The sequence below is a fragment of the Podarcis raffonei genome, chromosome 2 (genome assembly GCF_027172205.1).
Source record: "Podarcis raffonei isolate rPodRaf1 chromosome 2, rPodRaf1.pri, whole genome shotgun sequence".
Classification (NCBI taxonomy): domain Eukaryota; kingdom Metazoa; phylum Chordata; class Lepidosauria; order Squamata; family Lacertidae; genus Podarcis; species Podarcis raffonei.
Genome location: NC_070603.1, coordinates 74,137,262 through 74,196,759, shown reverse-complemented (window position 1 = coordinate 74,196,759; position 59,498 = coordinate 74,137,262). Strand labels below are relative to the sequence as shown.

Sequence of the window (59,498 nt, the reverse complement as noted above, 5' to 3'; positions counted from 1 at the left end):
ACGCAGAGTGGAAGAGTGTTCTCTTCATTCCCATTGGCAACGGAATTCTCTCTCAGCAAGCGCTGGGGAATGAAAGTTTCAATCACTTGGAGACAAAATGAGTATAACGCCCTACAGGTGGGAAAGAGACCCAGCTCAGGCACTTGCTGAAGTAGAGGCATCTGTCCCAACAAAGTACTTCTCTCCAAAGGTTACAGAAAGTGGTTGGTCTAACAGAAGGTATTAGGGGAGACAGGGAGGTGAAGTGGAGTTTGTCAGTCGTGCAAATATGTTCTCAAGCATTCCGCTAACATTAGAAGATTAGTTGAGAGAGAGAGAGAGAGAGAGAGAGAGAGAGAGAGAGAGAGAGAGAGATGTGCATAGACAGACAGACGTAACATTTTTATAGCTTTCTTAACCAAGTACAAAAGCCAGTTTTTCAAAATAAGGTATTTTAAAACCTAAATAATCCATGTGATGCAACACTGCCATCCAGTGGCCAGAGTAGTAAATTACAGGTGTACACACCATTTTCTACAGCTAATAGCTACCTCCCATTCCTATTTAAAAGGTGGTTACAAGGCCTAGTTTACTTAATCCCAGATGTATCTATTCCCTCTATTACAGTGAGGATGAGCTAAAAACCTGCCTAGTCCAGTGACCCCTCCTGAGCCCTTTGTACATTCTTCAAAAGGAACAAGAGAATCAGAAGGAAGCACTGTTTGAAGTAATGGACAGAGCGTATCAGCCTGTCCTGTCAAAATTTGTTACTCAGTTGAAATGAGGACAGGAGCTGGCAAGATATCTCAGGTCATCATTAGCTATGCTGCCCCAAACCAACACACTGAAGGCTGAGCCTGCCTGAAGCCTAAAGTAATGACATCCTTCTCCAAAAATGGCTTAGGCTTCAGCAGCTCTAAAACCTTGCTGCTCAAGCAAGAACCCACCTTGCCTACCATCCGGTCCCCAAGTCCACTTATCGAGGGTTGCAAAAGACAGCTGAGTGAGTTTACAGTACAATCAGTGTCATCATATTTTGTATGAGGTGGACACATACAAATCACAAAAGGGCATGACTCACAGACGTACCATGGCCAAGTCTTTGGAGAAACGCGAATGGACACCATCAGTTAATTTGCTTTGTTATTTTTGTGGGGGGGTTGTGTTTGTTTGTTTTTTATTCCCATGGTGCATCCAAAGACAAGTTGTCCAGAAGTTTGCTCAGAACCCCTCGGTTTTCAACTCCTAGGATATGTTAAAGAAGAAAGCACTATTTTAATGTTTTTATTTTAAAATAATTAAAAGTAATTTGCATAGCTAACTGTAAATCTAAGGCTTCTACGAATGGTGAAGTCAGGTCTGACAGACAGTGTCCCATAAACAGAGAAAAGACAGGAAGCCCATCATTTCATGCTTTTTACGGTTCATACAAGCGCGCGCACACACACACATACACAGAGAGAGCTTTCAGAACCAATACGTGGATCACCTAGCCACTACTTCTTGAACTGTGGGTCTTGGTAGACCTCAAACAGTGTGGACAAAGGTTGAATTCTCAAATTCTGTAGGATGGAGAGGTTTCCACATGAGGAGGGGGCAGTTTTAACCACCTAACAAGGGTAAGATGAGAATGGGGTTTCATTTACCACTATCCTGAAAAGGCTTCCTTAGCACAGGGGGCTGGCAACCCTCTCGTTCATTCCCTGCCATGGACATGCAGTGCTTGCCCTCTTTCCCCTGGAATGGCACTTCTTTAAAAGCCTGAAGAGAGTACCTGGTTCCACTTTATAAGAGAGACTCTGGGTACCATTCCACTGTCTCTGTTATATGTATCCCATCCCCCAGCAGAAAGACAGACACTGGTCTTTCTGCCTAAACTGTGGAACTCACTCCCTTCATTAAGCCTGCTATGAGAGCTCACAGCTTCTCCTTATACACCCTTGTGGCAACATATAAACGGAGCAAGCATGGACCAGAGCCTAGTCACAGTGTAGAGGACATGCCTCTCCAATGGCTTGACTACTTTCTTACGATCCACGTAAGTGGTGGGATCCTGCTTGTGTAACCAACCTCTCCAACAAATGTGGAGGGCAAGTTTAAATGTTACTTAGTACAAGGGAGAACGCTAGACACCAAGCAGGGTTCCAGCTGACACTGAAGTAACCACCTGCAGTGTTGCTGCATGTTTAGAGGGACAAGGAATAGAGGGGCTGTTAGATGTTTTATCAGCTGAACAAGTGTTGGAAGCTGACTGGGGGGGGTGCTGTCTCTTGGTCCTGCATACTGCCTCTGCTTTGGTCAAGCAGCCTATTCACCACCCCCAATTCTTCCCCATGCAGACCATCCTGCTTTCAGTAGAGGCCATTGTTTACAGCAAGGAAAAAGCAGAAAAGGAAAGAGAATCCCAAAATAAATAGTTTGTTTTCGTTAAATAAATTAACAAATCTGTTCTGCAGAAGGAGAAGGTCAGTCGGATCAGTGTCAAGAATTAACACAGACAGCAGCAAGGCTCTCGAGCGCATCCCTTTTGCGAGACGTTCGACTTACTGTGGTCAACAGGAGCCTGACTGCTAAGCTTTCTTCTACTCGCTCCTCGGTAGTGGGCGGGGTGGCAGAGGGAGAGTAACCACTACAAAAAGCTAGAGAGGGACGTAGGAAAATCCTCGCCGTTCCTCCACTGAGCACTACCTCACTAAAAGACTGGTACAAGTCCTAACCCAACCCTGCTGAAGAAGCCAGTGTGAAGCTGAGCCAACAAAGGTCCCTGCCTTCAAATGGATCTCGTGGGGAAGGCAGCAGGAGAGCTGCACCCCATCACCGCTTCTCCCTTACTCCCGATACCACCTGATGAGGGCCTGGTGAAGACCACCAGACTCACCTGTCTTCAGCTTTCAGATGGATGAAAGACAAAACTGGTTTTCACATAGACCCTGCCCCACCCACACCCTCCCACCTACACATTACATATTGCCTGCTCCTTCCAAACCCGCCTCCCTCCCTCCATTAACAATGCTATTCATCATCATGTCTCCTAGGGTACAAACTCACCCCCTATTTACTATGGGGTACTGAACTTTCACAGATAAGGCAGTTCGTGTTTGAGAGTTATTCCACAGACAAAGAGAGAGAGAGAAAACAACAAACCAGTGTCTCCAGCCTAAGAAAGGGCACTGAAACGTAATGGCAGGTCTCCCTTTTGGACAACTCAGAGCGCAGGAGGGAAAGTCAAGGAGGCACTCCTATGGTTTACAGTATTACTTCCCTCCTGCAACTCTCTTGCTTCCCCACTCTTGGGTGGGTGTCCATTCAATACAGTTCCCCATACAATGCAGATCTCGGACAACTAAAAACGCCACCTTCCTTTCCAGTCTCCTCCACCTCTGCTGTGTCCCGGATGGAAACCCTTGGCCCCAGAAAGGTCCAGTGAGGATTTTGTTTTTTGTTTATTTATTTTTGCCTGCCGGCCGAGTTGAGCTCTAACAAGAGACTAGGCCCCTTACTTCCCCGTGATCTCTATTACATCGTCATCTTTGTCCTCATCCTCGTTGGAGCTGCAGCCCACCTCAGAGACCTCGTGGGTGTCAAACGGAGGCACCTGGGACCGAAGGAGGCTCCCAGCTGGATATCCTGAATGAGGGGACATGAAGCCAGGATAGGCAGACGCTATGCTCCTGGGAAGGCTGCTGGGCAAGACTGGGGATGGAAAAGGAGCAAACATCCTGGGCTCAGGCAGGAGTGACTGCGTGAAGGGCAGCGAGTAGTTGGAGAGCATCCCCGTCATGGAGGGGTTTAACATGAAAGAGGGGACGCTGGCGGTGGCTGAGGTAGCAGCAGAGGAACTAGCAGTGCCGGCTGTCAGCAGAGGGTCAGTAGTCACAGGAAACACCAGGTGGGGGTCTGAGAGCAAGCTAGGCAGCTGGTAATAGGAGGAGCCTGTGCTCATGTACAAGGAGTTGCCTGCTTGGGGAGGAAATGGGTGGGCTAGGTTGTGGTTTAAGGGAACAGAGGGCATGGTGAACCCACCAGATACAGGGTACCCACTTTCATACGGCTGGACTGCTGTGGGCAGCGGCCGCTTCTTCTGCTGCCGGTGGGCCTGCTCCTCCGGGCCGGAAGGCGACGTGGACTTGCGCTTGTTGCCTCTTAAGTCCAGCACGGAGTGGTTGTCACCGTGGTGGCTGGTGGCCGGCAGGGCTGAAGAGGACGAGGGAGCCGTACCACGAGTCCCTGCTCGCTGCTGCTCAGTTCCACAAGCTGCTAATGGGGCCGTGTTGTCTTTCCGGGCTGGGTGTCCGGGTGCCGCGTTAGTGCTAGGGGAGTTGTGTCTGGACTCACGGGCAGCAGCTGCCTCCGCATACTGTTGCAGTTCGCTGATGATTTCGGGGCTGTCGGGGGAGATCGGCCGAGTGAGCTCCTCTGTGTTGGGAAGCTTGGGCGAGGAGGCATTATGCCGGCCGTTGCTTGTGGATTCCAGAGATGGCCCTTGGGATCCTGTGAACGACAGAGGCACATCAGTAGATAAGACCAGGGAAGTAACAAGAGGCAGAACTAGGGTGCTGGAAAAGATGGCCTGAGTCTGCCCTCTGCTTAAGATCAACCTGGGGAGCTCTACTCTGCCCATCTTTTGCAGTCTGAGAGGCATGAGAGGTAATTGAGAGACAGGCTTCTAGCATTGGCTCCAAGACTAGGCAGTAGTTTCCCCACGGCAATTTGCCAGGCCTCTTCTCGTTTTTAGATATCTGTTCAACACTTAAAAAAAATGCTTGCTTTTTAAGATGTGATGTTTGACCTGCTAATTAGCTGCATTCTGTTATTTGAATGTCTAATGTCTGTATTTTGTTTTAGCTCTTAGTATTTCTTTATTTTAGGCGAAGAGCTGTGGCTCAGTAGTAGAGCATCTGTTTTTCATGCAAAGGGTTCCAGGTTCAATCCCTGGTGTCTCCATGTTTGAAACCCTGGAGAGCTGCTGCCAGCCAGAGTAGGGAATACTGACCTAGATAAACGAGGGATAGCTCAGCTGGTAGAGCACAATCTTAGGGTTCTGGGTTCAAGCCTCGTGTTGGGCAAAAGATCCCTGGATTGCAGCAGGCTAGACTAGATGATCCTAGTGCTCCCTTTCAGCTCTACAATTCTATGAATTGTCTGACTGAGTTGAAGGCAGCTTCCTATGCTGACATTGTAAGTTATTTCCGAGAGTTTGTTAAACCAAAAGAGAAGATTATGAATAAATAAATTAAAACCCCCAAAGGACATCCCTAAAGAAGAACTCAGTCAGACATCCTTGCCAGAATAAGCACCTTACCCGAGGCAACCATGCGATGATCATCACTGCCCTTTGGTTTGCCAGTGGTGCGAATAGCAAAGATTCGTCCATCGCTGGTCCGGATATATGTCCCTAAAAAAGAGATGGGTGGAAGTTGTCAGAGGTAAGCCAGAAGAAAACTTATGACCAGCTGAATAGGGCGCCCTTATGTTCAACATTACAGAGAATCGCCTTCACTTTCTGCACTGCCTCCACGTGCTAGACATTGCAAGTAAAGTTTTGAAAGAAAAGCTTTGCTCATCAACTTCCTACAAAGACACAGCATCAACACTCCTATTTCCTTGTTCAAATTCCAGGATAAAATTGTGAAGCTGACAATAAAGACCTCCTGAGTGATATCACCATGTATTAGACTAAACAGTCAATTACAAACAAAGGTCATGAGGAGCAAACTCTGTGTGTGCCTGACCCTGGTCAGTTTGAATGAGAGATAAGGGGTTTCTGAACTAGGGTTCAAAGGCATTTATTGCAGTAGCAGATTCCCTAACACCTCTGTAGTGACACAGTTTGCCTCCTCTTCTTGCCTATCTATACAAAAACATAGCAGCCCCCTCACCAATCTCAAAAGAAAAACAGAAATGGATACACATTTTCTTTGCCCAGGAAAGGCAGGCTCTTTTTATTTACCTTTAGTTCCACGGATAATGTGGATGCTCTCTCCAGCACTGATCCTTGCCTGCACGTCAGTGGAAGTGTTTGTACCTGGGATCACTATATCTGAAGTGGAGCAAACAGTACATATGTGACACATTGTGTACATTTACAAAGGAAAATTCAGCCAGAAAACAAGTGAATAAATGCTTCCAAGCATCTGGCTCAGTTTTTGGACTGCTGGGCCACCAGTTAAACAAAAGCTGAAATGCACTCCGTAAAATGTGAAAGCAGTATTTATTTACTTTTCAAAATAAGTGTATGAGAAAAAACATTTGCTTCTGGGAATGAATACTCATAATCCTATACCTCTGGTCTTCAGCTGGTGGGTTGAGATCCACAAGCGAGTCACACCAAGCGAGACTCACCTAAGGTATGTTGAAGCCGTGGCATCACTATCATTTTCTCTCTCTTTCCAGAGATTTTGTTTTGTTTTTAAGAGGAATGTTGGAAAGAACACAGACCTCTAGGACCTTTAATGGCTGTGCAAAAGATGGAATTTTCCAAAGGCAAGTATTTTCTCTCACTTGCATGACAAGCAGCATCTATCAAAATTCCATCTCCTATGCAGCTATTAAAGGTACAGGAGCCCTGATATCCCTAGGGCAAAAATCAGAGATGGACATGGAGGTATAACTAATCAAAAGCAGGCATATTATAAGGCAGGTCCTGGCCTCGAAAGGTTAACAACAGCTGCCTTATATGGTCAGTTTTAACATCAGAGGGCTGGCAACACATTTCACTTTAACGACCCCCTTTTGCAGCAACTTCCATTTCCAATAAAGCTGGAAAGCAACTGACCTGTTGTGGTGACAATCTTCTGTACGAGGACACCAGCTCGCTGCAGGTAATTGATGGGAAAGTTGATGCCAGGATTGGAAACTGATGCTGATCCCATACTGCCCAACGGCACATGGCGCGGCATCATAGGAATGGGGGTGGACTGAACGGGACGTACGCTTGCCACCGGCCTCTCTTCACCTTTGAGGCTTGGTCGCCTGTGGGGGAAAAAGGAAGGAAGGAATCAGCACTTCACAGAAGCACAGAGCTGGAAGGGGCTCAATAGCTTCTTACTACAATGTGGAATCATCCACTCCATTGTCCACCTAATGCCCTAACACCAGGGATATGGCTACCCAGATTTTTTGGACTACAATTCCCATCATTCCTAACTGCTGGCTATGCTGGCTGGAGTTGATGGGAGTTGGAGTTCATTGTCATCTGGAGGATCAAAGTACACCCCCCCAAAAAAATCAATGTGTGACACCATCATCACTTTAATAATCCACATGCAGAGAAAAGGGGCCTGCAGAGGAAATAATTCCAGATTATGGAGTTACATGAGTATTTATGACATAGGCTGAGTCCCCAACCACATATTAAATTCCACAATTTCTGGGGCGCTTCATAGGCAGTTTTGGTATTTGACTTGTTGCAAGAAATGCAACAAGAAATCAGTATCAAAGTATCCTAAAAATCTCAGGGGGAAAGTGTACCTTATTGCTCAATCTATATGATGTGTGTATGTAGCCATCTGTACTTTGAATACTGTACTGACTGTCCCATCACAACAGAATGCTGTTTAATTTGATCTTCCCCACTCATATCTAATTGTTCACAGTTGCCCCATGTTCTAAGAGCCAGAAAACGATTGCCAAGAAGCAGGGGCTGGGGCAGATCAGAATTTGCCATTCGCCTTGAACGTTACATAAAGAAAGGAAAGGGTTTACCCACCAGTTCCTCTGACTGAAGGCGGGTATGTTTGTCAGGCTCTGGTCAGTGGCTGGGTAATACTGAGCGTAGGATGGACGGGTGTATGGGACGGATGCACGTTTCTCTTCCTCGTAGCTCTTCTTGGCTGCTTTCTTCTCTGCCTTGGTGAGCTTGTGTTCTTTACGGTCAATCAGCAGCGACTCATGCTCAAAAGGCTCCTGTGGTAACAACAATGGGAAGTATCATTTTAAGAACTCTTTTTTTAAATCAAAAGTACCACAAAAACACAGGGTGAAAGAATGGCAGCTATCCTACCCTCCTGTTATAGGATACCACTAACCTATCCAAAAGGTAAAGGTAAAGGACCCCTGAGAGTTAAGTCCAGTCACAGATGACTCTGGGGTTGTGGCGCTCATCTCACTTTACTGGCCGAGGGAGCCGGCATTTGTCTGCAGACAGTTTTTCCGGGTCATGTGGCCAGCATGATTAAGCCGCTTCTGGCGAAACCAAAGCAGCGCATGGAAACACTGTTTACCTTCCTGCTGGGGCAGTACCTATTTATCTACTTGCACTTTGATGTGCTTTGGAACTGCTAGGTTGGCAGGAGCAGGGACCGAGCAACGGGAGCTCACCCCGTAGCGGGGATTCGAACCATCAACCTTCTGATCGGCAAGCCCAAGGCTCAGTGGTTTAGACCACAGCGCCACCCGTGTCCCTTTTGTAACCTATCCATCTTCATATGAAAAAACTGGGAGCCAATAGGCTTTATTTTATATAACTGGTATTTTACCCTCCCTGCAAAGGCTAGGAGTATTTGGTTGGGTCCTGGAAAGACTGCAACTGCTTTGCTCTTCCTCTGGTTATTCTGATGCTGCTCTATGTGGTTTGGCTTAGCACATCATCCAAACCCAGGCTTGGTGTTTTGCTCTCTCCAGATGAATTATGAGCTGTAACACCACAGGAGAAGTATGTTATTAGCATGCGATGCTAGCCTAGCAGCTAAAATCATGTACCAGTACTTCAAATTACAGTAGCACCTCTGGTTATGTAAACTTCAGGATGCGAAAGCGGCAAACCCGGAAGTATTTGACTGGGTTTCGCCATGTGCACATGTGCAGAAGTGGTCCTCAAGTTGTGGAAACCTCGGGATCCGACCAGACCTCCAGAATGGATCCCATCTGCAATTGGAGGTACCACTGTATAGTAAATTAAGGCTTGGCACAGCTTGTCTCATCAGTGTGTAATATCTATTGCATTATTGTGAAATGCTGCCTCTGATTGTGAGGTGCTGGTTATTTAAAAGGACCACGTCCTTGTTATAGCAAGGAGAAAGAGGTTCAAGTTATCTGCAGGAAACACAGGAGATGCCTCGGTTATAGCTTGCTGTTTGCTTGGAGAGAGCTAAACCTCAAGGCCAAGTTCAGATTACACACTAAGCCAACCCATAACTTATATCAGCACAACACAGCAGCAAAATGACCAGGAAGGAGCAAAGCAGCTACTATCTCCTCTCCAGGAACCTGCAATTGGATTTATTTGTGCTATGCCATAGTTTGGCTTAGCGTTACATGGGAACAAGATTACATCAACAGCAGGCTTTCTCAAGATGAGAACCATGTGGCTTTGACACCTTGAAGTTATTGACAAGCAGATGGGTCAGGGTTGCAAAATAAAGATTAGGGAAATAGTGGGTTTCCCCCTTCCCTCCTAACCTTGGTGATGAGGTGAGGGTACTTGAGACAGGCCAGCTGCAAGACAGATTCCATGATCTTGTTTGGGCTGAATGAATGCTGGACAGCTTCGGGTTCCTCTTCCACAAAGTGTAGCAAGTTCTCCACCTCTCTCCGGGTAAAGTTCAACACCGGATTCAAGTCATCCACAACACGATCTAAATAAAACATAAAGAAGGTAAAGGGACCCGTAACCATTAGGTCCAGTTGCGGACGACTCTGGGGTTGCGGCGCTCATCTTGCTTTATTGGCCGAGGGAGCCGGCATACAGCTGGTCATGTGGCCAGCATTACTAAGCTGCTTCTGGCAAACCAGAGCAGTGCACGGAAACGCCGTTTCCCTTCCCGCTGGAGCAGTACCTATTTATCTACTTGCACTTTGACATGCTTTCAAACTGCTAGGTTGGCAGGAGCAGGGACTGAGCAACGGGAGCTCAGCCCATTGCGGGGATTTGAACTGCCGACCTTCTGATCGGCAAGCCCTAGGCTCTGTGGTTTAACCCACAGCGCCACCCGCGTCCCATAAATAAAACATACATAGATCCAAAATGAGGAAGAACTGTTGCTCTTGTTGCATTTGGACCTCCAATAACATTCCTTGAGTGGTGACATACGCAAGGGAAGGCACTTGCAAACACAAGGAGAAAGAAAAAAACCAGGAAGCAACCAGGAACCCATTTCAGAGGCTAAAAGACAGGGGTGATTTGGTGGAGACATGTGAAGATTTGACCCACCTGACATCCCTTGTTTGGAGATCTGGCGGTCGTATATTTTCTTCTCCAGGGTGTAATCAGAAACTAATCGATAGATGTGGCAAGGCTTCTTCTGCCCATAACGATACACCCGACATACTGCCTGGGCATCATGGCATGGATTCCAGGAGGCATCAAACACTATCACCCTGTTTGCACCGATCAGATTCACACCCAAACATCCAGCTCTAAAAATATATAAAATATTCATTCATTTGTTACCATTATTTATATCCTGCATTTCAGGATGCAAATCTTTCTTCTTCTTTTTGAAAATAATAAAATTATTTGATTTTACAAGTGTGGAGTTATAACAATACCAAATAAATATCAACATTGAGGGATTTCTCTGAATCTCTAGACTTCCCTCCATCCCCTCCTTGGGTCTTATTGTCAACATTTTCAACTGCATATTGTTTCATAACTCATATTTTAAATCTTTCCATAATGTCCATAGTACTTGTTTACATTACAAGTGTTATTTAAACCCTGCTAATGTTTTCATCTGCTTATAGTGGTCTCCTAAATAAATTATATATATTTCCTATACAGGATGCAAATCTTTCTAATGCAGCTTACAAGTTACAATGATGCAAAAATCATTAATAAATATCCCGATCAAACTATCTAAACGTAAGTCATCCAGGATGCTCCCTGCAGAGCTGTTGCTGGTAAATGTCCCCTTGCAGAGAAGGAGGTCGGTCACACACACACACACACACACACACACACACACACACACTATTCTGCCTGGGAATCATGTCTTATGTGGGGGCTGTTGCTTTTGCTCAAAACCCAGGTATAAAATTTTAATCGGATGTTAGCAATAACTTCTGAAGATAACTATGGAATGATTAGTGCAGACCTCCACAGGTTTCTAAAAGGTCTTAAGGCCATCTTTTCAACTGGATCAAATGCCAAGGATTCTTGGTGGCAAATACCTCATTAGACGCCACAGTCAATTGCATGCCCTACTCCACCCCAATTTGCTGTTTGTATCAGGTGGATGACTTACCGTGTGGAAAGAAGGAAGAGTGAAACCGAAGTGTTGCTGGGGTCGTTGAACTGGTTTATCAGCCGCTCCCTCTCGGAGGCTGAAGTACTACCATCCAGACCTACCCAGTGGAAAATGCATACAAAATGTGTGTTTTTAAATAAAAATAAAAATCCCACAACATCCATTAAAATAAAACAATTATGGGCAATTGTAAGGTTTTGCTTGTTTGATAATATCCATGTGACATTGACATAGGAGGGGGGGAAACGCTCAAGAATCAAAATAAACTACTTCTATCCAAAACCAAACAAATGCCTGCAAGCAGTTCATCTGAAAATGAAGGTGGATCCATGCAGATCTCCATGGGAAACAATAGAAAAAGTTGCAGGCAAACTAGAGAAAATGGATACATTTTCAGGAAGATCAGCCCAGCTGTAAACAATTAGTACTCCAGATGATGGAAGGACACGCTGTACTTACGATAATAATTCACATTTCGGACCCAATTATGGATTCCTTGTGATTCCAAGCCTGGGATAGAAGGCACTGGTCTCTTTGCCAAGAAATCCTCAATGACAGACAACGTGGAAAGGCTTTGGCTGCAAGAGACAAAGAACTCCACTCAGAAGGGCAAATGAAAGATTTTTAAAAATCCACAGTATAATTTGAATAGAAAAAAGGAGATCCTATTTACAAGTGCAAAAGCTAGTCTGCACTGGCACCTTACAATACACAATGTTCTATTTCACATAATTTAACACACTTCTCATCTGCAACACATGCATGAGGCACAGGCAGGAATCCAAGGCTCTTTATTTTTTAAATATATTTGAAAGAATGATGAAAATAGAAAATGTTATGCTATCAATTGAGGACAGAACAAACAATGGATGGATTCAGACTTTCAGCACAATCCTAACAAAGTCTACTCAGAAATAAGTTCTGCTGAATACTGCAGGGACTTATTCCAAGGGCAAGTGGGGTTAGGACTGCAGCCATAGTTGGCTAACAAGTTCAAGGGAGTCATCTCTAGGAATAACTGAGCCTGGACCCAACCCAGTGGATTTGCCATATCAAAAAGCAGATTTACATTAAATACTTCTCTTTTTGGTCAAAGCCAGCTAACAATAAAATCAGTATTACAATTATCCTGCAGAACGACCAAAACATACTTGAATCTAAATCTTAATATCCGAAATCAAACAAGCTGGTTGAACTTCAGAAGAGAAGCTTCATCATTTTATGAAAAACATAAAAAAGCAGGAATCCCTGGATAAAGGATGGGATGGATGGGATGCCACAACCGAGAAGGCCCATTATACTTCAGACATCAAGAGCTTTTGCAATAGGGCCCCCTCGGAACACTGGGAGAGACATATGAGAATGGTGTTTCTAACAAATAACTAGGCATAGGGATGTAAATGTTAACATCAGCACATTGAATTATGCCTCAAAACCAAGTGACAACCGGCATAGCTCTTTAAAGGACAGCTGTAATGTGGTCGCTTTCCTAGGCCCCAGAATGGCCAGGGCGCTGTAATTTCCAAGCATTCTTCACTGGCCACCATGAAATTGTGAAGAAAACATACACAGAGAGCTAACTGTGTTCTGAATTGTGTTCTGCTAATTGTGTTCTGCATTGTTGCCCAGGATTACTGAGAAACCTGCTTTAAGGTCTGCTTTTTTATAAACAGCTGGATTGGAGTGAATAGTATTTAGTCACATTTAGCAAGACTCTACAGCAGGAACAAGATCTAAAGTACTGTAATTGCCCCATACCTGAAGACTAATAATTTGTCTCCAAGTTTCACACTCTCGTCCACAAGATGAAACAGCAACACCATCTTAGGTGAATTTTGCAAAACTCCTGTCTGGTAATCACAAAGGATGTCTTTCGCCTGTGGGTAAAACAGGAACATTCAGTACCATCATTAACAGTTTGCTGCTGTATCCCAGTTCACCAATTCACTACTTAATACTCCCGAACTTCCTAAACATGATCACAAACCAAGGTAATGGGTGTAAAAGACATGTGAAAAACACACTTTTTATTCAGAAACAAATCTTTCACACAACACTATGTCACAAGTCATTCGAAAAGAGGCAAAACATAATAACTGATCCCTTGACAGATAATTTAATATCCACCCTGTCTTTCATACCTGGGGATTATTAGCAAGAGATGCCCCAACTAAAGTGGTGACTCAAAGCAGGGACAGACAGATGCATGTATACTGTTACGTATGATTTCAGATCCAAGTACATATTGGATTGGATTAAGCATTTGAGAAGCAGCACATTGGCCGATTATTCCAGGAAACATTGGCAAAATTACCAGAACCAAACAGTGTGCAGTATCCTAAAAAAGCCTGTCCCAACCTAAGAATCCTTCTTTATGCTTGAGGAAAAGGGAGGAAGGAATCAGTCACATTGGAAGTTTTGATGCTAGTACTCACCCACTCATACGTTACAACCTGATTGGCTCTTTCCTGAAACGGATTGAAGCCAATGCCCTGAATGTATTTGCTGTTGGTCGCTTCCCCAATTGGTGATGCCAAAGCATTGTTCTCCGTTTTGACTTTCATTCCCTGTGACTGGCAGCGTGAATTGGTACCGCCCGTGCCAAGGTCATCCACATCCAGGTCCTGCTCATTAGCCAAATTCTCTTTTTGTAATGCTTCATATAGCACGTCAGGGTGATTCCAGATCTGAAAGGAGATGGCAGGTTACTTTGCAACTATTTAGCCTAAAATACTTCAGAAATTCCATTTATTAATGTCTAGGTGGTGACTATTTAATTTATTTTTAGCCATATGTTGCTCTAATCAAGGGGCTGAGAATGGGAAATAGCAATTCCACAAAAAGTCCATGCCACCAAAGGGATTGCAGCCCGGGATCTTCTGCTTGCAAAGCAAGATGCTTGACCACTGAGCTTCTCGAAAGGAAGTGTGTCCAACATCTTCTCATGCTACTAATTAGTCTGTGGTCAGACAAAGAACTATAATCAAGATACTTCAAGCCAAACCACCGTAACACAAATCATTCTCACTCAGGAAATGTTCCGTACTTCCCAGTAGGAGCTTGGTCTTAAAAGAGGACAGCTATGCTATTCAGTATCACCACAATGCTATAGAACATCAATACATCTGTATGGAATTCCTGCCCTTTCCATGGACTCCACACAAAAATCAGTCTCTTTCTAGTTTAGACATACCTTACAACAGACACAGAAAGCCTTGAGTGGATTCAGTCCCAGCCAGCCACTGTTGCCTGCATCACGAAACCGGTTCATGAACTCAGTGTAAAGAGCCCGCTGGATCTTTGACAAACGCACTAAAATGACATGCTCTTCCTTGTAGGGAAGCTGAACTTTCAGGACATTGTGCCCTCGCCTACAAAATCAGCCAAGAAAAAGAAGGTCAGGAGAGGGAGTGCTCAGTCTGGAATCTCTGCAGTGAACCTAAGGACAAAATGTGACTTTCCTGTTATGCTACTGAGGAGGGAAAGCACAGATCACCGAACTTTGTGTGTGATTTATTAACGATAATGACAAGATCTCAAGCACGAGAAACATACTTGTAATTTCCAGGTGGATTACCCATGTTAAGTCTCTACTTGCCACAATGCTGTACTTCCACTGCTGGGAGATAATATGCCTCTGAGTACCAGTGGCTGGGAATCGTAAGTGGAGAAAGCACTGTTGCGCTCAGGTTCTGCTCCCTGGTTTCCACAGGCATCTGGTTGGCCACTGTGAGAACAGGATGCTGGACTAGATGGGCCACTGGCCTGATCCAGCAGGACCTTTCTTAGGTTATTTAGAGTCCTGTGGCATCACAAAGACTTCAAAATTCATCATGGTAGAAGCTGGGGGTTCCTAGCCTAGGCACTGTACCTGCCCCCCTCCTCCCAAAAAGCTTCTTTGTGGCCCTAAGTGCCCTCCCAAATTTGTCATTTTAAGAAAATGTTTTACTTAGCTTTTTTAAAAATATTGCCTGTTCCTATGTATTTCTTACTGCGATGTCATGATGCCAGAAGTCCCCTCCACTTTTTAAAAAATAAGAATTACTGTAAAATGTTATGTAAAATGTACTGTAAAATATTATGACTGCTCCCATAGGTCCCCTGTTGTGATGTACTGGCGCCAAAAGGGTCATTTGTGTCCCTTCAAGTTCCCGCCACAATTTCTAATTTTTTAAAAATGCCGAACATTCCAGCAGGTTCCCTGCTGTGGTTCTATCATGCAAAAAGGGGGTGTTGACACACACCCTCACAAACAAAAATGTTATTTTTTCAAAAAAAATCTTTATTATTATTGACCATTGCCACTTTTACCCTTTGGTCACATCCATTTTGACATGCAGCATGGGTCAATCCTATGCTCAAAAAGGGTTAGCCGCCCCTGAAATAAGCATTCGCGGACTACAACGGCATCGGATAAAATAGACTGTAAGCCATAAAAGCTTATGCCATAATAAATTTGTACTTCTCTAGGGAACCACAAGATGCTTTGTTGTTTAAGTTCATTGATGGAAGTGGACAGTTGTTTTTCTTAGGCCACTGCAAGATTTGAGCTGTGCCTCTGGGTTTGTTACCAAGGAAGTATAACTTCCCAATTGGAAACTTGAGTAAATATTTAATCTATAGCAATATACAACTCAAACTGAACTTGCAACTGTCAGATCTTTGTAAATTACATTCATAGGCTTGGATGGAAAATGTTACACAAGCAGGCTGCTATTCACAACATTGCACCTAGATTTAATAGCATGTACATCAACATGAGATTGCTGGAGCAGCCTTCCATGTGTGGCACATTGCACCTTATTACATAAAACTTAAAAGTGGAAACCTCAAGAATCATGTCTCAACTCACAAATGAAATTCAACAATTTGACAAAATGCCAACTCAAAAAACAATGGTCAACCTTCAAAATAATTTGTTTCTAACTTTGATATAGCATCATTTCTCTGATGATGGTAGGTTCCGACCCAGCAGACATAATAATAATAATAATAATAATAATAATAATAATAATAATTTCTACCCTGGCCATCTGGGCAGCTTCCAATAGAATATTAAAATACAATAATCTATTAAACATTAAAAGCTTCCCTAACATGATAGGTTTCTGTTTTCAGATCCAAAAGTCCAATTTACTGAACTGACTCGCAGTACTCAACAACGTGGCTCAGCACAAAGTTCAAAAGAATTGTTGGAAAAAACCTAAGGTGCTGGCAATCTGATGTGGACTCACCTTTGTACAAAGCCCTCCAGCAGGCTGTGCAGGACGTGACTGCGATACCTCATGAGGCGAACATCCTGAGGGGTGCTATCGATACATTGTCCATTCAGGATGGGGCGCTCAAACATGTTACTGAACTCCTGCCGGGTACCAAGGAAGTCAGGACGGACAAAGTCCACCATGCACCAATACTCAATTAGGTTGTTCTGCAGAGGATAGCCAGTGAGTACCACCCGTCGCCGCGATCGGATGCTCTTCAAGGCCTGAGAGGTGCTAGCATGGCAATTCTTTATCCGATGTCCCTCATCACAGATGACCACATCTGGCCCAGGGCGAGACAAAGCTTTCTCAATTCCTGAATGAAAGAAAGCAACACAGGAAGCTGTTGTTCACAATTCTTGATTTAATGCAAAAAAATGTGGAAAATCCAGTAAAGGAAAATGTGTGGGTCAGAAAACATGAATGGACTGTAGTGATAGCCATTCCAATCTGACGGAGGACACTGGTGACAGAAGGACACTGAAACCTTCTTCAGTGGCTTAGGCGATGATTACCACAGCTCTTGTTTAAAATTCCCAGTGAGACACTTCACAGAACACATGTCCATTCAATCCATGTTAGAGATAAATATAATAGGGCCTCTGTTTCTAAACAATTTTTGGTTAATAATTTTCCCGTGTCTACATATTAGTAAAAATAACTATCTAAGGATTGCATCTCTTAAAATGGAAGTAAAATTAAGAGTTTTAAAAGACAAAAGCCTCTGAACCTTTTAAAAGCTCCTGCTGACGATCCTCTTCATCCAAATCTATAATGACAGGGCCAGTCTGCTTTTTGCTTTTTTTCCTTCTGCCTGTGGCAAAGGATTTCTTCAATGAAAGGAGACGATACATCTCATAACCCATCAGCAACACGCCACCATCAGTCACCCAATCAGTTACCACTTTGGCACGAGCTGCTGTGGTCCTGTAGAGAAAAACAAAATAAAACGTACCAATAAGAAGGAAAACTGTGCTGGTGCTTGTGAAACAGGTGAATTCAACAAAAGACAGGTGTGTGCTGAAAGCAGTGCCTGCTTAAAATTTTTTGTTTAGAAATGCCTATCTGAACACACAGGTGTTGATGTGTTTTAATCGCTTTTTAGTCCAATATTAAATTTCATCATCTTTTAAATGGTTTTAATTACTTATTTTTAACTTGGCTATTGATAATTAAAAATTTTCTTGTAAGCTGCTTAGAGGTTTTACTACAACCAAGCGAAATATACATTATGTTAACTAAAATAATGGGCCTATAAGCCCTATGGTAATGGTTTAATGAAAGGTGCTTTTCTGATTTTACCTGTTATATTTACTGTTATATTAATTTTTATCAGCCATTTTGCATACGAAGGTTTATTTAAACAGTTTTGTTCACTTATACAAGCTGCTTTGAGGACCTTCAAGGGGCAAAAGGCAGGGTATAAACAGCAGCAACAGCTCTACACAACACCTGTGTAAGGGTATTAATTGCACTTACTTGTGTTCATCATTCAAGATATGGACTTTGAAGGTACGAGGCTGAATTTCTTTTGGATCACAGTCAGCAGGAAGGGCTTCTGGTGCTGGAAGCCACATGTTGAACTCTGCTAGCCAGTTTTGAAGAGTGTTTACCTGTAAGAAAAGAGGGTGATGGGAAGCATGAGACACACCAGTTAGGATTCTGAAGCGAAGACTACAGAACACTGAGCATTCAAGGACAAAACCAGCTTTTCAGGTTCAAGTTCATGCAAGTATTTATTCACATGTAACACTCGACTGGTTTTTAAAGGATGTAACAAATACAAGTCTTCTCAAGTAAGAGTGTGTGTGTGTAAGAGAGAGAGAGAGAGAGAGAGAAAGAGAGAGAGAGAGAGAGAGAGAGAGAGAGAGAGAGAGAGAGAGAGAGAGAGTTGTGGCGGTAAAGGGGGAGGAGACAGCTAAGGAAGACCACATAGTACCTCCTGCATCTGCTCCTCAGTGCAAGAACTGAGCCTCTCTATGTAATCCTAAAAGGGGTATAATTAAGTGGTGGGAAATGGAAGCCAAGAGACATCAGAGCTTGCTCTCAGTTTTGAAAGGCCCTTCCTCTTCCCTCCAACACCCACACAAACAGAACCAACACACTCTTCTGCCCAGTCTACTTACTGGTACAATGGCCAAGACAGTCTTCGCCTCAATGTGCCGGAAAAGTACATCCAAAAAAGAGATGACCTGGAGGGTCTTGCCCAGCCCCATGCTATGAGCTAAGATACAGCCAAACCCACTGCTGGTTTTAAATCTTTCCAAGGATTCCACCAGATTATCATACAGGAAGCGGATACCACCAATCTAGAAAGAGTAACAAACAATGCCAAAGAGATTATGGGTGGGAATGCAACAAACTGCTAGGCTGGATATGCATTTTGTCACATACATATGCAACATTACAAGGGCTGAGATTTATCAGGGCATGTTACACCAAAGTACAGCTTCTGAAAAGAAAGTTGCTGAAGTCCTTTTAATGTCCAGACTGAAGATCTCCAGTACCTGGTGTGGTTTTACAGCTCGTGCAAGTTGAGGAGCCAGGTAAATGTCTTCTTCATTTGGTGGGTGGTTGATGTTGACAATTACTTGTCCTGAAGCATCTAACTGGTTTAGAGCATCGTTCACGTGAGCGCCACTGCTCTCTTCAGAAGCATCTTCATCCCCTTCATTGCCAGAGTCACTGCTGTCTACAATCTGAAGGGATTCATCTTCTCCTGAACTTAATTCTATCACTTCTGTAAGACAACCAGGTGTGGGAGATTAGCACCTCCATCGTATTTTTATCTCAATTGTAATGTTCATATTGAACTATCTATTCCTGTGCCTTCATTTCCTCTTCTCTCTGCGGTAGAAAACTAAGCAAAGTAATAACTTATGAAGGTTAAAAAAATGTAACTAATCATGCTAACAAACTTAGTGCAGGCATACCCAATAACTGAATATTAAACTATCTTGCAATTCTTTCATTTTGCTCTATTTTCAACTAGAGAGAGAGAGAAAAAAATGAGAAAAAAGAAAGTGAAGACACATGAGCACTGCTTTAATGAAATAATTGCAGAGTACATGGAGAGATCAAGTAAAAGACAAAGTGTAATTTTCATGTCAGTGATTTTACAAATGCAAAAATCAGAAATAGATTTTACAGAAATAAATCTACAAATTAATCTATTCATTGATATATTGTGGTGCTGTGCCATTTGAAGTTGGTCTCCTCTCTACTGCCACACAGGCCTGGATCAGAATCTTTGACTTTTGGCTCTTGTTTAATTTCACCCCTACTGAATTGCTTCCCGCTTGATTCACACAAAAGCAGTTCGATGAAAGATATCAATTTAAGGTTATGATTTCTTGGTTATTCACAACAACCAAGTTTAGGTCTCAGAAAAGCAAAAGACCTATCGAGGCAATGCCAGTTTGATACTGAATGGAACAATTTGCCTGCAATAAGAAAACTATGTCCCTGGTATGACTGTTTTTCAACTAGCCTCCGATACAATGGTGGTTTATCTACATGATCTAGTGATTCTAAAATATAGACCAGGCTTCCTCAACCTCGGCCCTCCAGATGTTTTGAGACTACAATTCCCATCATCCCTGACCACTGGTCCTGCTAGCTAGGGATCATGGGAGTTGTAGGCCAAAAACATCTGGAGGGCCGAGGCTGAGGAATCCTGACATAGACCTTTCTTGAGTGCATGACTAAATGTGCTACTTTCAGCAGTATTTGATGGTTGCTTTAAGAGAACTTCCTTCCATAACTGCATGTTCATGTGGTGATGGTAGTACAGAAACAGTGGCCCACGCACTGTTGTTTTGCTCTTCATAGAGAGACATATGTAAAGAACTAATTACCCCAGCACTATTATCTCAACTGAAGCATTCAGCTGAGATTCAGCTGGTTTTTCCTTGCAAATCAAGGTAAGCTAGTGACAGCAAAAATTCTATCTAATGACATTAAGATAAGGGCCACAACTATGCAGTTTTCAGCTGTATGATTTTTAATTTTAATATTGTTTAGAAATCGTACCTGTTTCATTTGTATTTATATATATTTGTACTTTATAAACAAATTGCAATGGCTGGTGCTTTTAAATTTACTATGGAAATTTTACCTGTTAAATTGTGTTCATGTTTGCATTTTTGTACACAAATTGCAATAACTAGTGGCTTATGCAAATAAATATGAACCTACATACATTATGCAACTATCAACTCTATAATATATTAAATATATTCATCTATAAACTAGTCTGGATTCAAACTACCCATGGGTGGCACTCTATTTACAGAGAGCTTTGCTGGAGGGGATGAGGGATATTCACCAATTCCCCCTTCTCAGTGTCCTCATACACACCCAGCTTTTTAGAGGGCTGGGAGACTCTCTGGAAGAGCATTAGAGGTGGGGCTGGGGCTGCATGGAGACAGGGGAGACGAAACTGTTGTAGGGCACAGTGAGAGAATGTCAAGTGATTACTATCTGTTCTTACCATCTTTAATGCTATGGAGTCTTCCTTTGGAGTCATCCTCACTGCCACTGCTGGTGCTGTCTAAGCAGATGACGTCTTCAGATAATACTTGAGGGGAAAGCTGAGCAACCTCTGCAGTTCTTAAAGCAATCTCCTCTAAACCAAAACAGTAAACAATAATAAATAATGCTAAACAACCCAGAGTGAGGAAATGAAACAAAAAACACCCACCTCATTTACTTACCTAAACACTACTGACTTAACTGTTTGTTTGTTTTTTGCTTACCCAAATTAGATCTGATATACAAATTTGTTCTGAAATTAACACTGCTTTGTTTAACTTATAGGTAGATCACTTAATATTGTTGTTTTTTAAAAAAACCGAATAAAATGTTTTTCTGCAATTCCAGAAAACCTTTTTTAAAAGGTAAAATTCTAAGTATGGTTACTCAAAATATTCTATGGTGCTTACTCCCAGGTAAGTGTGCAAAGTACTGTGGCCTTAAAAACAACATTAAGCCGTTATTTAAGAACAAGAACAGGCAATTGCATAAGAAGCCTCTTATCTTTCAACTGCTAAAATCTTAAGAAGTAGTAAACAAAAAAAGAATGTTAATTACTTTACCACTCTTTCCTTCTTCTCAGCATAACCTGAACTCACTCTGAATAGCTCTGCATTAGATGGTACCACAGGTCATTACTTTGACCACAGAGATTACAAAGTCACTTACATTAAAGATGATGGTAATGAGCCCATCTTTTATTAACAGTAAGCCTTACTTAACATGAAAAATAGTTGTATAACATTTGACAGGTATACAACCACGCTAAGAAACCACAAGGAATGATGTACTGCAGCCATTCCCACGGTACTTGTGTAGGGGTTAAAATATCAAAGTAAAAAAGGTAAAAAGATAAAGGACCCCTGGACGGTTATATCCAGTCAAACTTGACTATGGGGTCAAGGCTGAGGGAGCCAGTATTGGTCCACAGACAGCTTTCCGGGTCACGTGGCCAGCATGACGAAACTGCTTCTGGCACAACGGAACACCGTGATGGAAGCCAGAGAGCACAGAAATGCAGTACCTATTTATCTACTTGCACTAGCATGCTTTCAAACTGCTAGGTTGGCAAAACTGGGACGGAGCAACGGGAGCTCACCCCATCGCAGGGATTCGAACTGCCGACCTTCCAATCGGCAAGCCCAAGAGGCTCAGTGGTTTAGACCACAACGCCACCCGCATCCCTAGGACTAAGGTGACTTAGATTCAAATTCAGCCATCAAGCACAATGGGTGTTCGAAGGCCAGCCTATGTTCACAGGGTGAGGATAAAGGGAGTGGGGTAGAAACCATGTATGCCACACTGTAATTGCCTTGGAAGGAAGGAAGGTGAGATATAAATGCAAAGAGTTTATCTAAGCCTTCTTTGGAAGTTTAGCAAGTTTAGCTTGGGGGGAAGACTGAAGATAGTACTTGTCCTCAGGTAGGTTTTTGGTTCAGAAGTAGTCACCATCATCACTCTTTACCTGGGAGAAACTCTAAGGGTACTGTGGGGATGCTGGCTTGATACTCCTTCCTTTGCTGCTCAAGTCGCTTCCTTCTTTCCAACTCCTCCTGCTGGGCTGCTTTTGTCACAGCTTCCAACTGGTCCTCCCGCAGTAGCTTCCTGAATGCACAAACAGAGAACATATTACTCCAAAACAAAGTTTCTCTATGCAGCTTCTGTTAGCTTTGTTTTGCCAACTGGAATTAAAAACAATAACTGGTGCACAGCTTTTTCAGAAGGAAAGTTACAGGAAGGCCCAAGAACACCACATGTGTCTCTATTTCAATAGAGACAATTCACTTACAGCTGCAGGGCAAGTGTTTAATTTTATACTAGGAAGGGGCTGGCATTGAAGAGATTAATATATCTGATTCTGAAAGTTTTAATTGAAAGGTTGGGGGAAATAAGGTGCTGGTAAGTAGGTGCTGTACTACAGCAGCTTGAAGCAAAGTATGCATGCAAGTTAGAATATACAGGAAATGGGTCACATTCACATGTCTTCAAGTTGCAAAAAGGTAGAAAACATTTTGTTTTAAAAATAAAAGGCTAATATAAATACCCCAAGTGGTTTGACGTTTGAAGTATGGCATGGCTTCACAGGGGGCACACTGCTAAACGGGGAGGGGGGAGATCCCTTTGCTATAAATAAAGTTATCTAAAACAGAGAGAAGTAGCTTAGGACCTATGTGGTGTAACTGGTCTATATAGCTACATACTTTTGCTGGCCTGGCAACTCATCTATGAGCTTGTCATTCCAGAAGAAAAGGCAGAGGGAAATTTTGGTGTTACCAGATATGGGCCACAGTCCTAATGCTCTCTACTATCAAGATTATGCTTGGTTTTAGAACAGCTTAGTTTATGAACAACTTGGAAATAGAACACTGCAAACCCGGAAGTAGGTGTTCTGGTTTGTGAACTTTGCTTTGGAAGCAGAACATGTTCTGCTTCCTGTTGAGTGTGTTCCGCTTGTAAACTGAGTCCCCCGCTGCTAATCAGGGGCTTCCTGTTGAGTCTGTCAGCTGTTGAGTCCCAAGCACCCAGGCAACACAGAGGTGATATTTGGAGCTTTTGTTTTTGCTATTTTTTGCGTTTTTCTTTGTGCGGCTTTTTTGACAGTGACTTGTTCTTTGTTTTATGGGACTGACTTGTGACTGTGGCTTGTGACTTGTTTTTGTGACTGTGTGAAACCCAGTTCAGCTACTGATTGATTGATTGATTGTATGACTGCAGAAATGGATAAAAGCCCCCCCCCATCCAAACAATGACTATCATCAGTGCATGTTAGAAAATAATAATAATTTTAATTTTTATCCTCTACAATACTGTCTTATTTATTTTATAGTACAGTACATTGATTATTGCTTTCATTTTATGAATCAATGGTTAGATAGTAAAATTCATGTTAAATGGCTGTTTTAGGGGTTGTTTTTAAAAGTCTGGAATGGATTAATCCATTTTGCATTACTTTCTATGGGAAAGCACACCTTCGTTTTAGAACGCTTTGGTTTTGGAAAAGACTTCCCAATGGATTAAGTTTGGGAACCAAGGTACCACTGTATATTGCTGTGGATAACACACCTTCCAGAAAAAAAGAATCTCAAAATAATTTATAAAAGCATGTAATGCTAATTAAAGCTCCAAAAGTGCTGTTGGTTCAAAGGAAAGAGCATCAGATTATGCCACTCTTTCATGGGATTCTGCAACAACATTCTCAAGGAATCAATCATCAATGATCACTTTATCTATATACCTTCTAAATTTGTCTTTCAATATTTTCCTTGTAATAACCACCAAACCTGCGATCTTCCCCTTCAGTAGTATCATTTCATTTCCATTTTAGCATATGTCTACAGCTCTTGAACACACCATCCCAAATTGGGTTCAAGGGATAATGACAATCTGTTAATTATTACGGTACTCAAATCCTGTACACATTTTTTAAAAGTGCTGTTCACCTTATGTTCCTCCTCATGTGAGAAGGTTTCTGAGCCCTCTTCTTTTTGGTGTCCTCAGAGGCCAGGCTCTTGTGCTGATTCTGCAACAGTTTCTCTGCCTGTTCACTCTGAGATGAGGTAGTTGAAGTAGAGCGTTGCCATTCCCCATCTTCACCATGTTGAAGATGATCACTGCCAAACACCGCTTCATGGGACTGGTCTGAAACAAAGAAAGTTAGAATAAGTTGTACAAAATCAACTATTAATTTCTCTTTCTTTCTTTCCACATGTGCTAATTCAAACCAAGAAGCCAAGTAACTTCTTGATCTTTATCAGTCCTTAAGATGCTGAAAACTCCAAGTTTCCAAACCTATTTTGTAGACACCCTCACTCACAAAAGAAATTGAGTTCTGGCAATAGGTTGGACATTTCTGACAGCTTCCACATGGTGCAATGCCACTTGAGCAAAATGATACATATGTACCTATGTGTGTGTGTGTGTTGTTTGTATGTATATAAATATGCACACACACATACCACACATGGGTGGAACTGATGTAATTACTAAGCCACAGTTACCTCTTAAATAACCATGATATCCTGCCTGCTGAGGTTTTTTCTTCCTTTTTCTTTATTTTATAAACACATACTGCTGGAGTGGTGTGCAGTTGGACTATGTCAGGAGTGGGGAACCTCTGGTCTGTGGGTCAAGCATGGCCTGTTAAGCCATTTCTGGGAAGCCACGCAACATCATGTGTCAGGTGCTAAATAGGGCGGGACTTCAAAGGAACAATCAGAGGTTAAAGTGAGCTCCCAATTTGTTCCTTTGCTGGAGCAAGGCTTGCTCCCATCCATCCATCAGCTGATGGGCCATAGGAGAGAGGCTTCTTCAAGGAATAGGAAGCAGTTTCCACTGAATGGAACCAGAGGTTCAAAGAACAGCCCCTTGAAGCCCCTTTCCAAGCAGCCTTGATTTACTCTTTAACACTCCAGTTTTCAGAGGTTTAACAAGCAGCATGGAAGTCAACACACAAAAGAATGTGAGTTTAAGGAGCAGGTGTCACTATGACATCAAGTGACTGACCACCCACCTGACAATTCGGGCCTGCCAGGGTTTGGGGAGACTAAGGTCTGGGCAGAAAAGTTCCTCACCCTTAAACTATGTGGAAGCAGCTCCATGTCCATAAATGTTATATTTGAATGGTCACATGTGGACAACTGTCATGTGTTAAAATAACAGAACAAAGTGGAGCTGCATTTGTCAAGGGCTCACTGCATGCCGGAAATCTGTTTCATAAGCCTAAAAGCTGGTTGCTTTGGACTCTCAGATCGTACCTAAGGACTCAGAACCCCTTCATATCATGGCAAAGCATTTTAAATGAAATGATCTAAGTGCAAACAGCACCTATTTGCTCTATAATTTTACATTCCTACAAGGAACAAGTGCAGCTGAACCAAACCTGACCTCACCTCTCCTCTCCTCTCTGCTCTTCTCTTCGCTCTCCCGCTCTATCTCTCTCTCTCTCTCTCTCTCACACACACACACACACAGAGAGAGAGAAACACATACAGAGGAAGCAAAAGCTAGGTCATTCCTTGAACTTGATACATTTTCTAGTACAGACACTGCCTTTAGGGAAGCATGCGGCAACAGAAATGTCACAACAAACAAGCCCACAGATTGCACTCATTTACCCCAAGGAATCCCAGTACTGGGAAGAGAGTCTAATTTCTTGGAAGTTATCAGACTAGAACTCTGCTACCCATGTTAAATAACATTTCTCTGGAATATTAAGTCAAGAAGTATGGTAATATTATACAAAGTGATTTTACACCCATGGCTTTTCCCTTTCATTCACAATTATATAACTAGATCAAAAGATTGGATAAAACAGGGCAACAGGAAGCAGCAATAGCAGCACACATGACCATATTCTGCAGGATGAGTCATTAAACCAATGACTTCCCCAGAGTAAAAAACAAAGCCATAGTTCATGCAGAATTCTGAAGGGCTGAAGAATCCAATATTAGAAGCAGACAGCTACAGCTAACACACATTCCCTTCACATATTTTATTTAATGAGTATTTTCAGAAATCAGAAATAGATAAAACCCTGGGACCCAGTAGAATATTTGTCTTGGTAGTTCTGACCGACAAACATATCTACATGCCTCTAGCTACCATCCCAAACATACCAAACAGTCCATTGTATATAGCAAGGCACTACGTTACAGCCGTATCTGTTCCAATTCTACAGACAGAGACTCTCACCTAAGAGATCTACAGCAAACCTTTTTAGAACTAAAATACCCAGCAGATGAAGTTAGACAGCAGATCAACAGAGCCAGACAGATACCCAGAGAGAACTTGCTGCAAGACAGACCCAAAAAAGAAAATAACAGAACACCTCTAGTCATCACATACAGCTCCCAAGTTAAAACAGTACAACGCATCATCAGAGATCTACAACCTCTCCTGGACAATGATAGTTCTCTTTCTCAAGCTCTGGGAGGAAGACCTTTCATTGCCTACAGACAGCCACCCAATCTTAAACAACTCCTAACCCACAATAATACTACAACCAGACGTAACACGGACACTGGCACCAGAGCCTGCAATAAACCCAGATGCCAACTTTGCTGCCACATACACCCGGACAACACCATTACTGGCCCCAACAACATCACACATACCATCTCGGGACTATTTAATTGCTCATCGTCTAACATTGTATATGCCATCAAATGCCAACAGTGTCCTTCAGCTCTCTATATTGGACAAACAGGCCAAACCTTACGCCAAAGAATAAACGGACATAAATTGGACATCAAGAATCACAAGACAGAGAAACCAGTAGGAGAACACTTCAATCTCCCAGGACATTCTATACAAGATCTCAAAGTAGCTGTTTTACTACAAAGGAATTTCAGAAATAGACTGGAAAGAGAAGCTGCTGAATTGCAACTCATTACCAAACTTAAAACCATGGAGAGACCTGGTCTGAACAAAGACATTGGATTCTTATCTCATTATACATGACAAAGCCATTTTTCACCTTCTCACCCCTTGCTTTTTCCTGTCAGACCTATTGCAGTCGTTAAGAGTCGTCAACAGGCTCATCACAGCTATCTGCCAATCACCCATTCCCACCACCCTTCTGAGTAATACCCCTCCCCACCTTCTCACTATATAGAAGGATCTGGCAACTTCTGTTTCAGTGTATCTGAAGAAGTGTGCATGCACACGAAAGCTCATACCAAGAACTAACTCAGTTGGTCTTTAAGGTGCTACTGGAAAGAAAAATTTTTGTTTTGTTTTGACTATGGCAGACCAACACGGCTACCTTTCTGTAACAAGAAGAAAAGAGAAACCCAATTCACTACTGACCAAAGATGTGGAAACAATGCAAGTGTGACTCTTGTAGGTTCTATCTGCACAAACAAAATAATCAGATAAATTCAGCTCTCACTAAGGATGGGAAGGGAGACGTCCCTGGATTGACTTCTGGGTTAGCGCCATCGACTAATGGCGGATTCCCTCTGAGCTCCGGAGGGAATCGGCTCCGCAGGATTGGGTCTGGCCGCTGCGGCGACGCGGGGACCCTCAAAAATCACAGGCGGTGAAGCCTGTGAACCTGGTGACTCGGCGGGCACCATTTGTGCCCCCCCGACCTGCGAAGGAGCCTTTTTAAAGGCTTCGGAACGGGGGACGGGGTGAGCGGCGCGGTGCTGAGAGTCGACTGCTTCTCCTGCGGAGTGAAGCCGCATTGCCATGGTCGGAGAGCGCTGACTTCTTCTTGTGAACAATTGGATTCTAAAAGTAACAACCCGTGAGTATTACGGAAATTGGAACTGTAAAGAAATTTTTTTTAAAAAATTAGGCACGATCGGGGAAGGTGTAAAAAGGAAGTCTGCCTCCCCATCTTGTAAACAAGTTAAAGCAAGGACCTGCTAACTAAGGTCGAGAGAACCTCTTTTTTCCTTCTTTGGTAAAAGACTTTAATTTCACGGTTTGGCAGTATAAGAAATCTTGCTGGAGGATAAAGAGCTAATTTTGGGAGCTGAAGTGCCACCCTCCCGGACCCGGGAGTGTTCCGTGAGAGAGCCTGTTGATGAGGTACTAAAGAGTTTGACGGAAAAAGAGAACTTTGTTTCTGTTGCTTCTGCTGGTTATATCTGCTACAATTTTGTTACAATTTGTTGAAAACAAGGAAGAACTGATACAAACTAACTGGATTTTTGGATTTGAACTGGAATGAATATTAAGAAACCAAAATCCCTCTAGAGGGGGTTTTGGGACATTACAAGAATGGCTGGAAGGGGGAGAATTCAGGCTGAATTGGACAGAGTCTTTGTTCTCTTGGGAAAGTTACAAGGCCAAATTGATGTTTTGGCTATAAATGTTACAACTCTGGACTCAACTGTAAACAATATCATTGAATCTGATAAGGATTTGAATCAGGAAGTTTATTCAACTGAACAGAAAGAGAAACTTGACAACTTTGAGAATTTGGAGAAGGAGACATATGTTGTCCCTGAAAAAAAGGAAGGAGGAGCTGTAATTCTGCAGATGATGAAGGAGGACTTGAGGTCTGACATGATGGTAATGAAGGAAAATAAGAACTTGATGTGGAAAATCTGGCCTGAATTGGAGATTGAAAAAAGGAGAGATCTCCTTATGTGGAGATCTGAAGACCTAAGGATTACAAATTTGCTTAAGGTGGAGGTTGGAGCCTCGGGGACATTTGGACTTGAAAGGAGTAAGAAACAAGATTTGGGCTCCACTTTTAAGTATGGAGGACTGGTTGGAAGAAACATGGATCCTGAAGGGCCAGAGCTTCTCCGAGATTTGGTGTTTAATTTTAAGGACAATCAAAAAAACTGGCAGAGAGGAATTGAGAGAGAATTAAGAGCCTCGGATGTGAGATCTCCAGGCTAATACTAGATTAAGACTGATGGACATTTGTTGGGGACTGAAACCGGGAAAGGGGGGGTGGGGTTTGGGAATCCAAAGGGTACATAATTATAATGTGTTTTGTTTTTATTTTGTTTTTGTAATGTCTATGAAAATTGGGAAATTCATGGAAGGGAATTTGGGTCGACTTTAGAAAGAATGTTTTAAGAATGTGTATTGATGTATAAGTATTGATGTTTAAGTTTGGATAAGGTAAAATTGGTTTTTTAAAATGAACTAAATTAAATGAAAATAAGGTTAGCAAAAATAAATTGAGGAAATGGATGAAAGAGAAAAAGTAAAATAATAATATGTTAAATTAAGTATAGAAATAGGTTAAAAATTATGGATAAGGATTTGCTGAATTAACAATTTGAACTGGAATACAAGAAACGGAGGTATGAGGAGGTCAGGGAAATATGTTATTGAAAAATAGGTATTGTGAACTTTATGTGTTTTTAATCATTTTTGCTTTTTCCTTTTTGATTCTTTTTTATTGTATTAAATTTGAAAATCTTAATAAATATATTTTTTTAAAAAAAAGAGAAGGGAGACGTCCCTGTGCCAGACCCTAGAAGTGCCAAGTCTGAAAACCTCTGAAGCTTTTATCAAGCCAGCTAATTAAAGAGCAGTCTCAAGCCTTCTGGCAGTTCAGTAGCTTTAGGTCCCTCCCACTCTGGAAAGGCCTAACAAAGACCTAATTACATAATGATTACATAAGATGACACACCTCTAAGTCCAAATGCACTGACAGAGCTACTCTTTCTGAGTATCATAGAAGGCAATAGGACCCAGATAGCTGTATTACTCCTCTGTACATGGAATCAGAGCACCATCCTCAACAACCCCTCATACAGAAAAAGAGTTCTAGGATTCAGAACGAGTACAGTGGTGCCTCGGGTTACAGACGCTTCAGGTTACAGATGCCACTAACCCAGAAATAGTACCTCGGGTTAAGAACTTTGCTTCAGGATGAGAACAGAAATCACTGGGCGGCAGCAGCAGGAGGCCCCTATAGCTAAAGTGGTGCCTCAGGTTAAGAACAGTTTCAGGTTAAGAACAGACCTCCAGAACGAATTAAGTTCTTAACCTGAGGTACCACTGTACACTGCTTTTGCCTACACTTATCATCTCACTGTCACTTCATTTCCTTTTTGCCAATGATTGTCTTCTCATTTTCATTCTCACTCTTGTCAGACTTCCACTTGCTTCCACAACAGTCAGAGACATTGTCTGCTAATGCTACTTTTTATGACTCTGATTCCTTCACAGAAGAGCAGCATGTGCATTTTTCAAGACTTAGCCAAGAATGAATCCAAGGGGAAATAATAGCTAAAGTAAGATGGTGGGGGAAGAGGCAACACAAAAAAAATGCAGGAAGCCCACATTTAAAAAGCAGCAGCAGCAGCAGCATACACTCAGAAAATCTGGAACATCTAAAGGCCAACCTCAGTGACAGGCAATTTATCTTCTAACTCCAAGATTATGCAAGCCAACGAAGGCACCAGATACTCACGAGCTCTTATTCTGGCCTCGCTGCTGTACACAGTAAAGAGGCCTGAATTACATAAACACTAAAGAGCACTTATATAAGCTTTTATGAACGTGTCTCTAAATAACAACACTCACAAACCAAAAGAAGAACCCAGGTAGCTGATCTTACTAAGTGTTAATCATATATACACACAATATGGACCAGGGCAACAGAAGAGAACTTTATCCTCATCGTTTTTAGCCAGAACTACTACACCTTTTTGACTCAGCACTAGGAAACATGTTTAACAAACTGCAAAACTAATTTTTATTCTCAGCTACAGCACAAACATTCTGGGATATTGTTGAATGCAGTGTGCTTAATTACTTGTCTGCAAAGCGATCTCAAAGCCACATGTGGCAGGAGAGAGATAAATGGGGGGGGGGAACGACATTATTCTGCTACCCTACTAAAAGAAACAAAAACACTACGACCTTTCCTACTACTATCTAAAATCTAAGCTCTCTCCCCCCCCCCCCCGAAAAATAACACCCTGTCACACATACATGTCTGAATTGGGTAATTAAGTCATCAGTTAAATACCAGAAGTCTGGAAATTTCCACTTTCAAATTTACAGCAATTAATTTGCAAACTAACATTTCTGCTTCAGTCATCTCACTCCTCTACTAACAGAGATAGGGTCACAGTGACCTAGAATATTTTTCAAGGCCTTCTCTGCTAGGGAATTTCAACAAGTGATTACTTTCATCAGATACACAGGAAGAATAAGAAACTGTACTTTCTGGCTGTTAGGTAGTTTTCCAATTACCCAGGCTAATTCCCCCCACCCCCCAAAAGAGCAAAGTGCTATGAAAGGACCTGTTTTGCCTGAAGCACTTTCCAACTTCTCTCATATTAGAAGTCACAAGCATTGAAGTTGGGGCTTACTACCCTCTACAAATAGAGTATTTGTTCCAAGTGCTAAAATAGTGCATCTAAACTAGAAACATTCTGGCTCCTGTAGCCACATGTTGTAGATGCCTCCTTTGCTGCATTAGTGCAGATGCTATTATTATTTCTCTAGATCAACTAATATTCAGGGTCTGAAGAAAGGAGACTGAATTGTGAGGGGGGAGGTATTTTGTATTATGCAATGGTTACATAAGCTTTCATTTTCAGTAGGCAGTTGTTACAAGTCATAGTATTTGTTTTATAGTAGATTTTTCAGGGTGGTTAAAGGCAAAGAGAGGCCTCTTGGTGGTTTTGGAAATGTGCAGCACTAAGATGGGGGAAAGACCCTCTATTGCACACTCACATTTTGCTCCGAAACCAAGGAATCTGACACTTGACAACTGAGAGAGCTGCGTGACAGATAACATCAAGCAGTCCCTCTGTTATCAAGTGCCCCATTTTCACATTTTCATGGCGAAAATTGGGTAATGTGACTTCGAAATCACTAAATCCCAGCATTATTCTTTAAACGACTTGCAGTTTTTAGGTGGAATTCAAGCTGCAATTTATTTGATGTTCTGTCTGCACAAGCATATGAACTTGCCAGGTGACATGGTCACCCCTCCCCCTTGCTGTTCTGAGGGCTCTCCCATCCCCAAAATTCAGGGGGGCACAGAGGGGGGGAAGAGGGGGAAGCCTCATTGTGCAAGTAGAAGTCATCGTACAGGGTTTTCACTGATGTGCCTGTTAGGTGAATCCTGCCCTTTGTTGAGGGCAAAGATTACAATATTACAGCTTTGCAGTTAACCATTCACATAACGTTTCTTTGTGGGGAGGCACGCTTTCAGGACACACTACTTAAGTCCCTCTGTTATGTACCCATATCATTACAATCACCATATGTAAGCATCTATAAATTACTCTATGTGGTAAGCCGTTTTTGCAGTGTGGAAAAACGTAGCCAGTAATTAAGCTTTGAGCTGCTACAAAAAAACGACACAGGAGCCACCACATTGGAACATGCTATTGTATGGAACAATCTTCAAATGACATGCATAACCTTTCAATTGTAGCCAGAGGTGTGATAAACAATGCCTCAAAGACATATGAATACAGGGAGGTTTTTGTGATTGATGAAATATTTGTAGTTAATGTTATCACTGAATGTTATCATTAGCATTTTACGCTTCTGACAGTTTGAGAAACTAAGGCACTATGGCCAACTGATGTCTTTTAAGACCACAAAGCCAGCATAAAGTTTGAAGAACCATGACTTCGCTTCCACCCCACCCCACCTTATATTAAAAACACCAGATCAAGCTTTCTTTTCCCCTTTCTTCTTTTCTTTACAGGTTGCTTCCCAAGGGGATGCGAGTGAGTGAGTGAGTGAGGGAAAGAAATAACTAACTTAATTGCCGTTTTCTGCTTCAAGATCAGTGAGAATTCCTCTGAAGTTAAGCAAGAAAGGCTAGCTTTCAGAGGAAGATAATGAACATAACAAGTAGCAGAATCCCCCCCCCAAACAATAATGAATGCTTTCCTAGATCAAGGTTTTCACTGTGCAAGTTTAAAAGAAAACAAAACAAAAACAGTATTTGAAACAACCTGAGTTACTTTTCCAAAAAGCAACAACAGAAAAACAAATGAACACCATAACGGCATTCATGTCTTTTTCTGCACTGTCTTCTCGCTTCCATCAGGAACATAATGTTTTTCTTAATTTATCAAGTGAGTTTCTTTAAAGTCTGCAATTTCAGGATGATTCCAGAAAAGAAGTATTTAAGGCAACAATTCACTACTTCACCACACGGTGGAACAACAAAAGTTTGCAACACAATTTGCAGATCCCCAAGCAAGGTACCAGATTTGTTGTCCAGGCCAGCTAACTAAATGAATATCCCTTATTTTACTGTATTGCAGTCCCACAAAATATAGTGGGTGTTCAAACTACTAGACACCACAGCCAAGTATTCCTCTTTTTAAAAGGAAATTGATAGCGGAAGATAGTGAGGCGTGGTGTTAACACTTAGATTATATTTCATGAAAGCTGTAAAGTGAACCTGATTAATCAATAAAGATTATTAAAATCAAGTGATGAGGAAGGATTTATTGGAAGTGTTGAGCAGTGCAGACATAGAGCTGAGGTCAAATTCAAAGCCTACCAGACTTATGACTTTGTGCAAATTACCTGGCCTATCTGCACAGCAGATTTCACATAATAAAATGGAGTTAACAAGCGCTCTGTAAGGTATAGTCCAGGGATAGGCAACCTAAGGCCCGGGGGCCGGATACAGCTCAATCGCCTTCTCAATCCGGCCCACAGACGATCCGGGAATCAGAGTGTTTTTACATGAGTAGAATGTGTCCTTTTATTTAAAATGCATCTCTGGGTTATTTGTGGGGCCTGCCTGGTGTTTTTACATGAATAGAATGTGTGCTTTTATTTAAAATGCATCTCTGGTTTATTTGTGAGGCATAGGAATTTGTTCATTATTATTTTTCAAAATATAGACCGGCCCCCACATAGTCCGAGTGATGGTGGACTGGCTCATGGCTGAAAAAGGTTGCTGACCCCTGGTATACTCTTATAAGGTAATAGAAGAGCTCCTCAAAAGAAGCAACAATTTTTATTACACTGTGATGATACATAGACAAATTAGATAGTTTGATTATAATTTTCATATGCTGGTTCAATGTAAATCATTAAGTGCAGAGCACTATTTTCATGTTGATTTATCACTACATTAATGAATACTTTTAAAAGTCCATTGTAGTTTAAATGTAGCGTCAAATATGGACGTGAGAGATGGTTTAAAACTAAACTCATTATTCTACATGCATTAGAGGGGATGCTCAGGGTTTTGCTCATGAAAATGTTTCTTAAAAAGTGTGTTAGTCTAAAAAACTTTTCAGCTAGACAGTAAAATAAAGCCGCAGAATCGAAAGTTACTTCTTACTGCAGAGTCAAAATAAAATGCTCAGTCAAGTCCTTGCAGCTCAGCATGGTCTGTTAGACTGTTGTGTTACGCAAAGATGAGACAGCAGTAATTAGTACTGTACTCCAGTGGCTCCAGTTTTAATCTTTTTTTACAATCTAATTAGATTTCTCATTCCCAGAAATCATGGGCCCTCAACATTTATAAATTTCCTAGATCCTGAGGTTCTTCATTCCCTTTATCAAGACTGATCTCAAAATGTCTTACTCCTGAAAGTATCATTCCTTTCTTAAATAGTAATTTGTAATTTAAATTTGCAATTTCCACTTGGACCCATAAACCAGTTAGACATTTGTTGCATTCTCGCCACTGGATTGTCTGTACTTTTTTAAACAATTCATAGAAAGATAAATCAGAGCCCAGCAAAAATACACATACACGTGATTACTCTTATCAGTTTCAAAATAAAGTCCATATAACATCACTCCTACGAGGAGTTTAAAAAATAAAGTACTCTATGCCTACCTCCTCTTTTATGAGTTTACTGGGAAGAAATCAGTTTTCTGAACTAGAAAGGTAAACTAGGTAAACAAGAAAGGCTGAACTAGGTAAAAAGGAACAATTGATAAAGTTACAAAATAAATACCAGTGAGCATACACAACTAAATGTGATGTTTCAAACAAGACCTTTTCATAACAGAATTTCAGAACTTTTTGTATATAACCCATTTGTAAGAAGGCAAACCTAATTCTCAGAATTCCAGGGATGAACAAAAAAGTTTGTCAGAAGTGCAGTGTGTGCATACATAATGCACATACACTTCCACTATCCTGTCCTAGGAAATACAGAACCGGTAAGAACTCTCAGAACTGCAGATTCAGATAGGGAGAAAACACATTAAATAACACATGCAAAATATGCCACATCCTTGCTCAGGAAAGCAACAAGTGCAAAGAGGCTGCAATATGAAATAATAATCCTACCAAAACAGATACAAGAGTTAATTGGTTGTTTTACTAGAATCCTCAGACTTAAAAAGTTGTAAATAGCCTTATACAGTGTTCAAGATTATACAGTCAGCCTCTCATGCAAATCAAGACACTCAACTTCCACCAAATTATTGACTGCTGAATAAATAATGAATCTCAATGTATTGTTTTACAAAATATTATATTCCAACCACTCTCTCACAACACCACTGGAACACATCCGATTTCTAAAAACAATGAACTGTTTGTGAAATCAACGGAAGATGGAAAGGAGACTTCCATGTCTTACCTGGGAAGTGCTGCGATTCATCCAAAAGGAGCATTTTGCTCAGTGTACACGGCTGACTGCAACACAACCTTCTTTAACAGCTGGTTCTGTAACTTCAGCAGAAGATAATATGGCAAACTGTCAACTACTATGAGCTATTCTAGCCCCAGACCAAATGCCTGAAGTCAATGAAAATAATTTATCATCTCTGCCTGGAACACCATAATCACACAAAAAATCATAATGTGCCTTTTGCTAAAGTAGCAGAGAAAAGAGAGGAAACAGACTAAACAATGTCATGGTATTCGGATATCCTAATCAACAGCACTTAGCGATCTATCCTACAAACCTGTATTGAGCACATCCAGTGAATATAGATCCTGTAACTTGGCTGTGACTGAGAAGGGTCACTTACATAACCAATTAAATATGCCTAGGTTTTAGTCTATATAGCACTGGCACTTATTTTCTTTCCCAGCTCAGGTCCTCAAAGCCATGAGTACAAAAAAAAAGCCAGCAAGTACTTGAGGACCAATCACAGAAGCTATTCTGTCCTATTGACTGAAACTAGCATATGTGCTAAATTAGAGGAGGTACCCAACACTACTCCTGAAAAACAGTACAGTCTGTAAAACAAAAAGAAACCATGTACGTTTTGGGAGGTCTCTTCTCTCTGGGGTGGCTGCTACAACAAAAGTTGCACGCTGTTTTCATCTGATATCATTTACTCAGCCCGCGATCCATTTGAACTAGTGGAAGAGAGCAGGAATAAAACGAAATCCTTACATAACTATTCAAACTCAACTGGGGCCCCACACAAGGGGAATTCTAACAGGCAACAGGAAACAAAGAGCAAGAGCTCCAGAAATTAACACCAGGGCTAAGGGGGTGGAGGGTGGGGGTAAGTTAGCATATCAACATATTGGGAACCATTACAAAGAGAATCACTGCAAGTTTAATTTTATTAACAGCAACACAGGGTGTTGCTAACCCAACACAATTCCATATGTGTGAAAACCAACCAATATGTGATCTCTGTAACCTAAATAGTGGCAGCAACGACATACTGGCTTTAGCTCAAAAAAATATTTTTTTATGTGGAATTGCTGAGGCCAACAACAATCAAAGAACAGTGGAGAGGTCTGAGGCTGATGGGAGTTGTAGTCCAAAACGTACGGAAGGTACCAAGTAGGGGAAGGCTGTTTTCTAAGATGCACTCCCACTACATAATGCTTCATTTCATAGTAGGCTTATTAAAAGCTATTCCTCTGTATTACATCTCATGACAAAATATTTATTTATTTTCCTTTTTTAATCCTATCCCAGGTATTTTCCCTCTGCTTTTAGTGACAGTACTGTCAGTACCGATCCAAGATCTCTTAATGAGTAGACAGCTGAAAGCTCTTTTTGCACCAGATTTTCCTGGCACATAAAGAGCCTTTTAAACTATCTGTGTTGCTTTCCAAGCAAGGCTCTCTCTTCTCACAAATTCTGGAAAACCAGGGATGCTCAAGAAGGGGCTTGGCTCCAAGGGTTTGAGTATACAGTCATGCCTCGGGTTACAGACGCTCCAGGTTGCGTTTTTCGGGTTACGGACCCGCCGAAACCCAGAAGTACCGGAATGGGTTACTTCCGGGTTTTGGCAGTCACGCATGCACAGAAGCACCAAATCGCAACCCACAGATGCGCAGAGGCGCCACTGCAGGTTGTGAACGCTGCGGGTTGCGAACGTGCATCCTGCACAGATCATGTTTGCAACCCGAGCATCCACTGTACACATTTTTGTGTACACACGGACATGATCTTCCTGTAGCCATCCGTCTGGACGCAAATTTTAAAAGCAGCACAAAAGAAAATGGATACAAAAAATGAAGACAAGACATGAAGTTGGCACCCACCAGAGAAATAAGAATATCTACTGATTTCAGAAGGCTTTGGTTCCAGCCCATTAAAACATATGCAATATGACCACATGATTTACCTCTGCTATACTCTTTTATTTCTCAGACTGCTTTAGGCTGCAGTCTTATATTGCCCAGACTGTGACTCTCTTAGGCAGTATGCATAAGCAACCCAAGAATAAGAAACTCAGGAGTACATAATAGGGGTTTTTTTTTGGGGGGGGGAGCTGTGTTGAGTCAGCAACGTGTTGAGTCAGCAATATTTACTGATTCCTTGCTTTAAGCTACAGAGCACTTACTACAACTGATAACTATATAGACTATGTAGGGGTTCTAGATGTCAAACTTCCACAATCAAATGTTTTGATTTAATAGTATAATACTGGTCAAAAGTTATCTTAGAAGTATGATAAATGCACATATGGTCCTTGATTTTATTTATTTAAAAAACTCAAATCCAAAATTATAAAATAAGGAGACAATAGCTCTTATTAAATATTTTAATTAAAACCAGGATGTTATTTTCAGTCACAGCCTCTCCTCCCAAGTTAAGCTGATAAGCACTTTCACTCAAAAGTGCGCATTTTCCAGTAAAAAAAACCAAAAACACCTTTGTGAGCTTAAATTACACTTCTTTTTCTTTTAAAATTAGTTTTTTATTACAATATGGTGCCCTCCAGGTGTTGCTGGACAATGGTTCCCATCATCCCTGCCATGTTGGCTGGGGCTGATGGGAATTGGAGTTCAGCAACATCAGGAGAGCACCATGGTGGCTACTCCTGCTGTGTTTGTGAGGCACTTGTTTCAATTAAATGTGTTTGGGGTTTTAGTTTTACACTGCTGAATGAAAATAAATAGTGTACAACTGCAATTAAAGATAGGTTAGTAGAAACGAATAAATCACTGCAAGAATAGAAGAACAAGAAATAACAAATTAATTTCGAAAGGAAAAAAAGTTTTCTTCATAATGGTGTTTCTGATCAAAGAGTAACAGAAATTGGAAACAAACAGAAGACATAAGAGAGATATTTTTCACATCCACGGAGAGCACAGTGTATTTCTTTGTTAATTTGAACTCGCAGGCTTCTACACTGTAAGCATACTACATTTTTTTATGCTCAAGAACAATTACCAACAAGAAATGGAGGAGGTGACTACCTGCATACACAGGGGAGGAGGAGAGAGAAGGATGAGTGCTCTAGAATAGCAACATATGTACTTTAAATTCCATTATACGAGGCAAAAAAAAAAAAAGGAAAAGCAAGCAGCTGGTTACACCACCATAACAGAACAGCAAGGCTACAGAACCCGTCAGCAGATCTGAGGCAAAGAGAACTTTGGCATCATTGCCTCCAAGCAAATGCAAGTCATTTCTCCAGGTTATATAACATTGTCTAATGCTGCCAGAAGTTGTTCCGCTTTCTCAAACAAGTGATTTATGCCAAAAAAAAATCATAAGGACACAAGTGAGGAGAGGCAACACCACCATCAAGATTTTTATGACCCTTCTCCTCCTCAGCCCTAACCTGAAATAAATCCTTATAGATTTTAAAAAAGAAGTGTTGTCTGTCTGTGAAACCCTGAGGGGGCCAAGATGAAAGTTCTAGTCTCCCTTCCCACACCAGCATTCAAGCCACACCCCAACTATGATAACTTAGGTAACAATAGATAACAGTTTCACAGCACTAATTAAAATTCTAGAATTAGCAAAATAGGCTCCTAGCCACCTCCAACTCATATCATGTCCCCTATATTCCTGCAAGTTTGGCTAAGGACTTTGGTGCCCTTTTCCAGACATCCCTGCCACAATAAACTCTTCTGAGAAGGAAGAAAGCTTACAGACTCATCCCTAGCAGATAGAATCAAAAAGAAACAAGCAGTTTAAGTACAAAGCGTTCTCCACAAAACACAGAGTAGAGTGTGTGTGTGTTTTTTTTTGGGGGGGGGGGGAACCAAAACAAAAATGTCGTCACTTTGCTGGTACAGAACAACCAGTTCAAAAGAGCCAAGAGCCTACAGCAGAATTTACCAATATCCTCACTGGTTCTTAATTCTCACAGAACTACTGTGCTTATGTACTTCTTGTTTCTGGTCCAACCACTTTCATTTCTACTAGTTTAACTGTGGAGCTTAAATGCTAAAAATGATGTGGTTTATTTTACAAAACCAAAATTATACCATAAAACACATACAAGGACCAAGGTGTTTGAGGTTTTTTTAAAAAGGTAAAGGACCCCTGGACAGTTAAGTCCAGTCAAAGTGACTATGGGGTGTGGCACTCGCCTCGCTGCAGGCCGAGGGAGCTGGCGTTTGTCCACAGACAGCTTTCTAGGTCACGAAGGGCTGTGACGAGTGCCAGAGCACACAGAAATGCCATTTACTTTCCCCGCTGCAGTGGTACCTATTTATCTACTTGCACTGATATGCTTTCGAAATTGCTAGGTTAGCAGAAGCAGGGACAAAGCAACAGGAGCTCACCCCGCTGCGCAGATTCAAACAGCCAACCTTCCGATCAGCAAGCCCAAGAGGCTCAGTGGTTTAGACCACAGTGCCACATTCACATTAACCAAGGCATTGTTGGCATCTGTCTGTCTCGAGAGACAATGGAAGAATATGCCATTGGGGGTAAAGTCAAACCGTTGGAGAGTTACAGCGCCTGCTGTGGCTGTGGAGACCAATATGGGAGAGACATACTGTGTTGCATCTGGGGCAGATTAAGGTGCCGGGTTTCACTGGCGCATATGCACCATGGCGTTTATTCTCTCTGCGTTCCACCCAGTGATCATTCCTCCTCTGGCCGTTGCTGTGGATACATGACCTGACTCCTGTCTCCAGGCACAGAGGTCATCTGCAAGGGATTCCCACACAGTGGAGTTAATGCTGGCAGCCTTCATATCACACTTGCAGACATCTTTGTAGGTTGGTCTGCCAACAGGCCTGGTGCCTGAAGCTAGCTCCCTGTACAGCACATCCATGGGGATCCTGCCATCTTTCATTGTGTGGAAACTGACCAAGACAGCTTAGACCAGGGGTGCCCAAACTTTTTTCAAAGAGGGCCAGATTTGATGAAGTGAACATGCGTGAGGGCCAGCCAAAGTTGTTCAGCTTTTTTCCCAATTTTACCCCAAAATTGTTCAGCTTTTTTTACAATTTTACACATATACTGCCACGGGGGCCGGATTAAATCAATCTGCAGGCAGGTTTAGGCCCCCAAAATGGACTTTGGACATGCCTGGCTTAGACATTGATGAGACAGAAGTGTGAAAACAATGGGAATGTGGGCTTTGAAAAACACCTCTGTCTGAGACTCGGTCCTTGCCATGTGACGCCCAAAATCTTCCTGACACAGCACATATGGAAGACATTGAGGCGTCGCTCCTGGCAGCTGTAAGTTGCCCACAGCTCCCTTCCATAAAGCAGCATGTTCAACACACAAGTCTGGTAGACCTTCATTTGGGCATTGGGCATTAGCATCACATTCTCCCATACCCTTTTGGGAGCTGCCTTACCAATACACTCGTCCAGCTCAGCGTCAATGGAAAGGTTGCTGGTTATGGTGGAGCCAAGGTAGACAGAATCATCTATCACCCCAAGCGTATGGTCACCAATGCTGATGCTTTCAGTAATTCTGCTGGGATTCAGTCCCATCCTAGGGCTTCACCACATGTTTAAGAGTTCTTAAGCTCATCAGGGGAGAGAGGAACATCCAGCTCCTCCAAGACAAGCAGAGTCTGAATGCAGGCAATTGCTGTGCCAAAGACCATTTCCCCCCACAAGTACAGTTCTTGACAGTGCTATGCTCATTGCTTCACCTGCTTGCTGCAATTTGTGATGATCTCTACAGACAAAGTTTTCAACAGTGCAGTTTTTCTGACTGTTGCTCCAATGGCTTTCTTCATGCCTTCATACATTTTGTGAGTATTGTCACTGTCAGCAGCAAGTTGAATGCTCTGATATGACTTTAGCCAGTAGTCATTGGCACATTGTCTGGCAATCTGCTGGGCAACACTCCTTGCCTTTCTTAGTGCAGCAAGTGTCTCTGCGCAGTGCACACACTTGTAGCTCACAAGGCAAGTGCTAAGTTATGCAAAGGTTACTCAGGGAGATGAACTTTGCACCGTGCTTCCCCCAGAAGGAAAGGATATGACAAAATCCTTACAAGGTGATCTACTTAAAAATCAGAGAGCTGAAGAAAATGAGCCACCCACCAGTCAGCAATACCCACTTTGTTGTATAACACTTAGAACTGTAAAAGTGTATTAATGTTTAGGAATAATGTACTGCACAAACAAAACAAACGTATTTTAAAATATTTCACAAAGCCTTATAAGTTTTATAAATCTTCCATGCTACAGAAAAATCTTACCTACTCCTCATCTAAAAATAAAAGCAATACAATTTACAAGTAGTTTGACTGCAAAGTAACTAATTTCCCTCTTTTCTTTTTACCAGTTTCTAGTTAAGCACTTAAAACATACAAAAGAGCTCAAAAGGACATAATGCAAAGACTTAGGGCAGGATATAAGCCGCCATGAAGACTATCACAGAAGAATCACCATCCCATTCACTGAAATGCAATTTCTGGTAATTTTTGGTACACAGTTGAGAAATGAGGGATAATACTCCAGGCGAAAGGGCTCACCATCAGATGAAATTATAAACTGTTGGTAATCATAACTTTTATAAGCAGCGCAGAACAGAATAGCTCTACCACTTAAGCTAGCCCACTAATTAGAAAAAGAGCACATCATATTGACTACATACGAGACCGGGGGGAAACTATTTACTTGAAGTAGGAGAAGTTGATTTAGTTGGGACAGCTCATTAATCAAGGGCCTCATTAACAGAGAATAGAATGCAGCCCAGGTCTAAAACATAAAGGAACTGGAAAAAATGTATCAGAGTTACAGTTACTGCACTGCAATGAAGATAGGGTCACCATATTTCAAACAGTGAAAATCCAGACAGAAAAGTTGTTGAGGTATGGCAACCCTACACGAAGATGGCATAAAACTGTACTTGGAAACATGTGTTTGTAGTTTCGGGGTCCTTCTGGGTTCACCGTTGGCCCTTTATGCACAGGCTGTGATCAGAAGTCCTCTGCTCAGCTGGAAGTGGCTTACCAGAATGTGGTGGCCAAGCTGTTAACCTCTGATCTTCAAAGTACTTCGGGTTGTAATCAACTAACATTTGCTCAGAACAGAGCAGTTGAAATTAATGATCATAACTTAGGTCCATTAATTTCAGTGGGTCTACTCTCATTAAAAGTTTGCTGAATACAACCCTATATGGTTCAGGACCAGGGCATCTGAAGGACAACTTTCTCCCATTTGAACCTGACCAGATATTAAGATAATCTACAGAGGATCTCCTCTCAGTTCCAAATTCCATGTTTTAAGGAAACAAGAGAGATGGGTCTGCAGTTAGTCCAAAACAGAAGAGAAAAAAGACCTAGCAATGAGCTCCAATTTAGAGCTACTTCAGGAAGGAATGATGAGAGAGGGGCTTTTCTAATAACAGAGGATACTGATTCCTAGAGTTGAATTTGTTGCAAGCAGATGCAACTGCAGGAGTTCAGTTAGCTGTTGTAATGAGAGGAAAATTTTAGAAAAATGAGATAGGGGAGAAGCACAGACAAGAGAAACTGCTGCTGGCCAAGACTCCATTTTGAAGTGAGTGCTCTTGCTTTTCCAGATGTGCAACTACTCCTTCCCTCTCCCTCAACACACACACCATGAACACAAACCATTTAAAAAGCAAGCACAAAGCAGCAGAGGAGAAGAAGCTAGAAGAGGCATCTGAATGCACCTTGAGCAACAGGTAAAAATCGAGGACTTGCCTTCCTCTTTTTTCTCTAGTCTTGAGTCAGGACTGTGCATGTGACATGATTCTGCAGGAGTGCAGAAAAAAAACACAGAATGTAGTATAGGGTGCAACACTTGAAGACTAAATTAATCCAATCTAATAGCATAAATAACTGAATCATATGGAATCATAGAATTGTGGAGTTGGAAAGGACCCTGAGCGTCATCTAGTCCAACCTCCTTCAATGGGCTTATGGATTATCCATAACTGCTAGTCACAGTATTAAACTGAACCGGAATACAGGATACTGAAGACAACAAAAAGCTATCACTTTCATTGCGAGGTTTTGCTAATGCAGGTGGTGGGCCAGTACTGGAAACAACGAATACAGATCAAAATGGGCCTTTGACCCAAGATTCTTCCTGTGCTCTTATGTCCTAACAACTATGGCCCAGTTCACGTGTAATCTTAAACTACAACACTAATTTGCCACACAGAGAAGGACACAAGGCAGGAATTACATGCTAAACCTAGCTTGTATGGGCTTGTAGTTCCTTTGGACAGAAACAAACCATGAGCCCTCATTAGCCTGAGCTTGAATGTAACAAGCCAGGCTCTGTTTCTTCCTGGCTTCTATTTCCCCCTGTATGGCATCGTCAGGAGTGGCGAAGAGCAAAATGCAAGTTAAACCAAATAAACAATGTCTTAACTGTATTCAAACTAGCTACACATGTGGGTAACCCCTGCTGAAATATCAGGAACCTGGATAAAGTTTCCAGCAGTTTTTGGGTGGGGCATTAGTGCTCTGCATAGCTGCTGCAATTTCCCTTAATTACCAACACAGAGTTGATTATACAGAACAGTCAAGATTGTAAAAATATGCAAATAAGAGGAAATAATGCACAGACCGAGTAGATCTGTAAAAGTTAGGTCACAAGGGACAGCTTTCCTTGGCACAGAATGTTAATATATGTAGCAAAGTACACACAGCCGTAGTTTTAGCCTCGTGCCCTTTCATTCAAATCTGAGGTCCGGAGAAGCCAAATATTTCACAAAAAAGGTGTAACTGATGCCCTCACAACAGACATGCCTCAGACACATAGTAACAATACACACAACATTCTTCTCAAAATGGATTGCTAGACGGGGGCTTCCCCAGCAGCTGCAGAGCTAAATAACTCTGCCCTGCTCACCCAGATTTGGATACAGTTTTAGCTACAGCAATGCAAGTTGCCAATTCAGGACTGGGCTGTCACATTATATAACCTACTGACTTAAATGTTCAAAAACTGGTACAAATGTTCAAAGACCTGTACTCGCATAAATTCCACAGTGAACAAATCTGCCTCTTATATAAAACCTAATGATTTATTCACCAGATTTAAGAGTGCCGGGAAGCACATACAAAAAAGCATTCACTGACTCCCTTGCCCATTACTCACCATTCTCATCAAGTAAATCCTCTTCATCATCCCCATCATTGTCCTCCTCCATTGCTTCATCCTCCTCTTCCTCCTCCTCCTCTTCCATATCCTCCTGCTCCAAGTCCGGGTCCACGTCCGGATCACTCCCTGAGATTGACTCGTCCGACATGATTCCCAATAGCACTCCTTGTGCATTACCTGCTCATGATCTGTGTTAAGGCAGCCCTACAAAAAGAGCAAGAAAAAACATGAGGAAATTAAAACCAAGGACAACAGATTGCATAGCATGATACAGCTTAACCCCAGTTTGTTGTAAGCTTTCCAGACTCTATGGTCGCTAACTGGACTTTTTGTGAGCAGTGATAGCCATTAACATCAGAGGAAGATTATATTAAAGGAGAATAAGGAGTACAATGGCTTCATCCAAACTGTATGATATAGGTTACAGCTGAGAATGTTAATGGTATAACCTGGAGAAATGACTTGCATTTACTTGGAGCCAATGGTGCCTAAGTTCTCTTTGCCTCAGAACTGCTGTTGGTGGTGTAACCAGCTGCTTGCTTTTCCATTTTTTTGCCCTGTATAATGGAATTTAGAGTACAAGCATGTTGCTATTCTAGAGCACTCATCCTTCTTTCTCCTCCTCCCCTGTGTATGCAGGTAGTCACCCCTTCCATTTTTTATTGGTAATTGTTCTTGAGCATAAAAAATGTAATATGCATACAGTGTAGAAGTCTGCGAGTTCACATTAACAAAGAAATACACTGTGCTCTCTGTGGATGTGAAAAATATCTCTTTTGTATCTTCTGTTTGTTTCCAATTTCTGTTACCCTTTGATTAGAAACACTGAAGAGGCCCCCCCACCCTTGCTTCTTCTTCTTCTTGATCTCTCATCGGCATTTCATATCACTGTATCCTCCTGGATCGGCTCTGGGGATGGGGACACTGTCTTACAGTGGTTCCTTTCCTAGCTTCGTGACTGGAACTGGGAGAGTAGTATTATTGGGGAGAGTGCCTTTTTGGGATGCCACAGGAAGCTATATTATGTCCGGTACTATTCAATATCTACATGAAGCCATTGGGAGCGGTCATTAGGAGTTTTGGGGCGAGGTGCCACCCATATGCTGATGATCCACAACTCTTATTTCTCCATAAAATACAAAAGTTAAAATACTAAAAGAGATTAAAATTACCTCAACTTTATTTTACTATATAAACATCAAAACAGCCCTCAAATTAGTGACCATTATGACTTTGTATATTTGGGGCAAAATAAGAAGCAGAAAACAGAAAGTTCACATATTCTGAATATATCAAAATCTGGAGTTCACAAACATGTCCTAGTTGCTTGTCACTTCTCTATCCACAAGATCTCCTATTCTAATCAGAGTAAGAAGAGAAATTGAGGCACAAAGAGTACGAAAAAGCAGGGAGAAAAACACAGGAGACGGAGAAGCCAGTTACAAAACAACTCTTAAAAAGCTGCACTGCTAAATTCTGATGTTTATGGTTCTCAAAAGCTGCTTATTTGTTTTTTTAAATTGGCCTTCCAAAAATCTGCCTTCCAAGTGGAAGAAGATGAGAGAGAGTGTCTATTTTTTGAACATAAATAACCAGGTTGAGTCCAGATCTTCAATTGTACATAAAGATGTCATCTCCTACAAAATCCACACAGCTGAATCAACCAACCCACCTGGATTTAAACATATTTTCAAAAAGTGCAAACAGCCCTCTTCAGTTTAGAGGTGACATACTATCTGGCTACAGCAAAACACATAATGCTTCCAAACCAGGTAGCAAGGACAAACCATCATTTATTAACAAACTCCTAATAAATGTCTCATGGTTTCAGCCTATTAAAGCACAATAGCTGAAAATAAGGATTTCAACAGACAAATGTAATGCTACTGCATGGTTTCAGATAAAATCTTTAATTGCAAACTAGATTAGACTTTCACACTGACAAGTTTCATACCAATAAGATGTAAGTAAAGACTTGTAAGGTTATCAGCTACAAGACCCTTGGCAAAAGAAATACATTTAAAAACTAACTAAATCCCACTGATTTTAAGGGAATGTACATTAGCTTACATTAATGCAATGCTCAATAGACTAGTTCACATTTAGCTTATTAATATGCTCTGACAACCAACTCCTCAACTACAAGGCTAAATAAAAAGTTAAGTAACCCTTAAGTAACTTCCTTTGAGGGTTTCGTCGGTTTCGTCATGTAATCAGCCCTTCACGTCTGCACCCTCATCCCAGTTCCTACTAGCTAGCCTATTTCAGTTGCATAAGCAGTGATTTTCTGGAGGGCTTCCAGCTTGCCTGGCAAACTTCAAATATACAACATTAACACTGCACCACAGGCAGGTAAGAATTACAGACATTAGCCTGCCCTCATTTCTCACACAAGATTGACCCAGTTCAGAACCATCTACCAAGGAGAATTACATAATATGTCCAGCTAACACCCACATCTCAGGTTTTATGGGTAGGCTATTCCATCCTACCCCTACCCCACACATTCAGCATTTAACTGCTGTAGGTAGTGCTCTTTTCAAATTGATGAACAATTACCTTCAAATGAATAGTCATAATCAGTCTAGACTTCCCAACTGTCTCTTACTAAAACCATCTTGTCATCTACCTAGTATAGCGGGACACACACAGCAAGCTGGCATTTTTCAGAAGGAAATGGAAGAGGGGGTTATATGCATTTATACAGACACCAAGAAATAAGTAGCATCCTCAGAATTTAATGACGAATATTGTGTGATGTAGAATAACTTCTAAAAATTATAAAGTTATGAGAAAAAGAACCAGGTACAAGGTGAAGAATTGGGTAAATAAATTCTACTTTCTTCCATAGGAAAAGGAGATAATATCTTATTTGTTATTTGTTGGGAGGCAAAGGTCTAGTATTTAAACATCAGTTTCATGTCTATGATGGCATCTTTCAGCATACTATTATGTATCATTCTGGGGTGGTTTTAGTTTATCAATTGAAAAATTGTAACTAAAGACGAGTACTATGAACAGAGCTTACTTCTGCATAAATATGGATGTGAATTTCTTTAGGTTTGGCCAGCCTCACTTTATAAACAGTCCTGCCTCCAACTAGCAACATACTGATTGGCACTTGAAGCATTTTGCTCTTCTATCTCATTACCAACACTAGGATGCAATCCAACGCCAAGTTAAGCACATTTAATTCTTAAATTAAATAGGCTTAGCTATGTCCAACTCTGCATAGAATCAGGTTGCACAGCCCCTTAAGATAACCAAACTGCTAATTTTACATCCATTAGAATTTAATAAATCTCAGTGCTTTCTTTGGAAACAACTTCGAGCAACAGAAAACAGTAGTACTAAGTATCCAAAGAAGAAAAGTAAACTAAATAGACAACAATGGCCTGCCACAGTGATGCTGAACAACACTAGTGACTTACAAGGAGCAGACAGGAAACTCATTTTATCAGCCAATGATGAAGAAAGGGGAATAACCATAAATACTGCACAAGGAAGTATTATAATACAAAATTGTTTTGAAAGAATAACTTAATAGCACTGGACTGCTATTGAACAAAAAATTCTTACCGCAAAGCAAAATATGCAAATAGATACAAAATGTGGGCAAAGTGGTAATGTTCTCGCACAATGAAGGATCTAGATTGGGGTAGTCAACCTTTTTATACCTACCACCCACTAATGCATCTTTCTTGATGGTCAAATTTCCTTAGCGCCCACCAGCACTCGATGGAAGGAGGATTCAGCTTGTGCCGTAGAACCCCCTACTGCCCACCTAGGATCCTGAAATGCCCACTAGTGGGCGGTAGGGACCAGGTTGACAATCCCTGATCTAGATGTTACAAAAGGTAGTCCACTGGCTTTGCATTTACAGACACATCCAGTACATAACACTGGAGGTAACAGTGCCATTCTGCACAGCATTAATTAGGTCTTTGTTGGAACATCAACTCTACATTGGTTGCTATATTAAGGATTAAATAATAGTAACAACTAGGGTTCTTTTAAATGTTTGTGGGATCTGTTGTGAACTGCCCTGAGATTTTCAGCTGAAGGGCAGTTTTAAATACTGTTATTATTTATTTATTTAAAAAATATCACCACCACCAAAAAAACAGAGAATATTGCACTAAAGTCTGTGGAGGATCTGGAAGGTAACAGAGAAGGATGAAGAACTGGTATGGTTATCTTGGGAGAAATGTTATGGGGTGGTGAACATGATAATAGTTTTTGTGTATTTAAATTCTACCAAAAAGCGAATAGGGAAGAGAGTAGGTAGGATAAGAAATAAAATATTTCCTAGGAATAAGACTCAATACCTTTTGTGTCCAGACAGAACAGTCTGGGTAACAAATAAAATGTTGTTTGACCAATAAAATTCCTAGTAACACAATCACCCCAATCACTTCTACATTTTGTAATGGGTGGACACACACATAATAATAATGATAATGATAATAATAATAATAATGATAATAATAATAATAATAATAATAATAATTTTATATCCTGCCCATCTGGCTGGGTTTCCCATACTCCCAATAAATAATTTTAGCCTTTATATATTATTTAGGTTATAATGCATTACAAGTGACAAGAGTCCTTGCTCAAACTTTGGCAGTAAGTAACATTTTAAAATGCTACCAGCCTTCATGCAAGTCAATAGAGCAAGACACTTCTGCATACAACTGATTGCAGATTTGGCCTGGGAGCAATTCACCATAAGTAGATTGCCTTTTGCTGCAAATCTGAGTATTCTCTCATTAAGAATCATTGCATGTGCTTCATTCAACTACGCCTAACATAGCAAGGGATAGGGTTAAATCCTATATGGTTAGCGTATATTTTCTTCAGAGGCTACTAAGATTGGTAGTCAAGCTGTATTTTACACTTACTGTACATCCATTTCCTCATCAAACATGTAATTTGAGTTACAATTGGTGTGCACAAGATTGCCGTCTAAAACCTTCACTAATCTCTTCTTCGTCATCTGCAACTTTCTAAAAATGAATTGCCTAATGATTCTCTTTTCTCTAAACATTTCAGAAGAAAAACTTGAAATCTCTCTTTTCATTAAGGCAAGAGCTTCAAGACCCCCAGACAGTGCTTTTCTACAAAGGGTTTATTAAATACCGGTACAGTGGTACCTCGGGTTAAGTACTTAATTCATTCCAGAGGTCCGTACTTAACCTGAAGCACCACTTTAGCTAATGGGGCCTCCTGCTGCTGCCGCGCCGCCGGAGCACGATTTCTTTTCTCATCCTGAAGCAAAGTTCTTAACCTGAAGCACTATTTCTGGGTTAGCGGAGTGTATAACCTGAAGCGTATGTAACCTGAAGCGTATGTAACCCAAGGTACCACTATATGTTCTTCTGTGCAGAAAGAAATATGGCTTAAGGTATTATTCTATAAATCAGTAGCTACTGGAATACTGAATTGAGACTAAGAAAGCGACTCTTAATCAGACCTCCCTTGATGAAACAATGCTCATTGGTGAAGGCATTGTTGTAAACATATCCTTACTGAAGAAATGAATTATTTTAAGATGGGGAAGGGTAACCTTTGTCTATCAAGGGCTGCGTTCCATTGGAAATAATCCACTGGAGGTCTCTGCATGCTGCTAGTGGGCAGGGCCGAACCAGGAAGTGGGTGGCACCACTTCCTTTCCCCTCTGTTGATCCCCTTTCTCCTTATTGCTCTCTTGCCCTCATATGGAAAGCTAAACCAAAAAGTAACAAGAAGGCAGGCTTAAGTAACTCTAGAGTAGTTTTGTACCTTAGGTACAACTTTAGTACATAGTATCTTTTTTTGTTTCTTCAAATCAGGTATTAATGGAAGCCTAAGGCAACTTTAAGGAGCATAATTGAAAGACACACTGCAAAACATTGTGTGGAGTAGATTAGTGTAATATTCATTAAAATACTCTTGATAAATGAAACAGAAGGTATAAAAGAATGTGAACTACCATATCAGGAAAGAAACAAAAAATGCTTTTTAGATGTACAAGTCCTGCCTGATGTGGAACTTAAACCTCCAGAGAAAACCTTATGCAGACAAATATTTAGTTCAGAACACACACTTTGGCTTTGCCCTACCGCTTCTGCCTTCCTGTCAACACATCTAACAACAATACTCTTTTATAGTAGCCTATGAAGCACAGAACATTTTGAATGGGCACATTCAGCAACAGGATTTAATCTGATTCTCATAAAATATACCAGCAGGCTAATAAACCTGTCAAGAGATGTATCTGGCATGCTTCCCTTATTTTAAAGACAAAATTAGCGTTTTAAAGGAACCAACATTCTATATTTTTAAGAAGGCTCTAAACCAGCAGTTTTGATCTGGGTCATACTCTGTATTATGCTCCTGAATCATGGTAAACTGTAATTCATCCAATAGTGCTATAAGAGCAGATGTAGTCCTCTCATCACAATCAGGAACTTTGCTGTCCAAATTATTCCCATCCCCCTCCATATCCAGCACAAACACATTGCCTTTGCCTTTAAAGCTATCTACTGCATTCCCTAACCTTATCTTCTTGTTTTCAGTATTTCCTGGTATATTCCAGCCTATGACTTTTGTTCCTTAAACTCTTAATACTCATAGCTGTCTCTTGTTCTCTTAAGAACTCTAACATCCTTCCTTGCTAGGTTCTACCCCTGAAACTAACTCAAAAGAGAATTGTCTGGTTTTGGAGTTGGGATGATCATTCCACAGCTCAAGTGCCACTACCAAAAAGGTCCTCCTCTTGGTAGCCACCTCACTTCATTTGGCCGGAGCACCCAGAGTAGGGCTTCTGGAGAGGATCCTAAGGTCCAAGTAGATCATGGGTTGGGGAACCTGAGGCTGAATGCCTGTCTGTCATGGATGCTTTAGTTGAGATTCCTGCATTACAGAGGGTTGGATTAGATGACCATCGGGCTCTTTCCAACTCTACTATTCTATGAAACTCTAATCCATTGTCTCTACTTGGCCCATGAGGTCATTTCCCCCCAAACCATGCCCACCTGCCATCATATGTGACTTCAAATGTGGGGCAGGTAGAGGCAGGGGTGGATCAGCTGTAAAACCAAGTTCCCCATAGGGAACTCAATCATGCAGTCAATCCCTGGAGAAGACACATTTTAAGTCACCATCCAATAGCTGATGAACAGTGACTTTAACCCTACTGGATTGGGTGTGCGCCCAAGTTCCTCTATTGCACAACTGATCCCTGAGGAAAACAGCTTTACCAACCATATGCTTGGTGCAAAGCTCCTGTAATGCAGTTCTCAAATGCCCAACAAAAAGCTGGCTGTAAGTCACTTGGGAAGCACTAATGTTAGGGGATTGATGTGTGGGTTGTTCACCTGTCAAAGTTGGCCCAAGGGGGCAGGACAGACAGTGATCTGGCTCACTAGGCCAAAAAGGTTTCCCACCTTGGCAGTAGATATAGGGCTAGGCATATTAAAGATACTGGAGTCCCAGTGCTCAACAAGGGGTTGCCAAAATCAGGTTACAATCATTTCCTTCATTGTTACAATGTGGTCAATTCTAAGCTAAACGGAGCATTATTTTTAAAACTTCTTTATTATTTTAGATTCTAAAGAAAATTTAAAAAATAGTTATATAAGATGGTACATAGCAAGGAGATAATTAACATGCCTACTTGTCCGGCAAGAGCAGTGTTAGTCTATGGAAGACAAATAGATGGGTAATTTATTCCACTGGTAAAGAGGAAAACTCCTTTCAGCAGCCTCCTGACTCAGAATGATACAGGGAACTGGAAACTGGATGAGGTTTACTTTGAGCTAGGAATCCAGGATTTTTACATATGACCTGTTTTCACTGCTATGGCCCAGAATTGAAGTACGAGAAGTAACAATAAAGGGAGTGACTCTGAGCAAGTGTAGGCTGCGTTTGTTGCACTGAGAGTCCCTAACAGCCTTTCAGGCATCTAGGTTTACAAAGAAGCAAGTCCATTTTTCCAGAGACAAAAGTGCTAGTTGACAGTAGTGTATAAATTCAAATTCTGATCAGACAAAGAAACTAAACACAAATTAGACACATAATTTCATCCAATTGCTTTATTTCTTTTACACTTTCAAAAAAAGGCAAGTGATGCTCTGTCAACAAGGAGCATGTGCCTATAAACATTACCGAAACATTTGCCAAAGTTAAATGGTTGATTGACTTAAGCTAGTAGTTTTTTCTTTAGCACAAGTTTAGAGGTTGTTAACTTTTCACTGGCCCTATTCTAAGTCTTTTAACAGAATCCTAATATTAATGACAATGTGTGACCATAAAGAAAAGTGTGAATTTCAGTGGGTGACATCACATGAGTGATGTTGCATGATGTGATTTTGAAGCCCACCAATATTTGACGCAGATTTGGGAGTGAACATGGGAGAGGGAGAATCAGTTCTAACAATGGTGTCCATTCTTCTAGCAAGTACACACTTGCATTGCACCCAGTATGTCACTCCTAGACCAAATCAACACATGAGCCTACAAGGTAAGGTAGACATGCAGAACACCTGCAGACTTCAGCATGTACACCATGAAGAATCCTCCTAACTCCCCCAAACTTGGTTCATCTCATTAGTCCACATGGAGAAAAATCAATTTTAGATAACCTGCCATATGCAAGTACTTGGAAAAGGAAACCTGAGGCTCGAGAGGTTTAGCATCATTTAGGGAGATCACAACATCTGGAAAAGTATTTCAAAATTCCTGGGAATCACCAATAAGTTTTAGGCCACAAACTTGAAGAGAGCTGGGGGGATAAAAATCCCTAAGGAACCAACACAAAATTTCAGACGCCCAGGAAACTAAGTTTCTTTCATTTCTGAGGTTATATTAAAGCAGTACTCATGCACATTTACTAGGGAGTAAAATACTTGCCTCCCAAAGGAAACGAAACCCAACTACAAAGAAGACAAAGATTGAGTTGGCCTAAAAGATCTCTGCCCACCTGTGCAGAGAAGTGCCATGCTAATTAAGAAAGAAAATATTTTTGGCTCAATATCTTTATTCCCATGCCTTATTGTAACTTAGCCTGTAATTAAGTCTAAGAATGTGCTCCTGAAACAACATCATATTGTTCCCTGTTTACCTCTGCTGTCACTTCCCTTCCTCTGTTGTTTCCCCTGTGTTGAATTTTAGTTTAGACACTCCTTGGGGCAAGGATCTGTCCTCTTCCACTTTGTAAAATGCCATACACACCAATGGTGCTATATAAACAACAGCAATCCTTCCACCTGTAGTGAAACGTCATTAAGCCAAAGAGTGGGAAGAAATAGAAAAGTAAGGCAAGTTCATATACTCTATGGGGTATGGAAATGTAGATATACACACTGACACAAAAGGTGGTAACAGTTCCAGAGAAGGCTCATATAAGATAAAATAACTGGTAATTCCACATTTTGCTTCCCTTTTGGTTCTCTTTCATAAATATCTCTCTCACACAGAAACAAACATATAAAAGCAGCATGCTGTTACTTTACTGGCCTCTGTTTTGATTAACTAGTTAGGGAATTAAGAGTCAAATCAATTGCTTCTGCAGCTCAAGAGCTTTGCAGAAAACAATACCTTAATCTTGTTTCTTCAAAATGTAATATATACACCAAGCTTATATTTGGGCATTCTCTTTACATTTCTAACTTTAGCTTTTCCACTTCTCAGTTCTACCTCTTGAACAACTCAATGTCATCTGGCCATTTTTCCTCATTTGTTTCCAGTACCTTCTCTGGCTTACCTACTTACTTATTTTCATGACTTCTAAGATAATCAAGATGTGATGTCCTAACATCCTGACGTACATCTCTTACAATTTCTTTAACTAATACTAAATCATTAAAGATGGAGATTCTACTCCTCCCATATAAGCCCATGCTTATCTGCCTCTGACAAAGACAATTACCACAAGCACTCATAGCACAAGCATCTAATAAAATTAATCCCATCTCTTTCATTCTCCAATCACATTCAGGCTATTGCCAGGTTCTCACACTTCATCAACACCATCATCTCAAAGATGTACCTTTCCATCTAATGCTAGAAAACAGAACCCTAATTAAACAAACAATCTAAACAACTCTGTCTTAAGTTCTATATAGAAAAGTTATTCAGTCAAATCATTACGACAGTAATTCCTCTCTACTTCTGTCTCTCTCCACAAATTATTCAGTTTTCTAATTATTACCCTTACCAAGAGTTGTCCCTTCACAGAAGCTTGTGTATCTCTTGTGCAGGTGAGACACACACACACAAAAAAAGTATTTCAACTGAGACAAAGATATGGATACACAAGACAATTGTGTTTTCCCCCCTTCCACACTACCAACCAAAAGCAGCTGTCTCTACAGAAATTCATCTTTTGTCAGACTCCTTTGCTACTTCCCCCCAAATACACTCACTTTTTAAAGGCCTGCCCCCTCCCTGCCCTTTCTATGTAGGTTGCGACCCCTAGAGGCAGAAAGCATGCTTCTGTACAACACCTACTGTACAGTACATGCTTAGAGGTAGTAACAGTTACAGCTTTAGGAAATTTTCTTTTCAAAGAGCAATGACACAAATGTGATAAGTAAGCAATATAGCACAAAATAAAATTAAAGCAAGTGAGAACTAGCCACATTTAGATCAAGTGGGAGTGAAAGAAGTCAGGAAATCTAAAACAGGGCAGAGATCAAAAGACAGACTGCCAGGTGCCATCCCACTTTGAAGTTTTCAAAGTTTTACCAGATTCCAACCTCTCTTTGCTAGTCACCACAACTGGTAAAAAAAGAAAAACGGAGGATCTGATTCAAAGTTAATGTTGTAGCTAAGTCCCTCTTTAAAAAAATAATGCATTTCTAATACCAATTTTCCACACTGTATAACATTATGCAAACGGTTTAGTACTTTCTTTTAAAATTCCAAGCTTTTCTGTAAGAGTTTGCCCATTTTTTTATTTTTTAACACACACCCCACACTCACAGTTAAGAACACTGCATTCCCGGAGTAATATGCATGATTTCCCGCTTTCTTTTTTTCTCCCGTTGTTACAACACCTAGCGCCACTTCCCTGAGCATCCCTGAAAACTCTCCATAGCTCGCTGCCTTCATCTCCAGAGAGCCGGAGAGCCCCACCTCATTGTTCGGGGAAAACACTCTTCACGTGTACTAACTCGGGTGCTTTTGTCCAGATGCACGCGCACACCCCTTTGGTGCTAATCTCGGTCCCCGGAACCCCCCTTCCCTCCCCCACCCCATGCCGGCCTCCCCGCCCCCGAGCCTCGGCTGAGCCAGAGCGATAGCCGCGCATTCCCGGGGCGCCGCCGCCTGGCCTGCTTCCCTTCCCCCTTCCCGAGCCTGGCTCTGCCGAGGAGAGCGGGGAGGGGCTTTGCCTCCCACCCCTGGGCCCATCCGTTCCCCCGGCGCCTCCATTTGTGTGCGCTCCCTCCCTCCCTCCATGCAGGCATCCCTGTCCGCGACTCCAGCCGGCGGCCGGCTCTCACCTCCTGGTGGGGCTGCGGGCCAGGCCGCGGAGGGAGCGGGGGCTGAGGCGCTCGGCGCGCTCTCGGTGGCGCGCCGGCCCCCGTTCACCCGCGTCGTTGTCGCCGCCTCCGCCTCCTTCTCCTCGCTCCTCTCTCCCTCCGCTTGGGGTCCGCAACAGTAAAGCGTCCCCTCAGCTGGAGCCACCCAGAGGATCCCCCGGGCAGCAACAGGCGCTCCCGCAGCAAAGGTTCCGTGAGGTGCAGAAAGGTTCCCACGTCCCTCGCAGCGGGAGGGCGGCAGGGGCCGAGCAGGAGGGAAGGCGAAATAAAACCGGGGAGGGGGGGAGCAACAGGAACGCGTCCGTTACCAATCCCCCAAAGGCGACGAGGGCACGTCGAAGAGCTGTCGCCGGCAGTGCTCGTGTTTGCAAGCCGGAGGCAGCCCTAGTAGGCCTGGAGAGAAGCACGAGATGTTTAGCGCCGTCTAAACCATCCTGTCGAAACCAAGACGTGAAACCTCACTCGGTTGTCCCAGAGCCAGTCTCGCTGACTTGACGGCAGCTTTTTTGGCCAGGAAAAGGACAGGTGGTGGAGCCATGTTAGCCCGTCAGAAGAAGAATCCAAAAAATCAACTGTGGGGTAGCCACTTTGGAAACGTGGGAAATAGAAAAGTTGGCTATGAATAGGTCAACAGAAATAAAACACACACTAGAGGCCAACCAACATGCCACAAAGTAGCGAGCAACGTTTTCAGGAAAAATCGGAAAGAAAGGAAATGTACTGTGGGGATGCAAGGAGTGTCAAGCAGTGAAAACAGATTTCAGGTCGCTCTGATGGCTATTGGGGCAAAGGATAATAGTTGTGTTACCTTTTAAAAACACACATTGGGAACCATGATATTTGGAGAACCTCTGCCTCTTTCCACATGAACCTGCCTGCCGACTGCATTTGTCTTCAGAGGCCTTGCCCCATCCTCTGCCACAAGGAGAGGTGCTCAACTGGGACATGGGACAGGGCCTTCTCAGTTGCAGCACCCCAACCGTGGAATTCTCACTCAAGTGAAAATAATTTGCCCATTCACTGATTTCCCCCCCCTGACCCATTTCTTTTATTCCACTGGGATTTTTGCTTCCTACCTGCTTGTGTATCTGTGGTTATCTTGTTTTAATGCTCTGTTTTTAAAAACACACCAAAAACAAAACAAAGAGAGGTAAAATATACCTCTGAGGTGTTGGTGTAATGGCTTCTGTGTCCACTGCAGACTCAGCCAAGCAGAGATGTAGGACACACTCAGCACCGAAAATACAAAAATGGAAGAAAACAGCAGACACATTCATAATGTCCCTGAAAATGTGCTACCAATCAGGGACCATATTTCTGACAATACCCACATGCAATGCAAGCCTTTCACTGTCTAATTAATGTATGTGCTCAATAATATATATATAAAACATAACACCCCTTCCCCCGGTGCTTCAGCTCTACTCAAAGTAGGTGCCCTTACAGCTGCTTTAAAAAGGCTGTGGGGGATCTGATATCTAATCGGGGTTGGTGTGTTGTGCAACAAGCATACAGAGCGCAATGAGACTGGGGGGGGGGCGAGGCTCGGTTAATTTCATTGTACACAGGTTGTACATTGACAATAATGGTATTATTATTATTCACTCCTTTGGGGCCCTATTGTGATTTCTGCATAGTTTCCCAAATTCTCCATTCTCCAACTGTTTGACTTCACCCCCAAAGGCACACTCCTCCATTGTCTCCCAAGACACTAATACTTAGTTCTTTGGTTGTGCTTTTTCTAAGCCATCAAAACACTTCTCAGTAAACCTCGCAACAACCTTATAAGGTTCAGTTAGCATATTTGCTAAAGCTAAACAAGTATCTTTATTTACAATTTACACCTGAAGTGTGAATATGGATCTTAGATACAGAAGTTCCACTTGAAAATGTAAGGGAGTTTATTAATTCAGATTTTAAGGAAAGTTAGTAGGAAATGTAAATACAGATGGCTTGATTATAAATAAAGGCATTCGTTTAGCTTGAGAAAATATGCTAGCTTACATAAAACTACATTTCAAACCCTATAAATATCCCCATCATTATAGCAATGACATAAGACACTCCGGTGCATTTAGTCAATAGGGGGTTTGCACATCTAACCTTCTGCATCTGTTTTCCTCTCCCCTGTGGTTCTGCAATCCCTACTCATGCAGAAAGTATCAAATTGCATTCACATGGTGAGGTTTTATTAAAGAGAATATGATGGTGGTTGTCACATTGACTTTTCTCATAAAAAAGTGACCTCCTAAAGGAAAAAAAGACAATTAAATCTGATTGGTTTTTCACATTGATCTTGAAGGGATTTTGTAACTATATCCCTAGTTACTAGACCTTCATATTAGATTATGCTTCATGAGAAATCCACTGGAGATAATGTCTGTCAAGACTGTTGTTTAAGGTATTACATAAATATACAGTGTGTATGAATGTACAATTTACTGTGTTGTTATTCAGTCTGCACCAACTCAACCTGAATGGTTTGTCTGCAGTTTGTTCCCTCCCCCAGGTATTTGGCTGTTTGAACATTGCAGTTTATTTGGCACAAGCAGGAAGGCTCTGGATGACAGGTGTCAACCAATGGATTATGGTCCTGCTGTGCCTGGGTGGTGACAAGCTTCAGTATAATTTAGAAGAGTTTGTTGGAGAGATCTGTGAGTTTTTGAGGACACTCCCAGCTCATGGACTCGTAACCAGTGCTGCTACAGATCACCCTTTTGGAATACACCCAAGACAAGGGTGTCATCCCCTTTTGTTTTTTTTGTGTTGATTGGTAATGTGTCTAGGGGAGGAAATGATTTTTTTAAAAAAATATTTATGCATTGTTACAACTGTTGTAAATAAATAATACATTGTCAATCACACAT

At 41.7% G+C, this 59,498-nt stretch overlaps 1 protein-coding gene across 3 annotated transcripts; it reads right to left on the bottom strand.

The window, feature by feature from the left end:
* Positions 1–308: 308 nt before the first annotated feature.
* RAD54L2 (RAD54 like 2) lies at positions 309–56,758 on the bottom strand. 3 transcript variants are annotated; one of them, XM_053377475.1, is made up of 23 exons: positions 56,593–56,757; positions 45,101–45,307; positions 24,400–24,598; positions 22,425–22,564; positions 20,919–21,053; positions 18,934–19,166; positions 18,553–18,735; positions 17,906–18,039; positions 17,157–17,353; positions 16,400–16,742; positions 14,359–14,536; positions 13,601–13,852; positions 12,924–13,042; positions 11,625–11,743; positions 11,163–11,262; positions 10,130–10,335; positions 9,379–9,554; positions 7,688–7,884; positions 6,755–6,951; positions 5,930–6,019; positions 5,282–5,374; positions 4,021–4,470; positions 309–1,224 (listed from the first exon to the last, which is right to left on the bottom strand). In XM_053377475.1, the coding sequence occupies exons 2-23, from the start codon at positions 45,249–45,251 to the stop codon at positions 1,157–1,159; spliced, it is 3,960 nt and encodes a 1,319-aa protein (XP_053233450.1). In that variant the 5' UTR covers positions 45,252–45,307; positions 56,593–56,757; the 3' UTR covers positions 309–1,156. The 3 variants fall into 3 exon arrangements, with proteins under 3 accessions (XP_053233450.1, XP_053233448.1, XP_053233449.1); XM_053377473.1 differs by having other exon boundaries at positions 309–4,470; positions 56,593–56,758; XM_053377474.1 differs by lacking the exon at positions 56,593–56,757 and adding an exon at positions 56,225–56,242 and having other exon boundaries at positions 309–4,470.
* Between the last annotated feature and the right edge of the window lie 2,740 nt (positions 56,759–59,498).

Excerpts from the sequence above, each read along its gene's own strand:
- RAD54L2 (XM_053377473.1), bottom strand. The coding sequence starts at position 45,251 with ATGTCGGACGAGTCAATCTCAGGGAGTGATCCGGACGTGGACCCGGAC. Across the intron at positions 17,354-17,905 it reads ATCTTGAATGATGAACACAA|GACCACAGCAGCTCGTGCCA; the intron begins GTAAGTGCAATT and ends TTTTCTCTACAG. Across the intron at positions 6,020-6,754 it reads GAAGATTGTCACCACAACAG|ATATAGTGATCCCAGGTACA; the intron begins GTCAGTTGCTTT and ends GCTCCACTTCAG.